The sequence below is a fragment of the Parasteatoda tepidariorum genome, unplaced genomic scaffold (assembly GCF_982258835.1).
Source record: "Parasteatoda tepidariorum strain Cologne lab strain unplaced genomic scaffold, Ptep-v5.0 scaffold_34, whole genome shotgun sequence".
In the NCBI taxonomy this organism is placed as follows: domain Eukaryota; kingdom Metazoa; phylum Arthropoda; class Arachnida; order Araneae; family Theridiidae; genus Parasteatoda; species Parasteatoda tepidariorum.
Window position 1 is genome coordinate 499,039 of NW_028257393.1, and position 72,089 is coordinate 571,127.

A 72,089-nucleotide genomic window follows, 5' to 3' on the forward strand; every position below is an offset into this window, starting at 1 on the left:
GTTTTATTACACTAACACGCCAAAAATTTTGAATTAGAGCTATTAACTAGTTTGAGAAATTTTTTAGAGTAATTATTTATACGAACTGTATGTTGGCGACAGCTTTTCAGATTCATCAACCAACACGAACACAAGTTCCTCTTACTTATTGGATATAAGTATCACGACGAAATGTCAAAAAAAAAAAAAAAAAAAGATATTTGTGCAATTTAATTCATATTTTTACATGAGTTGATATTTTCATTGCAACAAGTTAAATTTCTAAAGACTCACAATATCGTATTCAAAAATTATAATATTTAAGATTTTATTTTTGACAAATTAATTTTCAAACAATCGATTATTACAGTTACAAATAATGAGTGACATTTTCGTATTCAGTATCTATCATTGCAGATTATATTTAAGTATTTGATGCACCTATGTTTATCAAGTTGTACTTTAAAAAATACCAGTATAGATATAATTTAACTCTTTTATTTTTAAATTTGTCACTTTTTCCGTAGTTTGGATAGCGCAAAAAATCCAAAAAAGCAGGATGTACCAAACGAATTACATCACTATGTGCTTTAAAGCGTGAGCAAAATGAGTTTCAGACTTTCTGGAAGGCTGCATTTAAAGAGTAGTTGATTAATTTATAAGTAATTATAAGGTTTTTTTTTCAAATATTACAAAAGCGAAACAGATATGGGTTTGAGATTATTTTGATGACAAGGGTGAGGAGCAATGCCTACGTATAACATTACAACCACATTTTCAAAACTTTTTAATGGATAACAATTAAATTTGAAATAAAGTTTTTCAAGTGCAAAGTTAAGAAATAAAGAATTGGACTATATTTTTTTTTCAGGATATAAAACACAGGAAACTTTATAAAATGGAACACTTTGTTTTGCTAACTTGCATCGCTTATTTTAATTAGAAGCTGGTTTTTCACTCAAGTATTTTAGTTTCAAGTTAGTGAAAAAAAGTTTTAGACTCTCCTTTATAAGCGATGGAAGAGAAATTTTTATTTTGATGAGTACAAAATTTCCAAAACTCGCTTATTTAATATTTGAACGACCTACTAAGTAGAAGTAATATTGAGCAAAAACACTAAAAATAATTTCAAAAATAAAAATTTATTCAAGATATTTACACAAGTTGCTTAACATATAAAAAAAATTGTATTTCTACAAGAGATGGTTTAAATATTTACTTAAAACAATCTGTTACACATAATCTGGAAAATAACAATTTCCATTACAGTTTATATTACTCGCAAATGTCCAGATGCAAATCTTAACTACCATCTCGAAAAGCAGTTAAACACAAAATTATTAATATTCTTAAAATTTTCATTACCTCATTTTCAAAAAAAAATCTGGGCTCTTACAATAGCGAATGAATGCATAGTTTGTTTCAAAATTGACAATTCAATAAAATGACACACATAAAACTACAGAAGCAAAAGTTTGATTAAATGAATATAACTTAAATTTTCACAGCAAATAAATCCACTATATGTATATGTAGCAATTTTACAGGTTACTGAAACTAAATTTTAATTATAAAAAGTTAAAATATTTGATTCTAGACAACTTTATTTTAAATAAAGCTTAATTTTTATACCTGCCAATACTGTTTTTTAAAAGAACTCTAATGTATGAGTATATTGCTAAATACAAAGTATTTAAACGGGCTCAGATTAAATGAAATTTGCCATTTTTTGTTAGTAATTTGTTATTTAATTTATTTTCCCTATACCAGTATTCTCTATAATACTGGTGTATTCTCTCCAGTATTATAGAGAAAATACACCCAAGAATTTTTGGTTCAACATTTATAGGTCTCACATTAATAAGAATAAATTCACAACGAAAAGAGCGAACAAGATGTTGAAAATACAAATTGAACATTGACTGAAAGTTATAATTTCAGTTGGAAACTTATTTACTTTGTATTATACAATTTTATTCCCTATCCACAATTTTGTTCGTCAGCAGAAAATAACATAAAAATTAATAATTATAGAATGTTTAAAATAAATCAAACTTTAATAAATACGATTACGTTGAATCCTGATCAAATTCATGCCTTTTCTTTTAAAAGCAGTATCTTAAAGCAAATCAGTAGAAATTACTAATAACCGCTAATCTGTTACACATTCAATATGTAAAGTGCCTCAGTTAGAGAATTGAAACATGGAAAACCAATGACTGAATCTGATACATTGAACTTCATATTTCTGTTTTCTTAAAAAAAATTCCTTTCTTATTTAATACAAAGTAAATTACATGACATTAAAAGGCTCATTTAAGATTTCTTTTTTAATGTGAGATTTCGAATACATTTTGTTCTTATTTTATGCCACAAACTGAACTAAAACTTTCCCGAAATTCAAGCTTTTAAGGCTCAGTTTTAGTAAAAGTTAATTGAAAGCTCGTGTTTAATGTGACAGTTTATGATTTGACAGTTTTGTTTTGAGAAAAACCATTAAAAACACACCAATACTTACAAGACTAATTTATTGTTTCCTCATTTTAAAATTCACTCTGAACTGCAGCTGTTTATTTTAAAGCTGTTTATTTTAACTTTATTGTGTATAATCGATAGCTTAATAGTTTGTTATGGTCGGTAATATCTGAACTTTAATATATTTCATAAATTCAGTTAATGAAATCGTAACTTAATCATAAACTTAGTTTCTTGCAATTCTATGCAAAATTACCTTTGGTAAGGAACAGTTTATCTTTCTAAATTAAACCTATTCTTACCTTAATTGGAAAGTACAAGAAAGTTCTTCCTCAGTGTTCAATATTTTTCAGATTTAAAATTATGATTTCATCGGAAGAGTTTTGAATTTTTGTTGAAAAGCATTTAAAGAAATTATTGAAAGTTTCACTATAAATTTTTCCTCATTTAAACTACGTGTGCATTTTTAAAGTATAATTTCCTTTTAAAAATTATAAATTTAGTTAAAGTTTAAATATTCAGTTATTAAATATATACTATTAAAATACAGATTAAAGTACAATTGGAGTATAATTAAGTGAGATCTAATTTACCTATTACGAGAACGGTCATCTAAATAGGTTTCTTCCCCAATTGATAAGAAATAGGCCGAACCGCCTATAAACACTTAAATGTATAACATGTTATTTTGAAAAGATAAAATTTAATAAAGTTACTGAAAACTGTTTTGTACAGAATGTAATTATCTCACATGCTCCTATCCATAATTTCCGTACTATAGTACTGTATCTTCAATTTTTAGCACATTTTTATTTGCATAGCAGTATCTTAATATTATATTTAAATAAAATATTGGATAGAGATCTTGATGGCTTTTTAAAAATTTTAATTTTATTTGCATTAAATTAAAATCTAGATCAGAAAATCCCCCAAGATTTTTATCTCAAAGGGATCAAGATTTGATTAACGATTGATCCAAAGGACTGATATCTCACTATCCCACCTTATCCTGACTGAACAATAGCTGAAGATACATATTGACCCCTTTGATTATTTTACGAGTTTCGGTCCTACAACGGTCCTAAATGTGTTTGTTATATGGTTTAATCTGTACCTAATAGAAAACAGACTACTTTAGGTAGTTCTAATTAAAATCCAGTTTTGCTTCAATTTTTTAAAACCTAATTTGGGATTAATATTTAATAAAATTTCTCGCAGGTTAATAAAATTAAACATCCTCATTTAATACATAGGATTCTTCACGAATTAAAATTTATTCCGAATGGACATTTAAAAACTAGCTTTCAGTACACTACAACAGTTTTTGGGAAACTAGGTCGCGAAAATTCAGTCATCGTAATGGTATGGTTGATTTATTAATGGGAAACCTTTCTTTGAAATGAAATTTCAACAGAGTCTAAGTTATTCTTTTTCTGAAAAATAGAATTACTTTAAACTAGGTCTTAAATATTTCGGAAAGGTATGACATCGACAGTAAGTAGATTTACTTTTCGAATTTTCGAAAATATTATTCTCCCAAAGCTATACCTTCAACAATGATTAACTTACCCTCGGTGAAATCTTTTCCTTACGTAGTAATTCATACTAAAATTCATACTAATAATTCATACTTTGAAACTAACCCGCATTTGCGTTATGAGAAAAAGAAGTCTTTTAATTTGATATGATTTAAAACCAACTGACAAACTTACTTTTTATAAGGTTAATCGTAGTTTAATTTCCGAGTTTCTTTAAGCAGGCCGACGATGCCAACTATCGATAAATAATTACATCTCTTCTAAATCTGCACTAATGCAAAGATATTGCAAGTAAAGAGAACAGTCTACACAGTATGAGAACATTGTTCCACATCAGAAGCTTGCATGAATGAACCGAATAGTCCCGAAACGACTGAAAAAGTGAGGAAACAAAAAGAGAAAGCAGAACGGCCGTCTACCACTCCCCCTTCGTGCCCCACCCTCTTCCAGGAGTATCGAAACTTCAGTTTCATGCGTACACGCTTTTTTACTGCTGTTTGAGCAAAACTTCCCATATTTCATAAGCTGTTTCCGGTGACTCTCTTCTCGCAACATAGTTCGAGCGTAGGTGGTTTAAAAGTACTATGATTGCGGCACACACGAGTGCAAAAAGAAGCTTATCGCTCAATCTCTATTGAAATACTTTCCTAGGCTTTCGCGGATTTCATTCTTATAGTAACGCATTTTAGTTTCTCTCAATTGAAAAATCTGCAATATTTAGCACAAGCTTAAGAAATATGGCAGTAACCAGGAATTGCTAAGTCTCGGTCACCATGACGTCAGAATCTTTTTTTAAACTAAGCTATAAACTGAATATTTAATTCTACAACGGACTTGTTAATTTAACGGATAACATTGCTGACGTGAAATATTCTTAGTGGTATCATCATGGGCTCCCTTGCCGTCGGGCTAACCGTGAGAGATTCGGTTTTTAAACCGTATTGGTATTCGTAAACTGAATTGGGTCGGCTGTTCATCTCCGCTATTAAAATGAAACATTCAACTTTGATCTATGATGATTTAAAAATTAAGGAAATTCAAAATCTAACCTTTAATGAATCTAAGAAAATGAACTTCAGATATTCCGTTAAGTATGAGCACAGGCCAGATCTGAACAAAATGTCCCATACTCTGTTTAAAGTTAAAGAAAACATATCCTTATGGAGAGAGCCTGTTTGCATGTAGAGCACGCCGAATAGATGTTAAGCTACCAGCGCGAACGAATATAAACCTCGCCAACTCTTGAAGACTTTATAAGGCTATGATAAAGGATATGCAAAGTAGTTCAAATTTAAAATTTTAGATATTTTTGATATCTGCCATAATTGGACTAAAACATTTGTCATAAAATTATCCTTTTTAATCAATAGTGTTTATTTTTAAACCCCCAAAGTCAATTTAATTTAAAGCTCTTATTTACCATTTTTAGGTTGTCTTTATACTCTATAAGACAAATTTTATTATTCCTTTTATTTGTAAAAATTATGCAGTTTAATAATCACTATATAATCTTAAGAGCTTTTTTAAAACTTCTTACTACCAGCTTACTATGTTATGCAATTGAAATCTTACAACTCCTGAGTCAATAAGAGAAAGTTTTGTTAAAATGTTATTATATATTAGAAATTAGTAAGAACCTGTTAAAGTAACGAAATTCCTTAATGAAGCATCAACTTATTAAAACTTGCCCCCGATATTTAAACAATTATCAAGCGCCGTATGTAACTTTTGATTAAGTGTACTAAGTTATATTTCTAACATATAATCAGATATAAATCTAACTAAAATATATTTAATTACAACTATATCTAATTAATTATATCTAATAATTGTATATCATAAATCTAGATGTATCTAAAACTTTATTTTGCAAAATACACTAATTTGCTCTATTTTAAACCCATGGCGTTTCAAAAACCCGTGTTGGCAATGGTGGTTTTGTTCATAGGAATTTCGCTACAAAAAGATATTGATCTCAGAGCATAAGGTTAAACTATTTATTTTCTAGTAACTCCAAACACAGATTTGGTCGAAATTTCAACAAAATTATATCAGTAAGATTATATTTGTGATTATTGTAAAACCAGTCAATTTAAATGTTCCCTTTTGGTCTGCTCATTAAAAATTTTTAATTTATATATTTTATTTGAACCGTTTATTAGGCACAATCAATTGATGATAAGCTGAACTGTTTTGGGGACAAAGATTACATTTTCTCTCATTTAATTCTAAAACGTTGCTAACAATAAAGAACTCCAAAGTTTAAAATGCCGAAGTTTATAAATTGTATTTAACAACAAACTATTAGAAATGATGAAATGAAGGAATGCACAACGTACAAAAAAACTCTAGTGTTTACTTTTTTTTGTCCCCACGAAAACTTTACGGTCACAAGCAATTTAACCGGAAACCAGAGTTTGCCTCTGAACGCCGAACAATTTTAACTATTAATGACCGAAAAACACCTAGGACGGTACATAGTATTAAAAATTTAATAAATTTAGTAGGAAGTATACTTCCCTAGGCCTCCCTTTGTTCAATTTTTTGAAACTTGTTGCTGCTCCTAAACCAATACTATATTTAATACAATGTTTTATTACTTATGACAAAAAGATACACAATAGTTATAGCTCCATTGAATGTAGAGAAAACTAACGCCGAGATATAAAGATTGTTCCATCGAAACGAAAATTGGGTAAAATTACTGTTGCTTTTACTTTTTAAATTTAAACTGAAAGTTTTTGCCAACTACAAGATCTGGTTCAAAAGGGCGTAAAAAATTGATATTTCAAATTTAAAAATAAACTACACGATAATAAATTTAGTTTAATTTTGCAATTTTAGGATTAAACATTTAAAAGAAAATTGCTCCAAAAATATTAATGCTTGAATTGACTGCTGAGATTTACAAGAATAATTTTAGGATTAATGTAGGATAAAGCTATTAACATTTAAACAATAAGAAAATTTAAAATAATGGTCTAGTTTCAAATCTAAGTTTTAAAATAAGCAGCTTTTAAAAATAAACGGCTTACAAAAAATATAAATCGGCTGACAGAGTCATTTTAAATTTAAAAATAGCAAAATTTAGAAGGTTTATTGAAATATCGCGGCATAGGTTCTTGGTTTTTAATGAGTAAAATTTAGTGAGACTTTGTTCTTTTAGGAAGAAGTTGCTACTACTCTGATAAAATTAAGTTGAGTGCCATTAATAATGAAGTAATATACAATACATTCCGATAAGTTTGAATAATCAGTTCACATGCTTACATATGCTTCTATTTTATTTAGATAACATTCGGAGCAGTTCTGAATTGACAATAGTATTGAAACCAGGAAGTCCTTAAGCAAAGACTTAAATTACAGGGAAACAAAAATTTGATGAACGTAACCTTTTCTGAATGAAAGGATGGTGACGTCACAATAGTCATCTTCAGGGGACTTGACACAGGAGATTGCTGGCTCTGACACAGGAGATTGCTGGCTCTGACACAGGAGATTGCTGGCTCTGACACAGGAGATTACTGGCTCTGACACAGGAGATTACTGGCTCTGACACAGGAGATTACTGGCTCTGACACAGGAGATTACTGGCTCTGACACAGGAGATTACTGGCTCTGACACAGGAGATTACTGGCTCTGACACAGGAGATTACTGGCTCTGACACAGGAGATTACTGGCTCTGACACAGGAGATTACTGGCTCTGACACAGGAGATTACTGGCTCTGACACAGGAGATTACTGGCTCTGACACAGGAGATTACTGGCTCTGACACAGGAGATGAAATACTTGCTAAGGCTCGAAATAAAAAAAAGACATTAAAAAGAAATAGTCTATGTTAAATGCAATGCATTATTTCAGTTAATTGAATAAAATTATCACGCGCACCTTTTTGAAACAACCCTCTTCATGTTGATCACTTTTCGATAACCTCACGACCATGCCTTTTAATAATCATCATCATCAGGGGACGACACAGGAGACTGCTGGCTCTGACACAGGAGACTGCTGGCTCTGACACAGGAGACTGCTGGCTCTGACACAGGAGACTGCTGGCTCTGACACAGGAGACTGCTGGCTCTGACACAGGAGACTGCTGGCTCTGACACAGGAGACTGCTGGCTCTGACACAGGAGACTGCTGGCTCTGACACAGGAGACTGCTGGCTCTGACACAGGAGACTGCTGGCTCTGACACAGGAGACTGCTGGCTCTGACACAGGAGACTGCTGGCTCTGACACAGGAGACTGCTGGCTCTGACACAGGAGACTGCTGGCTCTGACACAGGAGACTGCTGGCTCTGACACAGGAGACTGCTGGCTCTGACACAGGAGACTGCTGGCTCTGACACAGGAGACTGCTGGCTCTGACACAGGAGACTGCTGGCTCTGACACAGGAGACTGCTGGCTCTGACACAGGAGACTGCTGGCTCTGACACAGGAGACTGCTGGCTCTGACACAGGAGACTGCTGGCTCTGACACAGGAGATGAAATACTTGCTAAGGCTCGAAATAAAAAAAAAAGACATTAAGGAGATTACTGGCTCTGACACAGGAGATTGCTGGCTCTGACACAGGAGATGAAATACTTGCTAAGGCTCGAAATAAAAAAAAGACATTAAAAAGAAATAGTCTATGTTAAATGCAATGCATTATTTCAGTTAATTGAATAAAATTATCACGCGCACCTTTTTGAAACAACCCTCTTCATGTTGATCACTTTTCGATAACCTCACGACCATGCCTTTTAATAATCATCATCATCAGGGGACGACACAGGAGACTGCTGGCTCTGACACAGGAGACTGCTGGCTCTGACACAGGAGACTGCTCTCTCTGACACAGGAGACTGCTGGCTCTGACACAGGAGATGAAATACTTGCTAAGGCTCGAAATAAAAAAAAAGACATTAAAAAGAAATAGTCTATGTTAAATGCAATACATTATTTCAGTTAATTGAATAAAATTATCACGCGCACCTTTTTGAAACAACCCTCTTCATGTTGATCACTTTTCGATAACCTCACGACCATGCCTTTTAATAAGAGCAGGGTTAGTTTCATAACTTCTTTGTGTTGGAACTGAACAATACTTGCGAAAAATTAAGGACTAAGCATTGCGCAAATCAGACACACGTGAGAGTAAAACTGTTTTTCACTTTTACTGTAATGTATTACAGTTTTAGGTCTCTTTGCTCTACGGTGTCAGATTAATTGCGAAAATTAATATATTAATGCGAAATTTCAACAAGTTATATTACGTGTAAAAACCTTTACAACTACCAAAAATTTTTAGACTGCTATTTTTAGGTAAAAATGACATTTCTTATATTCGCTAAACACTAAACAATTCCATTACCGAAATAAAAAACTGAGTATTTTTTAGCAGGCTATCAACTATGTTAACCTATTATCTTACAAGAAAGTGCATGTAGTACTTAGTTAGGGATTAACGTAGTAAAAACAGCTAATTTAAAAAATTTACGCGCATGTGTTTGATGAAAAACGTGCATAAGAAACGAAATTTTATTTTCTCTTTATCTTTAGCTCAAAAAATGTGTCATAACCATAGACACTCGTGAAATATTGTTGATAATTAGTTTAAAATAATGAGATATCATGCTTTAAGTGGTGAAAAATTTGAATTATCTGGATTAAGATAAACGAAACTCTTAAAATCATTAGTCTATCCACTATTATCACATTGCATAAAAACTGCTATAACTTTGTAAATTGGAATACTAACTAATATAGTATTTAGAAAACTAGGAGTACAGAGATTCTAAATTTATAAATAACGCAATTTCGAAAATTTTGTCCAATATTACGTTTTTGCACTAGTCACCGAGACAAAAGTAGAAAAAATTTAAAGTAAAACTGAAACATAATTCAATAAAATAACATACTTCGGTTTATTCAAATACATTGTTTAAAAATTTATTAAATTTGTTAAAACACCAAAATTTCTGAAATTTTAAGGGCATCAAAAATTTCTGAAATTTTTGGTACCCTCAATTTTTGGACTTGGGCTAGAAGTATTACTGATGTAATTTTTCAGGTGATGTTTTATTCTTTAAAAATCCGAGTACTAGTTTTGAAACTAAATTCCCACAACGTAAATTTACAAAAACTATTATAAATTCATAACAACTGTGGTAACCTAAAAACAATTGTTTATATTCTATCTTAATAAAATGTCTACTTTCAAAACAATGACTTCGGCAAATTGGTGCAACATAATACGTATTTGGATTTATTAGTTTAAAAAAGATTTTTTTTTTATAAACGAAGTTTGGAAAACTAAATTAATCCCTTTTACTATTTTCACGAGTAACTCTTGGGGAAAAGTTTAGGTCAGACTTCAATATCACGAGTCAAGCTCTTTATTTTATTTCATATGAGACATAAATATCACGAGTCTGACTATCAATAGGCATTTCGAGTCAAACATGGATAACGCGTGTCGCACTCTTTGTCATAATCTCTGGTTAAACAAGAACGTCTGAATGGGCTCTTATTGTTTATATATATATATATTTAAAATTTTTAGATCTGGTAAAGATGACAAAATCAGAAAAAAATTATTTAAACTCTAGTATTACTGCCGTAGATTAGCATAAAATTATTTGTGTTTTGCTATTAATTAAATCATATTAGACGGAATTTGTTGTAATAACAAGTAATTAAAATTTTTAAAACGTTTGATTCAAATTCATTTGAAATTCACAAGAACACCATCGCTTGAAGTAAACATCGTATTTAAAGTTCAGACACTCCGCTGTTTGGGCTCTTTGCGCGAACATTCGAGTGCCTAAGCTAGGCACGGCTTGTTTCGAATTTCAGCGTAGTGCAAGGGGTCAAATACTAAGTCCCTTTCTAAGATAGCTATACCCATTTTCTAAATTACACAATTCGGTCTTTGTCATGAATTAGAAGCTAGACTACGTTTTTCATTGTAGAATATTTTCATAGAAACATTTTAGTAAACCCCATTAACATTAACTAAATATTTAGCCAGAGTTTAATAAACGTTCCAATATAAAATTTTACTTTAGAAATTGAACAGTTTACAGAATTCTTCCCAATAAAAATCACTGAATATTAATTTCTTAGCGAATGAAAGAACTTGGAATTTACTTTATTATAAATCTGGATTCTTACGCATAAGTTTTCAGTCTTTTAATTTGAGCGGAAAGCTGCTGCTATTTGGCAAACATCGCCTCAAAATTTTAGACAGAAGAGTTATCAAAAGTTTGAATATATGCTAGACAGTATCAAACAGTTTAATTCTCAAAAGCTATTTGAACGATTCCAATGAAGCCTTGATTTTGTCATACCCAATTAAAATGTCAAAATGGACATTTATCAATTCAGAATTAAAATACCAGTACTGGACGACTAGTAATAAATTATGAAATTTATGAAACATTTTAGAACTTACTGCGGCTACACGATCAAGTCTAAAAATACATAAAAAAATAAAGTATGAAGTATATGTGTCAAATTTAAAAACTAAACCCCCTAAATTCTAACTATTTTTCAAACCTCCAAGTCAATTTAATTTAAAACTTTTATTTACCATTTTTAAGTTGTCGTTACACTCTCTAAGGCAAACTTTATTATTCTTTCTTATTTGTAAAAATTATGCAGTTTAATAATCACTATATAATCTTAAGAACTTTTTTAAAACTTCTTACTACCAGCTTACTATGTTATGCAATTGAAATCTTACAACTCCTGAGTCAATAAGAGAAATTTTTGTTAAAATGTTATTATAGATTAGAAATTAGTAAGAAACTGTTCAAGTAGCGAAATTCCTTAATGAAACATCAACTTATTAAAACTTTCCCCCCGATATTTAAACAATTATGAAGCTCCGTATGTAACTATCAAGTCTACTAAGTCATATTTCTAACATATAATCATATATAAATCTAAATAAAATATATTTAATTACAACTATATCTAATAAAATAATATCTAATAATTGTATATCATAAATCTAGAGATATCTAAAATTTTATTTTGCATATTACACTAACTTCCTCTATTTTCAAAAATCCGTAATTGCAATGGCGGTTTTTGTTCACAGGAATTTCGCTACAAAAAGATATTATTGAGCTCAGAGTATAACTATTTATTTTCTAGCAAGTCAAAACACAAATTTAGAATGTGTTACAAATTTTACCTAACTTGATCCGTAAGATTATATCTGTGATTATTGTAAAACCACTCAATTTAAATGTTCCCTTTTGATCTTCTCATATTCCAAATTTTTAATTTATATATTTCATTTGAACCGTTTACAAGGCATAATCAATTGATGTTAAGAAGCTGTTTTTGGGATCAAGATTAAATTCTTATTAAATTCTAAAATAAACAACTCCAAAGCTTACTATGCCCGAGTTTATAAATTATGTGTTTATAACTACAAACAAACGAAATTAGAAATGAAAGAACTCATATCGTACAAAAGAACTCTAGTGTTAACTTCTTTTATGACCCCCCCCAAAACCTTTACGGTTACTTAATTGCTATAGTTTACTATTACGTCGCACTATAGAGCTGCACAATGGGCTATTGGCGACGGTCTGGGAAACATTCCTGAGGATGATTCGAAGAAATCACAATTTTGATACCCCGATTCGGTAGCATAGCGACCAACAAGCGAAGTCTGGCACTTTACGGTAGAACAGTTTAAGGAGGACCTATATCGCGCACCCTCGGTCCCTACGAAGATTAATTCAAGTGGTCACCTGACCGTAGCCAGTGATGCTTCATTTCGGTGAACTGATGGGAACCGTGTCTTAACGATCAGTTCACTGCAGGAAACCTTTACGGGTACAAAAAATTTTAAAACAGAATTTTTGGTTTTCGTAGTCCGAACATTTCTGAACTTTAAATGACCGAATAACGCATAAGCCGGTAAAGAGTATTAAAAATTAATAGCTTTAGTAGGCAGTACTTCACTAGGCCTGACTGTGTGCAATACATTTAGGCTTTTTACTAAACTAAAACCAATGCTATATTTAATACAATATTTTATTACTTATTATGACAAAAATATACACAATAGCTATAGCTCTATTGAATGTAGAGAAAACTGACGCTGATGAATCATAATTGTTACATCGAAACGAAAATTAACTAATGTTTCTGTTAAGTTTACTTATTAAATTTAAACTGAAAGTTGTTGCTAACTGCAAGATCTGGTTTGAAATGGTGTATAAAATAGTTAATTTCAAATTTAAAAATAGTTAAACATGATTAAAAACCTAGTTCAGTTTTGCAATTTTAGGGTAATACATTTAAAAGAACATTGCAAGAAAATTAATACTTGAATTGACTGCCAAAATTTACATGAATTGCAGAATTAATGAAAGATAAAGCTATTAAAATTTAAACAATGAGAGAGTTGAAACGAGGCCAATATTTTAAATTAAGTTTTAAAGTAAACAGCATTAAAAGAAACAAAGCGTTTAGAAGAGCTTTAAATTTAGAAAAATTTAGTTCATAGAAATTAAGTTCATAGTATTATAGACGCATACGTTCTTTGTGAGTTTACAATTTAGAGCAACTTTGCTCTTTTAGGAAAAAATTAATATACTAAGTTATTAAATTAAGTTGAGCGCAGTTGAAAATTAAGTAATATAGAAAATATTCCGATAAGTTTGAATAACATGTTCACATATATGTTTCTAATTTTTATTGATAACATACTGACTAGTTCTAAATTGACAATATTTCTGAAACAAGGAAGTCTTTATGTAAGGGTAAAATTACTGGAAAACAAAAATCTCAAGAACGTAACCTTTTTTGAATGAAAGGATGATGAAGTCACAATGGTCATCTTCTGGAGGTGTTTGGCTCTGACTGGAGATTATTGAAACACCTGCTGATACTTGAAATAAAAAAGAAATAGTCTATGTTAAATGCAATACATTATATCAGTTTATTGAATAGAATTATCACGCGCACCTTTTTGAAACATCCCTCGTAATGTTGATCACTCTTCGATAACCTCATGATCATGCTTTTTAATAAGAGCAGTTTCATAACTTCTTTGTGTTGGAACTGAACAATATTTGCGAAACATTCAGAGACTAAGCATTGCGCAAATCAGACACACGCGAGAGTAAAACTTTTTTCACTTTTACTGTAATGAATTTCATTTTTAGGTCACTTTGCTCTAAGGTAGAGGTTCTCAAACTTTTTTTTCCTTGTGTACCGCTTTCAAAGTCTTACTATTTTCGGTAGACCCCCGTTGCTACATTACTGTGTTCCCAAAACTCCTAAAAAATATCACCCTAAATTGAGGGTGTTAAGAAAAAAAAGTAGCAAATTTTCTTGGCTCTAATTTATTAAAATACTTGTGGTTATACAAAATTATAAAAATTTATTACAAACAATCAACAATTGACAAAAAACAATGAACTCTGAAATGTAAATCAACAATTAAAAATAGTCATACCTTTAATGAGACTATGTACTTGATGAATTGACAGCAAATAATCAATATTTGACTTCAGTTTTGTAAGAAGTAATCTCAAAAGTCTTTTTTTGTTAACAAGTTTTTTAACGGCACTAAAACTTCTTTCGACAAGATATGACGAGGGAAACGCTATCAAAAATTTTCTCGCAATTTCCCACAGCCCAGGATATTTTTCGGGGACTTCTGCCTGCAGCCAAAATGCTTGATAGCCGTTTTTAAATTTCACCTTCAGTTCTTCGTTGGTGCTGAGCTCAAGTAGCTCCTCTTGTAATACCACATTCGCCTCTTCCGTTTCATCAAATGGGGTTATGATCCAGGGTGGTATTTCCTTCGTCAGAATATCTTCAAATCTATTTTTGAAGTCCTCATGCAGAGTATTTAAATGTGTCTGTACAACCTCATAAAGACATTCTGTGACGGAAACTGAGAGAATTCGCGCTGACTAATATTTTGCTTCATTAATTTCAATTTACCAAGAAAAGCCGAAATTACACCCTTTGTTATTAAATTATGGCTGTCCCCTTGTAACTGCAAGTTAACGTCATCGAATTTTATGAAGAAATCTGTTAAGTACGCAATGTCCGTTTTATATTTGATCAGATTTTCTATTAAATCAGGTGCTTTAGTTTCCAGACACTATCACTGATTCGAAAAGTGAGTAAAATCTCGATAAGCATGCACCTTTTGACAAGTAGCATACTTCAGCATGTAAGAGCTGTCGTTGGAAATCATCATTTTTATCGCCCAATAGTGCAAAAAAAGGGTATTTAAAGCATTGCTTCTTATTTTATTAACCACGTTAATCACATATTGAAGTGATTGGTGCAATCTATCACTCAAATTTTTCGCTACAGTTTACTACCTGCCTACGTTGACTGCCAAGCCAAAATTTTTGCTCTTTATTATGAAAACCAGAAAATGTTTCGTGGACCCCCACTTAAACCTTGTGAACCCCTGTTTTCTTTTCCCGTCTACGTGAACCCCCATGTGGTCTCCTATGTGCGGGGCCTGATTATCGCCTAGGCCCAATAGGCCTAGGGCCCACACTTTCTGGGGGGCCTCAGAAAAATCAGTAAAAAGTCACATTACTTTTAAAAAATTTTTCAAATTTTCTTTATATTGTGATAAACCAAACTCGTGTAAGCATTGCACTAATCAAATTCGAAAGTACAGCTGAATTTTAATTGGTGTAATTCTTACTCCAACAGCTTTCAACGCAAATGCAACGAGAATGCATATTCGCAAAATCTCTCATAGTGTCAACAAGAACTAAAAGTTTATTCTTTAAAATAATTAATCTGTACAATCTTTAAAATAATTCAGCTAATCAGTGACTTTTATCAGAAATCACTGATTTCAATTGTTTGTGATCACAAAACTATTTTTATTTTCATACAACATAGTTTTGTTGTGTTATATTTTGCTTTAATATTTAGATGCGTAAACTTTATCTTAGAAAAATAATCTTTAATTGTCTGCTTTTAAAATTTTTTTACAACGTTTCTCTTGAATCATGCAGTTTAATAGATTCTTTTTATTGTTAGGCCTATGGAAAGAATTTAGAATAGAGGAAATATAAAAGAAATTGTTAGGACTATGTCCTTCGGAAATTTAATTTCAAAATGTTTTGTTAGGAGCCCGGAAAACTTTGTGGGCCTTTGGTCTGAATTTGTCTTGATCGGTCCCTGCCTATGTGGTCTCCTATGGACTCCTGGGGGTCCACCTTGACCACTTTGGGAACCTATGCTCTAAAGTGTCAGACTAATTGTGAAAATTAAAATATTAATACAAAATTTCAACAAGTTATATTACGTGTAAAAACCGTTACAACTACCAAAAATTTTTAGACTGCTATTTTTAGGTAAAAATGACATTTCTTATATTCGCTAAACACTAAACAATTCCATTACCGAAATAAAAAACTGAGTATTTTTTAGCAGGCTATCAACTATGTTAACCTATTATCTTACAAGAAAGTGCATGTAGTACTTAGTTAGGGATTAACGTAGTAAAAACAGCTAATTTTAAAAATTTACGCGCATGTGTTTGATGAAAAACGTGCATAAGAAACGAAATTTTATTTTCTCTTAATCTTTAGCTCAAAAAATGTGTCAACCATATACACTCGTGAAATATTGTTGATAATTAGTTTAAAATAATGAGATATCATGCTTTAAGTGGTGAAAAATTTGAATTATCTGGATTAAGATAAACGAAACTCTTAAAATCATTAGTCTATCCACTATTATCACATTGCATAAAAACTGCTATAACTTTGTAAATTGGAATACTAACTAATATAGTATTTAGAAAACTAGGAGCACAGAGATTCTAAATTTATAAATAACGCAATTTCGAAAATTTTGTCCAATATTACGTTTTTGCACTAGTCACTGAGACAAAAGTAGAAAAAATTTAAATTAAAGTAAAACTGAAACATAATTCAATAAAAATAACATTTCGGTATATTGAAATACATTGCGTAAAAATTTATGAAATTCGTTAAAACACCAAAATTTCTGAAATTTTTGGTTCCCTCAATTTGGGTCGCGATTCAGTTTAATAAACTGATTTGCAGGAAAGAAATTTCCCATTAAAATCTTGGAGGGACAGGAGTGGTATAATGTTTTCAAATAAGGACGCTTCTAATTAGGAAGATTGTGTAGGACTGTTCAGGTCTCTTCTCGTTACAACTCCTCAAGTTTTAGTAATTTTTAAGTCTGAAAATAATAATTCCTTTTAGTTTTGAAACGAATGAGTGGTCATTAAACTAACTAAAGAATGTTTCGGGGTTAACAAGGTTTTTTCCCCATTCAAGGTATTTTCCATAAATATCAGTAGAAATGGTGCGCTTTTTCGTGAACAAAATTTAAATTCAGATCTTCTATTCCGGGGAGCTTAAATGTAAGAAAAATGGACAGCTCAAAAAGTTTTTCAGTGTTCAACAAATTTAAAAAATAAGAGGAATACATATTCACTTTTTCAAACACTGAGCATAATCATTACCGGATAAAGTTTTGGACTTTGGCTAGAAGTATTACTGATGTAATTTTTCATGTGATGTTTTATCCTTTAAAGAATCCGAAGACTAGTTTTGAAACTAAATTCCCCCAACGTAAATTTACAAAAACTATTATAAATTCATAACAACTGTGGTAACCTAAAAACAATTGTTTATATTCAATCTTAATAAAATGTCTACTTTCAAAACAATGATTTCGGCAAATTGGTGCAACATAATACGTATTTGGATTTATTAGTTCATAAAAGAATAATTTTTTATCACTTAAGTTTGGATAATTAAATTAACCCCTTTTACTAGTTTCACGAGTGACTCTTGAGGAAAAAATTTTAGACCAAACTTCAATATCACGAGAGAAGCTCTTTATTTTATTTCATATGAAACATAAATATAACTAGTCTGACTAGTAATAGACATTTCGAGTCAAACATGAATAACGCGTGTCGCACTCTTTGCCATAATCTCTGGTTAAACAAGAACGTCTGAATGGGCTCTTATTGTTTATATATATATATATATATTTAAAATTTTTAGATCTGGTAAAGATGACAAAATCTGAAAAACTGATTTAAACTCGAGTATTACTGCCGTAGATTAGCATAATATTATTTATGTTTTGCTATTAATTAAATCATTAGACGGAATTTGTTGTAATAACAAGTAGTTAAAATTTTTAAAAAGTTTGATTCAAATTCATTTGAAATTAAGAACACCATCGCTTGAAGTAAACATCGTATTTAAAGTTCAGACACTCCGCTGTTTGGGCTCTTTGCGCGAACATTCGAGTGCCTAAGTTCAGCACGGCTTGTTTCGTATTTCAGCGTAGTGCAAGGGGTCAAATCAGTTAATAGTCCCTTTCTAAGATAGCTATACCCATTTTCTTAATTACACATTTCGGTCTTTGTCCTGAATTAGAAGCTAAACTAAGTTTTTCATTGTAGAATATTTTCATAGAAACATTTTAGTAAACCCCATTAACATCTATATCTAATAAAATTATACATAATAGTTTTATATCATAAATCTAGATATATCTAAAACTTTATTTTGCAAAATATATTAATTCCCTATTTTAGCCATGGCTTTTCAGAAATCCGCGTACGGAATGGCGGTTTTTGTTCACAGGAATTTCGCTACAAAAAGAAATTATTGAGCTCAGAGTATAAGATTAAACTATTTATTCTCTAGCAAGTCAAAACACAAATTTAGAATGTGTTACAAGTTTCACCAAACTTGATCACTAAGATTATATCCGTGATTATTGTAAAACCACTTAATTTAAATGTTCCCTTTTGATCTTTTTATATTCCAAATTTTTAATTTATATATTTTATTTGAACCATTTACTAGCCATAATCAATTGATGTTACGAAGCTGTTCTTGGGATCAAGATTAAATTTTCTTATTAAATTCTAAAACTTCGCCAAAAATAAAGAACTCCAAAGCTTAAATACCCGAGTTTATAAATTATTATAACTACAAAACAAAACTAGAAATGAAAGAACTCATAACGTATAAAGAACTCTAGTGTAAGCTTCTTTTCTGACCCCCACAAAAACTTTTACGGTTACTTAATTGCTTCAGTTCATTTACGTCGCACTAGAGCTGCACAATGGGCTATTGGTGACGGTCTGGGAAACATCCCCGAGGATGATTGGAAGAAATCACAATTTTGATCCTCCGCTTCGGTAACAACGAATTGCAAGCGAAATCGTGCACTTTACGGTAGAACAGTTTAAGGAGGACCTATATCGCGCACTCTCGGCCCCTACGCAGACTGATTTAAGTGGTCACCTGACCGCAGCCAATGATGCTTGATTTCGGTAATCTGCTAGGAACCGTGTCTTAACGATCAGTTCTCTGCGGGACACCTCTTCAGTTACAATAACTTGAAATCCTGAATTTTTCGTTTTTGTAGTTCGAACAATTCTGAACTATAAATGACCGAACAATGCCTAATCCGGTAAATAGTATTAAAAGTAACTAAATTTAGTAGGCAGTTTACTTCTCTAGGCCTGACTGTGTGCAATACATTTAAGCTTTTTAATAAACTAAAACCAATACTATATTTAATACAATATTTAATTACTTATTATGACAAAAATATACACAATAGTTATAGCTCTGTTGAATGTAGAGAAAACTGACGCCGATGAATCTAAATTGTTCCATCGAAACGAAAATTAGCTCACGTTTCTGTTAAGTTTACTTATTAAATTTAAACTGAAAGTTGTTGCTAACTACAAGATCTGGTTTGAAATGGTGTATAAAATAGTTAATTTCAAATTTAAAAATAGTTAAACACGATTAAAAACCTAGTTTAGTTTTGCAATTTTAGGGTAATACATTTAAAAGAACTTTGCAAGAAACTTAATTGAATTGACTGCCAAAATTTACACGAGTAATTTCAGGATTAATGAAAGATAAAGATATTATAATTTAAATAATGAGAAAGAATTGAAACCAGGTCTTTATTTTAAATTAAGTTTTAAAATAAAGAGTATTAAAAAAAAATAAGCGTTTAGAGGAGCTTTAAATGCAGAAAAATTTAGAAAATTCATAGAATTATAGACGCATAGGTTCATTGTTCTTCATGAGTTTACATTTTGCAGCAACTTTGTTCTTTTAGGAAAAAGTTACTATACTCAGTTATTAAATTAAGTTGAGAGCAGTTAAAAATGAAGTGATATGAAATATTCCGATAAGTTTGAATAACATGTTCACATATATGTTTCTAATTTTTATTGATAACATACTGACTAGTTCTAAATTGACAATATTTCTGAAACAAGGAAGTCTTTATGTAAGGGTAAAATTACTGGAAAACAAAAATCTCAAAACATAACCTTTTTTTAATGAAAGGATAATGAAGTTGCAATGGTCATCATCAGGGGACGACACAGGAGACTGCTGGCTCTGACACAGGAGACTGCTGGCTCTGACACAGGAGACTGCTGGCTCTGACACAGGAGACTTGCCGATACGTGAAATAAAAAAAAAGACATTGAAAACAAATAAACTGTTAAACGCTATACATTTTTTCCCAGTTTATTGAATAGAAATAGCCCATGCACTTCTTTGGGACATCCCCCTTATTGTTTATCTCATTTCGATAATTTTCATGTCAATGAGTTTTCATAAGAGCCCGGTTAGTTTCAACTTTTTAGTGTGGGAACCCAATAATATTTTCGAAACAGTTAAGAGACTAAGCATTGCGTAAACCCTACACACGGCAGAGTAAAACTGTTTCTTCACTTTTGCTGTAAAGTATTACAATTTTAGAACACGTTGACTTTGTTTTAAGGTGACAAACTAATTGTGAAAATTAAATACTAATATAAAATTTAAACAAGTTATATGACGTGTAAAAACTTATACAAGTACTAAAAATTTTTAAATTGCCATTTTTAGGTAAGAACTGCTTTCACATATCTGCTAAACATTAAATATATACATACTTTGAAGATAAAGTAGTAAAACAGTAAATTGTAAAAACAGCTAATTTTAGAACTTTACACCCATGTCTTTGTGGAAAAACGTGCAAAAGAAATGAAATTTTATTTTTCTCTTAATCTTTGGTGGAAAACATAAGTGTCAAAATCATAGACGCTCATGAAAAATTGTAGATAATCATTTTAGAAGAGATATCATGTTTAAGGTTGTGAAAAATTTGAAAAAATGTGAAACGAAATAAAACTCTTAAAATCATTAGTCAATCCACTGTTATCACGTCGTTGCATGAAAACTGATATAGCTTTGTAAATTGGAGTATCAACGAAAGTTTAGTATTTAGAAAGCACTGGAGTGCAGGGATTCTAAACTTACTCATTTCGAAAATTTTGCCCAAAATCATGTTTTCTGTAGTAGTCAGACACTAAGACCTAACAATCGGTAAACATAATACAATAAAAATATAATACTTCGGTAAATTCAGATACGTTGTGCAAAAATATTTTATAAATTTGCTAAACACCAAAATTTCTAAAATTTTTTGTATCCTCAATTTGGGTTGCGATCTACAGTTTAATATACTGATTTGGAGAAAGAAAATTTCGCGTTAAAAAATCTTGCAAGGACAGGTAGAATATTTTCGAACGCTTGTTAGGATCTCTAATCGCTACAACTGCTATTTTAGAATTTTCAAGTCTGAAAATAATTTTTCCATTTTTAAAACGAATGCGTGGACATTAAAGAAATTAAAACATAAGTAATATTTGGTTGGGGGGGCGTAACTGTGGTTTTGTTCCAATTCAGGGTATTTTGCATAAATATCAGTAAGAATGGTGTGTTTTTTCGTCAACAAATATAAATTCAGAACTTTTATTCAGGGGAGCTTAAATGGAAGAAAATTGGACAGTTCAAAAAGTTTATTTTCTATGCTTAACAAATAAGAGGAATACATATTCACTTTTTTAAACATTAAGCATATTCATTACCGGGAAAATTTCGGACTTTGGGGTGGCTAGGTGTATTACAGACCTAATTTTTCAGCTGATATTTCATCATTTAAAATTCCGATTACGAAGACGAGTTTTAAAACTAAAATTCCTACAACGCAAATTTACAACCACTATTATAAATTCATAGCACCCATAGCAACCTTCTAAAAACAATTGTTTACTTTCAATCTTAAGAAAAGGCCCACTTTAAAAACAATGATTTCGGTAAATTGGGGTAACGTAATACGAATTTAGATCTATTAGTTTATAAAAGAATAATTTTCATAATTGAAGTTCGGAAAACTAAATTAACCCCTTTTACTATTTTCACGAGTGACTAAGAAAATTTTTGGTCAAATTTCAATACCACTAGTCAGGTTCTTTAATTTCATATCTAACGTGAATATCACGAGCCGTTCTCTTCGTCTTAATTTCGGGCTAAACAAGAAAGTCTGAATGGGCTCTTATTTCTTTTGTAATGGACTCTCATCTTATTGTTTATCTATACTTTATATTTCAGATACGTTGATTATGACAAAAATCTGAAAGCTTATTTAAACTCTGATATTACCACCGTATATTCCCTTCAAATTATTTGTATTTTGCTATTAATCATATTACACAGAACTTGTTGTAATAAATAATAATTAAAACTTTTAATTTCTTCTTAAAATTCAGTTGAAGTTTACAAACGCACCATACTTTGAACTCAACACCAGTGCGGCTATCTTTCATTTAGACGCAAGATATCGTATTTTAAACGTTGAATGCCACTCTAATTTTACATGGCTTGACCGTCTGGCCAAACGGTAAATAACTACTAACTAAATTTGCAAATATTACAGATTTTGCTAGTTTTTTTTTTAAAGGTTTAGCATGACATATCTGAAAAAAGTGGTGAATTATATAAGCCTACGAATTGTTTAGAAATAGTGGTGGATTAAAATCTATATTGAATTTATTAAACCAAAAATCACAAATAATAAGCTACCACTTGAAAGCCTTTATTCTCTGTCCGGAGCAAGTTTGCATCTGTTGTACATAAAACTATTCTTGTATGTTCTATATTGTATTAATTTCTTCTAACCATTTTAGTAACGATAGTTTAAAAATTAAAAGCATTAAAAAATTTACTTGAATTATGTGTTTCTAATAATCTTGTCTTCGCCGGTCACCGGTGACCCCCTCGGCGCTACGTACAAACTCAGTGCCGGTCACCGGTGGCTCATCCATGGCATTCAACGTGTTAAAGTTACACAAACATTCGGGTGCCTAAGTTAAGCACGACTTGTTCCGAATTTCAGCGCAGTGCAAGGGATCAAATACACTTTCTTAGATAGCTTTACCCATTTTCTTTACACACTTCGATCTTTGTAACGAATTAGAAGCTAAACTACTTTTTTCATTGTAGAATATTTTCATAGAAACATTTTAGTAAGCCCCATAAACATTTACTAAATATTTAGTAAGCGTTTAATAAACGTTCCAAAGTAAAATTATATTTTAGGAATAGAAAACAGTATACAGAATTCTGACTACTATTAATAAAATCATTGAATATTTAATTTCTTAGAGAAATGAAATAGGTTGGAATTCACTTTTATTTGAAACTGGATTTTTATGTATCAAGTTTCCCCCCTTATGGTTTGAGCGGAAAGCTGCTGCTTTATGTGGCAAACATCACCTCAAAAATTTTAGACAGAAGAGTTACCAAAAGTTTGAAACCCATAAAGTAAACTGAATTTATTTATTTGCTAGACAGTATCAAACAGTTTAGTTCTCAAAAGCCATTTCCACGATTCCACTAAAGCTTTGATTTTTATTAACACAATTAAAATGTCAAAATATACATATATCAATTCAGAATTAAAATACCAGTATTGAGTGATTATTAATAAATCATGAAATTTATAAAACATTTTAGCAGAATTTACTGCGGCTACACGATCTAGTCTCCAAATACATAAAAAACACAGTATAAAGTGCATGTGTCAGATTTAAAAACTAAAATCTGAAAAGAGCCCTATTTGGTTTCAGGCTCCTCGAACCACTAAAATAACGTTTAAATCCGTGATAATTTACTCAATAGATAAAACAATCTTAAGTTTGGATTATTATTTTGCGCACCCTATTAAACGAGTTTCGAAACCCACAAAATTTGATACCTTGCACTTAATTTAAAATCATGACTTTGAACTTAAAATTGACGCCAACAAAGAAATTCTCTACCACATCACTATACTTAAATTATATATCTCATCACGAATTTCAAAATTGTTTCTTTTAATCTAAGAAATTTGATATATAAAAACGGCACACACGGAATTTTTCTAATAAATCCTATTCACTACAGCTCATCAACCCCGATGATTAACTTCGTCTTTAATTCAGGATAAAATTACTATTCCGGCAATCTGAGTGCACGATAAATAAACAGTGAAATTTTATACCGTAGTTTACAGTTCTATTTATTTATTTTACAGTCCCAGAAAAGCCTGTTAATCTTACGGCAACCTTGTTTCGGAATTTTCTGTTTAGTGTCACGAAAATGTTTGCACTAAAAATCTTTAATAAAGCAAAAACATTGCAGTTTGAAAGCTTTCATTCCAAAAAACATTAAAAATGCTTTAAAATCTTTTTTTTTTAAAAGTATTGTCTCTTAGAATAAAATAGTCCATAACGAAGTTTTAGCTGACGTCACACTATCGATAGGATGTCCATTAAAATTTCATGACAAGGTAGATTTTAAGCTGAGCATAACAAGACTTTGTGACCTTATAATGAGGTCATTATAAGGTTTCGTAAAATCTTAAATCTATAGATTTGAGATTATTTTCACCCTGCGTAGAATAGAGCAGATTGTCATAAATTTCGTTTTAAGGTTAGAAAGCTTACATGTAAACCGCATAAACCTTTTTAGGTTTACATTAAAAGGTTTTTGCTGAGTGAAAAAAAAGACTGATATCCCAAACAGAATCAGGAACTAAATCAGTGGATACATTAAAAACCTGACCAAAGGTTTTTAATGTGGATACATTAAAAACCTTTGATCTTTTAATTTTAATAAATTGAAATTCTCTTGCTAATAACGGGTGTTTGGGAGGCGAAGCCTGCAAATGAAAATCAAATTTAGAAATTAAAATTAGTTTTACCAGTTTTTCAAATTCTATTTTAGGGTTTTGTAATAGAAAATAGTTGTCAAGGCAATAGTAATAGAAAATAGTTGTCAAGGCAATTTTCTCGAAATCTACAAAAGATACTCTTTTTACATTCGAATCGTAGTATTCTCGTGTAAAATAAAAAATTGCTTTTAAATCATCAGAACTCTGTATTTCTATCGAAATTTCATTTATAGTAGATAGAACTGCTAAGTATTGAGGATTGATGGGCGCAATAAAAGTCACGACCCGAAACCAACTACATACAAAAGCAGAGACATTGAAGACTTGAAGCGTTGATTAGCGGAGAAATAGAGCAGATAAATAGCACGGCCAGTAACACCCCTACTAATTACTATAGTGTTTTATCTTATGAATTTTATTTGACAATTTTACTAGTTTCTATTAATAACCTTTACTGAAATAGAATTTATTAAAAATTTTATAGTTTGTTTTTATAAAATTTACGGGACCATTTACCCTGACTTATTTTACAAAATTCATTGCTTCAAATAGACTTCCTGTGGGAGATTTGTAAAATTGAACTCCTCATTTAATGGCACGGCAAAAAGCTTGCGCGTAACCCAAAAAAGGCCGACAACCGCTTAATAAAAAGTGTTGTAGAACAAAGAACAGTTCCAGAGCATTGTGAAACAACAAGTTTTTAATGAATTACTTTGTGTAAAGTATCTGCCACCACTTTTGGTACTCGATAGAGCAAACATTTATATTTACAGTAAAATAAGTACACACAGGATTCAATAAAGTTACTTTAAGAGACAATCTGATTAAAGTGAAAAACATTCAATTTAGATTCCATATAAATAGTGACTCTTTAAATAACATTTGTTTGAAAAACCATACAAAGGCGTTGTGTAAAGAGAATATTAAGATTATTTCGAAATAAGTTTAACAGAGCCGAAAAATAAAGTTTTCCCCTTTTTCGATTAACACCGTTTAAATTTTGTCTGAAGGCTCGATTTGGTTAAGGCTCAGTTTGGTGTTCTTCGCACTATTTTTAGTTTTTCAACATCAAGTTCGAAGAGTTAGTACACCAGTTTTCAGCGTGGTTAAAAGAATCCAGTGGAAATTTAAAGTTAAAAATCTACCAAATAATAGAAACCCTTTACCATTACTTTTGAATTTCAATGAAATGCTGGTGAGAATATAGTTTGCAGAAAATTACTATCATAAAACAAAAGGTGGAGACATTAAAAACATCGTTTCTAACTTAAAATCCTAGACTGCAAACTAGAAAATAATGAATTTGGAAGTAACTTAAAATTAAGCGAGTCTGTCTAAAACAAGAATGAAACATAAGACACTCGCAAAAATCGAAAACTAGAAAAATGTAACTTTTGTCGAAAAGTTTTTAATTTGTTTTTGATGTACTTAAAAATATTCAGTTTAGTAAATTGCTATTTAACTGCCCTTTCTTACTCCAAATTGCACTAAATCTCAGTTTTAATTCTGTTAGTTTAGACCAAGACCGCTCGGTTGCTTCTCCGATAGAATCATTTGTGAATAATTTTATTGAACCAAGAGTATGACAATACTGATAGGAGTTTGTTGAACGAACATAATATACAGAATAATTTTGACTCTTTAAATCATGCGATTTTCAATGACAGAATCGGTTTGAATAATAAACTTATGAAAAAGCTTAATTTTTCACTTCTGACTAACTATTTGATTGCTGTTGCTTAAATTTTATCAGTTTTGGGTGTTACTTTGTCTTACAATTCGAAATTTTAGACTACAAAATAAAAAATTTGCTGGGAATTATCTTCGGTTAAATAATTTTCATCAATGAGTGAGTCACCGTTTTTGAATGGATCGTTCGATGCATAAAAAATAAAATTCAGACCAGAAGCAAAATTTGAAAGTTCTTAAGTCTCAAAACGAAAAAACAAATTCTGATTTTACAACTAAAATACTTTTTAGCGGCGAATATTAGTTTCTATCTAATTCATAGCAGTGTTGAAGACAACCAACATGCAACCTATAGTTTTCACCCAAAGTGTATCGACGTTCGAAAAAAAAAAAAAGGAAAGAGTATTTAATGTATGGTGTGAATGAGCGAGAGACTAGTGTAAGCTTCTACCATTATAAAAATTTCAGATTTATAAACATTTAGATTATTAGAGCCTATAAATTCCTGAAAACTAGATTCGGTATTGTGAAAAAGTTTGTTTATGTTTTTAACATTTAATTTAGAAAAATAGTGCAGTTTTTACACTGTACGCTGATTTATTTCTTTGTGTTCCCAACCAAAACAAATTGTGTTTTTGAGAGGAAATTCTTCTTAAAGTTTAACGTTTACAAATGCTTAGTCTCAAAGAGTAAAGAAATATTTAAAGATTAAAACAAATCTTCATTAATAGAAACACAAGAAAATAAAAATGCTCACTTTTGTTTTCATAGAGATTCCACAAGCATTGGTAGTTTTATAATCAGGAAAAAGAAACTCCATTCGTAATTAGACAAATCCAGTCAGAAATCCTGAATGAAGCAACAAAGAGTAACGTTACTTTTAAAAGAAACTAGTCAAATATATAATATACATTGATTATAAAATATATTGGATAATCGTAATGGAGAAATGCATATGAACTTTGCATAAAGTTTACGAGAAATTTAAGTAGATTGCAAATTTAATAGGGATCTGTATCTTTTGGGCAACAAATTTTATTCATAGTGGTCAGGAATCTAAAAAAGATACTGCTTTGTTAACCCACTGGAACAAGATTTATAAACAACCCGATATTATTAAAAATATAAAAATAAATAGAATGAATTGGATGGCCCACGTGATTCGAATGAGTGATGAAAATACAATAAAAAATATGCTGCTTTTTAAACCCATTGGAACGAGAAAGCGGGGAAGGCCGCTGTTAAGATGGGCTGACTCTGTGGAGTCAGACTTTTTTTGCAATTTATGAAAAGAATAGGAGATAAATCGGAAGTCATTATGGAGAAATCTTCAGATGAAGGCATTGGCCCACATTGGGCTGTCTGGCCAACCATGATAATGGTTAGGAAACTGGAGAAACTTTGTCCAAGTCAAAGGTGTATTTATTATTTGAGCACCCTAGCAAGTTTGAAAGTGTCCAACAAGATACATTTTTTGGGGTTATATAATTGCTATGTATTTTGCTTATATTATTGAGAAAAACATGAAACGATGATAGCCAGAAAGCACAGCTGCGATTAAAAATTTGAATGTCAATCTGAAAGCGGCCGGAATTTGCAACAGACTATCGTTTAGGCATTATATCGGAAATCCTTATAACCAGGAATTTATCGAATAAACTCACAAACGGGTCAGAAACTGTTGGAGTTTCAATTTTAAGATTCTAAATATGAAAGTTAATAGAAACTAATTAAAAAGTGATCAAAAGGTCTACTTTGTATTATCCACTTTAATTAGAAGTACTCAATATATCGTCAGAGAAGTTTCAAAACATGTTGTATGTAAAATAAGGATTCGAAACTCTGCAACAAAAAAAAACTGCATAAAAAATAAATTATACGAGTTTTCAATAAGTAAGATTTTCAATAATAAGAACAATTGATTTTAGTTCTCTGTAAAAACTCTGGAATAAAAATTCAGAGTTGTATCTAGTAACAAGAATTTGTACGAATTCAACACTACACAGGAAAAGGTTAACCAATCGAATATTACGTAGATTTTTTATATAGCGTGCGTAGATGCTTTAAGCATCTAAACGCTATTTAAAAATCCTAGTTCATCAAAATCTTATTTTCCGAGAATTAAAAATTTAGTGAAGCTTGTTTCATTTGAAATTAAATTATTTATTTTAGAGTTACTAAGACTTTTTCAACGACTATAGAGTTGATATGAATATGAACTTTTTTATCTTAAAATAATTTCATACAAAAAATATTGCTGGTTATACCAAAATGAAAGTAAACTTACCTGTTAATATTGAAGCAACAACAGACGGTACATCCCACAATTTCAATTTTGCACGAACCACAGATACGTGAGTAAAGAACGAGCGAGTGTTGCTCTCTTTATATGAAAGGGTGAATGCTTGGGATCGCATCCGACTCTTCATTTTTGTCACAAAAACCATTTTTCTCTTCAGCTGCTTGCTTGACAGGAAAGGATTGATCACTGGTGGCTTCTCACAGTGAACTGATCGTTAAGACACGGTTCCCAGAATATCACCGAATTCAAGCATCACTGGCTGTGGTCAGTGTGTGGATGGGTGAATACTTGGATCAGTCTGCGCAAGTTCCGAGGGCGTGTGGTATGGATCTTCATTAGTATGCTCTGCCGTAGCGTGCTCAACTCCACACGTAGGCTGCCAAGCTACCGAAGCGGAGTCGCCATCCCCGCTGCAGAAGATCAAAATAGTGATAGCATGTCTTCGGATCATGCTCGGGGATGTTTCGCAGACCGTTGCTAATAGCCCATTGTGCAGCTCCAGTGCAACGTAAATGAACTAGAACTACAACTATCTCTTATAGGGACCGTGGTAGCTCAGTGTTTAGAGAATCGGACTCTGGTCCGGAAGTGCCGGTGTTCGATCCTGGATGCCGCTAAGACCCATCGAATAAATGCGTTATACTTACTCGTAAAATCTGTGGAATCTAAAATCCTGTGGTGGGTCACCGAGCAGTACCGTGGGTACAGGGATTTGGAGAAATGTCCGTCCTCTTCAAATCTATGTCTGCCTTAAGAAAAATTGTGATGGCATGTCTTCGGATCATCCTCAGGGATGCTTCCCAGACCCCCACCTATAGCCATTGGCTAGCTCTAGTGCGACGAAAATAAATACCTACTAAACTAAACTCAGTGGCCCGACAGCCCATAGAGGGCCAAGGCCTACTGTGCACATCTCAGTTTTCTTGACCTTGGGCTTTGGGGTACAGGAGTAGATGTTCTGTTTAGGTGGTCAGTTAAACGCGGAACCTCCAGTGTTTAGCTCCTAAACATGCTTGGTACTCATTTATCGAACCACTGAAGGGATGAAAGGCTGAGTCAACCTCACCTCGAACGCAGGACCTGTGGCACGAGAGCGCGAAGCCCTACCACCAAGCCACCGGTGACCTACTTACTTACTTATCTCTAAAGGTATTTTTATCTAATGAGTACCTTAGAATGTTTGATGCTCTCCAAAGGTGTTGGTACTGGTACACCATATTTGACCATTGAAAACCAGGCATTAAATCACTTTTTTTTATCCTTTATCACTGAATTTTTCTCTGTTCTGCTACTTTCGCTATGTATCTATAATTTAAACTCATCTCTCTCAAGATTCAGAGGATAAAATTGAGAATCAAGTAGATCCTCTTCACCAACTGAACTCCGTGACAGAGGGGGGTCTGTTACGTAGAGATAGCGGGTTCAAGTCTCACCGTAAACCTGGTGTCTCTGCAATGTCCTAATGTGTACTATTCGTACTATTCGTAAATGAACAACAACAGTATTAATACAGTGATCCGTTCAAAATTGATGCATCACTGTATAATATAAAAATTTTTATAAAATTTTGAATTAAGTAATTTTAGATGCCAAAACGCGAAATTTCAAACAATATTTTTTGACAAATTAAAATTTAAATATTCGAATATATTTTTTGAAAAATTAAAATTTAAAATTAAGGCTTTCTTAAAATATTCTACCACAATTCGGCTGTTTGAACATTATTCTATCTATCGAATATTTTCTATCGATCTATCGAATATTTTTCCAACCAACTTCCTTTTGCTTTCAATATTCGAACCCACTCCCTTTTTTATCAGTACTGGAATCGGATATCATTTGAAGAGCTTTCAGGCCCACTCTCTTTTGAACAATTCTCCAACCCGCAATCTTTTTTATCGGTACTTGAACCCTCTATCAATTAATCAGTATTCGAACTCATTTTTTTTTATCGGTACTAGAATCCACTGATTTTTACCAGTTCTCGAACTCGCTATCATTGGTTCAATACTGGTTTCTGCTATGATTTGATCATTACTTGTATCCACTATCTTTAATCGGTACAACGGAGGAAGTGGCACACCCTCTGAAGGTCGGTGAACACAACTCCAACAGGGTGCCGTGTGATGCATATAAAGAAATAAAAATACATAGAAATAAAAAAAATTGGAAACATGAATTTTTAAAACACCAAAATTTTTTAAATGTTAGATTGTAATTTTTTTCAAAGCATTTAAAATACTTAAAATTTAATTTTTTTTATTTCCTTATTACAATTTATTCATTTGTATATATATATTTTTTAAGAAACGAAGACGAAAAAAATTGCCCCACAGTGGACTGATCTTTGAGACACGGCTCCCAGTAGATCACCGAAGTCAAGCATCACTGGCTGCAGTCAGTTTGCGGGTGGGTGACCACATGGATCAGTCTGCGTAGGGACAAAGGGTGTGCGGTATGGGTCCTCGTTGAACTGTTCTATCGTAAAGTTCTCGACTTCGCGTGCAGGTCGTCGGGATACCGAAGCGAAGGTGCCATCCCCTCTGCAGATGATCAAAACGGTTTTCCATACAGTCGCCAATAGCCCATTGTGCAGCTCCAGTGCGACGTAAATGAATTACAAAAATATTTAATATGCTGTTTCCTCAAAAGAAAGTAAGGTTACATGAGGTCGCAAGTTAACTGGACACACCGGGATATGTTCTGAGTCTATCTCTGCATGTTTTATTTGTCTTACAGAGGTAATGATTGTAAGACACGGTTCCCAGTAGATCACCGAAGTCTTAATCATAAATAGTAAGAAAAAACAACAAAATACTCCCCACATTTATCTCTTTAATACTGAGATCAAACCAGTGAAACACGTTAAATACCTCGGCATCACGATCTCATATAATTTGAGCTGGAGTACTCACTTAAATGACATAATTAAAAGAGCCAGAGGAGTGTTTTTTGCGCTCAAAGTCCTCCTGCATAAGAATTCAAAGCTTGATCTAGCAAATAAAAGAACTATCTATATACAAGCGATTCGACCAATTCTTACGTATGCTTGCCCAGCCCTCACTACTATAAGCAACAACCTAAGAAAGAAGCTATCTACAACTGAAGGTAAATTTTTACGCACAATGACTGGTGCCCCAAGGGCGATTAGCAATAGATTACTCAGAAAAGACTTAAACATTGAGGATATCAATTGCTTTATAGCCAAATTGACCACAAAATTTTATAGCGACGCAAAAACTTGCACCACATCAGATTTCAATAAGTTGTTCGATATTGATATAATCCGTGATAATTCGAATTTCAGCCCAATTACCGCCTTTTTATGCTCAGACTGCATACTATCAAAATACTATTCACTTTATCATACAACTCTACTCAAGGGGATCTCCCCATTCCAAAGATGATTTTCACTTCAAAACTAAAGATTTACTTCATTAAGGACTTGATTTGTCGTTACAACATACTACAACTTCAAAGATATTTAGGACCTCCTAGAATACGACAAAACAGAATCGATGAATCGGTTAGTGGCGCCAAACGCCGAGATAACCCCAATATCCAGCATCCAGTAGATCACCGAAGTCTTGCATTCCTGGCAGAGGTTAGTGAGAGGGGGGGTGACAACAGCCCGTGGAGGGACCGAGGGTGTGCGGCATCGGTCCTCGTTGAACTGTTCTACTGTAGAGTGCTCGATTGCAACAAGTTAAAAGATATTTTGCCAAACTTGTGGATAATTTAAGTATTTTGTTAACAACCCCATTACATGTTTTGCACCGTTCTTTTAGCAAAGTAAACGCTACGAAAACCTATTTAAGATCTACAAAGGCACAAGAGAGTTCTTAAGTAATAATTTCTATCAGTTAAACAATTGACTATTTGCTCGTGCTAAAGTACGAAAAAATACATTTTAATGTTCATACTTGTATGTATTTATGTCATAAAAGATTTCATTCATTAAAAATATTACTTTTAATAGATATTTATATTTGAGTATTTGAGGTGATAATCTTCATTCATTAAACTGACAGATTTCTTTTTTTTAAACCTTGAAATCATTCATTGTTATTCATTTTCATTATGTCTTTCTTAAATCACCATTCAGGGTTGATTTCAATTTTCTAATTCTCTGGTAGAAATATTGTAATTTAAAATATAAAAAGGCAATTTTATACAGCGTCATGACTACACCTTATTTACTAAAAACAAAAGCAGGTAATAATATTTTATAAATACTTTTATCAGTTTTTTTAAACTTATTCAATCCTAACTATGCAAATCGTTAACAATTCGAAAAACTAAATTAGATTTATTGTTCATTCTATTTGATATTTATTTATTTATAAATCAGTTTTTTGTACATAAATTATTTGTATCTGTCAAATTGTTACGTAAGCTGATTTCTTAAAAGACTGAGTACTCTGTAATTACTTATAAGTAAACCTAGTTTTAAGCACTATATAAAAATTTCTCAAGCATTTCATAGCAAAATTTGTTAATATTCTCAGAGGCATTTATAGCATCAGATATATTTAACATAGATTCCCAAATATTGTGTATTAATATTTCTAAGCATTTATTTCATACTGCAATGATTATTTTTCAGGTTTTTTTATATATTGTACATTCATTGTTTCACTCAATATTTTACAGGTATTTATATTGAATGTTTATCAAAGTGCGACTCAAAATTAATGACTGATGATTGTGTTATCAGGGCCTGATCTGGACATCAGGGAATCTCCACTTGTTTTTATTTACAACTACTTGTTTTTACTGTTATTTTTGCTTGTATTGTTGTACCAAATTTACTTTTTATTTATTTACAAAATGCCTTTAAGTTATGAATGACATAAGTGAATAGTAAATATTAGTAAATTTGCGGTTATATTTTTTTTAATTTTCGCTAACTCATAATTCTAATACGAGGGTTGCTATTTATATTTCTGGCCTAATAATGAAAAAAACAAATATGTAGGATCGAAATTGGTTTTATTGTTTTTCAAAATATTCTCCATGATGATCAATACACTTCTGCATGCGTTTGAACCAATTTTCAAAGCACTTTTTCCAGTCCGATTGAGGTAACTCCAAAACATGCCTTTTGAATGCATCAACCGCTTCTTCGGGGGTCGAAAATCGATGTCCACGTAATTTATTTTTGATGTGTGGGAATAAGAAGAAGTCATTGGTTGCCAAATCAGGGCTGTACGGCGGATGACCCATCAGTTCGATCTTTCACTCCGTCAGAAATAAGTATATTTTTTTCCAGCAATTGAAACTAATAAATATAGTTAGTCCAATATAGTCCACACAAAAACACAGTAATTGTTGTTTCCTCTTAATATATTGTATATAATATGAACAGGGAAAACACAGGGGATTTTTTTCCCAGATTTGAGTAGCAACCCTGAGAAATAATTAATATTTTTGCCGAAAATTTTTTGCAGTGATATAAAAATGAAATTTATTAACTGGAATAATAAGAGGGAATGATTATTTATTGTTATGGATCATAAAATAGTTTATTTGTGTTCTTTAAACCAAATGTAAAGTAATTTAAAATTGAAAATAATTTACATGTTTATTATTAATATGAACAGGATCTAAGTATTTTTCATTAATTTCAGTGTCAAAATACCAACTTTGGTGAGCTTGTCGGTTTTTTTTATTTATTACTGTTGATCATTTTGATTTTAACAAGTGAAAAGTTTTCTTCGTGTTGTTCTATGAAAAAGTAGTGTGTAGGAGGGCAATTTCAGTACAATTTTGCCTGATGTGTAATCCCTTAAAGGATTAACGATTACTAGTAATGATACAATATATGTCCTATAGCACTTACAAGCAGGATTGGAAAAAAAATAATTTTGTCTTAGGGTTAAATTGGATTTTTTCATCATCTCTTTTATTCATTAAAGTCTTAGAGTAAGTCCTGCTGCATGAATGAACACCATTAACTTTATTAATATTAAAATAGATATTAATACATTTTATTATTAATATCATTTACATTGATAAATTAGCAATAATTTTTTAATAAGAGTTATAGGGATCAATTACCTTTTGTAGGATTTACATATTCTGTTTTAGGATAGATTTAAAAAAACTACTAAATTTTTAAGTGAAGAAATAAGTTATTTATTTTAATTCAATTGAAAGTCAATTTTCAAAGTAAATTCTTAACGTGGGGAATGTATTTATGCAATTGTGCATTACATTACTTTTCTAACAGTGTTGTGTCCTTTTTCATGTATAGTCAAAGCGGGCTTCTAGAATAGGCTCTACTATTTCAACAACAAGGATTACTTCAGAACAAGAATTTTGCACAAGTATTTTACCAGTTAAAAGGGGCTATTTTTTAAAAGTATCATTTTAAACTATGTAATTAGACTCACTGTTTAGGAAAATAGTATTTAAAATACACTTCTTCAAAAAAATATTTTCCTATTTCATTGAATTGTGATTCTAATCATATTTTATATTGTATCTTGTTATAACTGGTTTTAATTATATTGTGAATTAGTATCTCAAATTTTTGTGAGAATACCTTACCACATTATTTCCACTTTCTAATAATACATATTTAATTAAAATTTAATGAACAGAATATAGAAGTAATGGAAATATAAATATTTCAATGTATGTAGTTTATATTTTATTCTATTATAAACTTAATATCTTGAGCTGATTTGTTAATAATAAAATGCAATTATGAAAAAACGTGAGTTTTTTTCAAGTGGTTTTTCTCAGGTTGGGTAAAATTAGAACAATCCTGCTTACAAGGGAAGTGGATAGCTTAAAAATACCTATATGAGCAAAGTTAAACCTAAATTTAAGAGCATTTTTATAAACCTTGGATAGGGTTTATATTAGCTGTCTAACTAGGGTAAAATATGCTCCATTAAAGTTTCTGTTCATTTATTTTTAAACTAATAGAAATGATGTCCTGAGATTAAATCCCAGCTGGAAAGGTTGAACTATATCTCTAATTTCCTTTTCTAAAAAAGATTCATAACTATTTAATATTTTATTCATTTAATAAATTTTTTATTTATTTAAAACTTAAATTTTTAAGAACAACTAAATTAATAGAAATTTAAAATATATTTTTTGATTAAAATATCTAGGTCATTGAGAAAAAAATTTTAAAATTTAAAATAACATTTTGTATCTTTTTAAAATTACAATCTAAAAAAAATTTCATTTTTCATTTAAAATGTATGGATTATTTTAAAAAATTTGCAGTTCAAAATTTAAATTAAAATTGTATATTTCTTTTTTAAGTAATCCATACATTTTAATTAAAAAATAAATATATTTTAATTTTTTTTGTTTTTAAAAATTTAATTTTTTAAAAAATAAATTTAAACTAAAAAATAATAATTTATAAATTGAATAAAGCATATTAGATAGTTATCAATCTTCTTTAGAATAGAAAATTGGAAATAAAATTCAATCGTGCCAACTGAGATCAGGACCCCCAACTCAAGACCTCTCTGGTAGAAGGCATAGAGCCTAATCACTACACCACCAATGAGATAAGTCTGGAAACTTTGTTAGTTTAAAAATAAAAGAACTGAAATTTTAATGGGGCAAACTAGGTGTCTAATTTTGTTTTTATAGGAATTTTTGAGATGTGTACTTCCCTTGTTAGTCTAATTTTTATGTCTTTTATTTTCACCATTACAAAAGCTTGTTTATAAAACCAATCAGATTTCTCTTTATATAATAATGTCTCTGTATGCTATAAGCTGTCTTATTTTAACTAAGCAAAGTTGACATTTTTAGAGAATATACTTTAGATGTGTACAGATTATAATCTTTAGTGACGGAGCATGATGCAAAAAAAGCTGAAGTTATTAAGCAAGTAGATCATCCTTTCCTAATCAGTTTAACGTATCCAGGAATGCAAGTTAGTATACGCAATTCTGATATAGCATATTATTGATACAAAACTTATGTCATATTTATGTTTAAAAAGTGTGTTGATTAAAAGGTTCTCTGTTATAATGTGTATCTAATTGTGTTTCAAGGTAATTTGCAAAACTCTATTTCACATTATACGGTTTTAATAAGTGAACGTACTTAAGTTTCATTAAAAGCTTAAAAGGAAAATTTTTAAATTTAAATTAAAAAGCTTATTTAAGTGATAAAGGTTTTTTCTATCATTAAATCCATTAATCAGGCTGTAAATTGACTGCACAATTTATTTAAGAAAGTAGTAATATAACAATTTTGTTTTTTTATTGCTACATTAATGATCTGTTAATCATATCATTTGTCATCTAAATCAAATTACATATGTTTTCTGAAAATCGTGCATTCCTTAAAGTTTTTAGGATTATAATTAGTTTTTTGGTTTATTCCTTTTAGCATAATTTCAATCTATAATGGCAAGATATTTCCTCAAATATATGATATTTCATTTATTTTATCATTTTTTTTTTATTCTCAGTTTTGAAAATTTTTTAACTAACCATTTTTCCACAAGTATTAAAAACTAATCTAATAAAATTTTAAATCTATGGGCTGATAGTGTTTGAGGTTAGGTACTGGTAATTTGGAATTTTCCTTGCAGCATATTAGGAAAACAGTTAATAATAAATTTTTAATTTTTGTGAAGTTATAAGTTTTGACAATTAAATTGATTTTTGTATGGCCAATTTTTCTTCCTAGGTCTTTCATATTTATACTAATAGTTTTATTTTAATGTAATATAATGTTATTTATTTAACCAGAATTTTATCATTCCATATAACTTGAATGTTTTTCAATTCCTATATTTTCTGACCGACTGAGCTACTTGATATAATTTCATTTTTCTGTTAAGAATTTTAAAAGATAAAAATATAAGATTAATTATGTTATTCATTATTAAAAAGTATTAAATTTGTTGGACATAAAATTAGTTCCTCAATTCTTTTTCTTTTTTTCTTTCTTACTCATTAGTATTTTACTTTTTTTTCTTTGGCTGTAAAAAGCTTTCAGCAAGGCATTTTATTCCGTTCTCACTTGTTAAATCTTCTAATTTCATGAACTGTTATTTATTACCCTGTCATGAATATGGCATGGTAATAAATAACAGTTAATATAAGCTGTGAAAATTATAGCTTACAGCTTATGGGAATAAAATTATAAGATTTTTTTTTAATAATGATAATTTTTATTCTATTAAATTTTTTTATTACTTTTTGATGTATTTTTTTACTTAAAAGTATACTACATTAGAAAATAATCAAAAAATTATTTGTAATGAACTATTTAGCTATAAAACTATAAATGCAATAATCTAAATGCAATAGTTTCATTTTTCAACAGGCCTTAGATGAAGAATACCTTAAAGTAGATGCTCAGTTTGGTGGCGTTGACCAAAGAAAGATTTTCACTTTCGCTGAAATGGTTTGTTTTTATGAACTGTTTCGTATAAAATATACTTAAATTTTCATTTTTTGCATTAATTTAATTTTTTAATTCTAATATTTTTAAGTATTTTTATGATATGTTTCAGTATTTACCTCAATTGGGTTATGCTAAAAGAATTCATCTAATGAATCCAATGGGTATGAATAATTTTTGAAATACATGTTATACTTTATTTTAATGAAATGCTTGCAATAATATCATGGTTAAATCAATAGTTTCTTTTCATCTCTTTTACTTACATATCTTTTCTTTTTAAAATAACTTCTTTTTCTTTACATATCTTAAATGATTTTATCTACCAACTATTTGACTACTCATAATAAAAACATTTAAAAATAAACAGTAATTTTTACATATTTTATCTTTATGATTATTATGATGGAATCCAATTGACAATTTATGAAAGTTTATTAATGCCATTCACTAATTTATAAAAGTAATATGATTTTAATTAGGTGTTTAATGTCTGTTTAGTTCACAACGCATATTTATGAATTCAGATCGGGCAATAGTTTAATCTAATGAAAAAGAGACTGAAGGTAACTCAATATTGGGTATGTGTTAGAGGCAAAAATTGTACAGATGTGATGAAGTCTGCAAAGTGAACCTTTTGAATTTGGATTAGATGGGAATTGCAAATGTAAAATTGTGGATTCTCTTAAAAAAAAATTCAAAAAATTTCTCTCATAACAGTTTTTTTCCCCTCCTTTTTTTAATAATAGCATAATATCTGTAGCAAGTATTAAATATGTAAAATTTTAAACATGTTTGAAGAATTTACACAAGTCATCATCATCATCATCAATAGCTCGACAGCCCAGGGTGGGCCTTGGCCTTCTCAAGAAGTTTTTTTCCATGCTAACCTTTTTTTTTGCTAGTGTTTTCCAATTTTTTGTTTTTAGGGCCAAAAGATCTTTCTCTAGGCTATCTATCCATCTCAAATTCGGCCTGCTTTTTTTTTTCGTGTGCCAACTGGTCTGGCATTGAAAACTCTGGTGGTACGGACGTCGTCCATTCTTACACAAATATCAGATTCATTTAATCTTACCTCAGTTAGGCTTTAAGTCTTATAAAACTCAAGATGCCAACCAAGAGAGCAGTTACTAAATTAATAAAAACTTACTGTTAAATTTCTATCTTGTTATTTGGATCCTGTATTGAAATGAATTTTGTTTATCTAATTTTTTTTATGTTTATATAAAAAATATTGTGATATTTGAAATGTTTTAATTATAAATGGTCATCCAAAGTTCCCTTTAAACTAGAAATAACTAAATTCTTTGTCTTAGAAATGTTGAGGGCCCTAAATGAGTATACTTGTTTTATTTTGTCAATATTGTTTGTTCAGGGGGCATCAATATTGCACTGTTTTCCATTTTGGAATGAAAAAAATTGAAAATGTATGCATTCATTATCCATATAAAGAATGTAAATTTTTCATGATTCTAATCTAAGAATAAATCAAAATTAATTTTAATAAATCAAAATCAATAAAGTAAAATGAGAGAAATGATTAAAAAATATTTTAAGATTGAAATTTATGCAATTAAGTTTTGTTCATATGCAAATTTTCTTGGTTGTCTTAACAGAAGTTTATTTAACGAATTTTTCATAAAATATTTCTGCTATCCTTTAACCTTCTTTTCATGAATAAATAAGTTGTTTCAAGTATGCTTTCTTTTTGCGAAATTCATTTAATTGTAGATTTGCTCTCTTATAAATGTATTACATTGTTTTAATATTAGTGCCTGGACTTACTGGTGGTAAAATGAGTTCCTCTTTATAAGATTCAGGAATAGACTTATTAGATAATCTCTCTACTGTTAAGAAGAAGCTCAAAAAGGCATTTTGTGAACCTGGTAATTTAGAAGATAATGGAGTTCTGACTTTTGTAAAACATGTGCTACTCTTCAAAGATGAAGGTTAAGAACTTTTCTATTGTTTTCAAATCGTTTTTAAAATTGAACATTTATTTTGAAATGTAAGATATTTGTATGTCTAATTTTTTTTAATCTTACTTTATATTTGCCACATAATTTTTTTAAACAACTGAAATAAGAAAAAATGTATTTTGTATTGAATATTAAAAAAAAAATCATTTTAAGATTCAGAAATTTTCAAAAGTGGTGTCAGAAAAATGAATTGTTTGTTTATTAAAATGAGCCATTCGTGTTTTCGCATTTTGTAACGTGGTTTTTTTATGTAAAAAGTTCTTTGAAAAATTAAAATTATACTTAAAGTAGTTTTTGTAAGCATTACCAAGCTAAGATTTTTAATATCAAACTTAGAACTGTAATGAATGGTAAATTGCCGGTTAAGTTCAATTCCATATAATTTCTTGCTCTATGTTCACCTATACTTAGTTTTATGAAAAGTTATTTTATATTTCTTTTATTATTTAATTTGCATTTCTTTAGATTTTGTCATTTGTCATTCAGAGAAATGAAGAAAATGGTGGAAACACAAATTATAAAAATAATGTGTATATAGAAGACGACTTTGAAAATATGTGTGTATTTGTGTTAAAATATGTTAATAAAGATTTTCAAAATGTTAATCACCTGCATATGCTCATCATATTTTCTTTATGTTGGTTATATTGAAACGTTATTGTTACACATAGTTGTTTAAAAATAAAATGGGAAACACAATCTATAAAATAATGCTTTATATTTTGAGAGATACAAATATATTTTTATGTAGTAAGTGACAAGAGAAGGTAGGGGTGAGTGTGACATTTGGATATGGTGAGCGTGACATTTTGTGATAAAAGGGTGGATGAAAAATACTTGGGAAAAAATGTGTGAGACATCATTTATGAATGATCTCCTAACCTAAATATTAATTTGTGGCCCACAAGATGCATATTTTTTTACATCATATTTAACAAAAATTCTAAAATTGAGCACACATTTTAGAATTATAGAGGAAAAAAAATTGAGTTATAGGAAAGGATTATTCTAGGATTATAGGAAGAAAAAAATTCCTTGAAAAGGCCATTTTTTCCCCACACTATCTAATTTATTTACTGCATTAACAAAGTCTAAAACATCATCTAAGAATGAAATTATTTAAACTTTGTAGCTTTTAATTCACAAATTAAATTTTTCAAATATTGAAGGTTATTCAGAACAGAAAACCTTGATTTTTAAATGGCAGCTTTCTTAACTTGTTAAGCGTATTTGAAATTCTTATGGGAAGCGTTTTTAAAAAGAAAAAAACAGAATTATTCATATTTTGTTACAGTTATATCTTGAAATTATAAATAAACTGCTGTTTGTAGAAAATGCAACACCATGAAGGAATCATCAGAATCAAATGAAATTCGCAGCAAATGTCAATTATAGGATATTATGCAAATTAATAAAGTTTCAGAGCCATCGCGCGTGCGTGGCGCGCGCAGCGCCCTCTGAATTGATGCTGAAAGCGTATAAATAAAGTGCTGTAGCGGGACGTTGAAAATAGTCTATGATTATTTGTTAGTGGCAAACGTTTAGTGAGACCTGAGTATGCCTCCACGACGGAAGAATAAGAAATTCAAGCAACTTACGGAGTTTGAACGAGGGAGGATAATCGGCCTTCGAGAAGGAGGATTTTCCTATCGCGCAATAGCAGCTCGTATGCAGCGGAACAGTTCCACAGTGATGCGAGTTTGGAAGCAGTGGACCGACGAGCACCGAACAACTCGAAAAACAGGCACTGGACGACAGAAGGTGACGTCAGAGCGCGATGATCGACACCTGCTCCGCATGGTGGTGAATGATCGCACAGCTTCCTCCAGGCAGCTGGCAGCACATTGGTCTACTGCTACAGGTGTACAATTGTCGGCTTCGTCAATTCGTCGTCGTCTGCTGCGCCGTGGATTGCGTGCAAGGGTGCCATTATACAGGATTCCCCTCACGGCGGATCATCGACGGCTGCGTCGGCAGTGGGCTCTTGAGCACAGAGACTGGCGAGCTGATTGGCACCAAGTTGTCTTTTCAGATGAATCACGCTTCAATTTGTGGACCCATGATGGCCGTGTTCGTGTTAGACGTTATGCCGGTCAACGCTGCCTTCCTGAGTGTATTATTGAACGACATAGTGGTCGAACACCCGGAGTTATGGTCTGGGGTGCGATTTCGTATCATGGACGATCCAATTTGATACGAATTGAGGGTAATCTCAATAGCAACAGATACGTCCGTGAAGTGCTACAGCCCGAAGTCGTTCCTTTCCTTCAAGGCATCCCTGGAGCTATCTTTCAGCAGGATAATGCACGCCCACATGTTGCGCGGACTGTTAGAGACTTCTGTTCAGCACAACGCATGCAACTTCTTCCTTGGCCTGCTTATTCGCCGGATATGTCGCCTATTGAGCACGTGTGGGATATGGTTGGTCGGCGTCTCACTCGTGATCCGCGTCCTGCAGTTTCCAAAGACGAACTTTGGTTGCGCATACAAGCGATATGGAATTCTCTTCCTCAAGCAGATATTCAACATCTGTTTGACTCCATGCCACGTCGTATAGCAGCACTTATTGCAGCGCGTGGTGGCTGCACCAAATACTGATTTCGGACGCTTAATTTGTTTCTTTTGTTTTGAAAATTTCATCATTTATTTGTATCAGTACAAGTCGTTTCTGCATTAAATTTCATTTGATTCTGATGATTCTTTCATGGTGTTGCATTTTCTACAAACAGCAGTTTATATTTGAAAAACTCCTCTTTACAAAGTCGCTATTTTGTTAAACTCATTGACCGATTTAAAATTCCAACACATGCTATTTAAAATTTATGAGCTTAGAATTACAAAATACACTCAAAAGATTAAATTTATAATGTGGCAATTTTAAAAATATATCAATTTTAACTCAGTTTTAAATTTCACTCAATATCACTAAATTTTAAACTGAAGGTTAAAGTAAGGAGAAGAATCAAAGGATGAACCAAACTTAGTTTGGCAATTTGCCAGGTGTTGCATAAGGGGGAAAAAACTGAAATTATTTTGTCTTTTAGGGAATTAATTCTATTGCCATTTCAATTTAACTGTCAAAATACTCACGGGTGAAAAAAAAGAATGATGAAGTTCTATTAAAATCATTTTGCCAAATATATATTTAAAAAAAACTTTGAAATGCAATAAACAAAAAAAGTACGCTACATTAGAAACATGCATAAGTTAAACATTCAGTTAATTTTTTAAATTTCATGAATTTATCTGTAAATCAAACCACGTTTAATCTTTTCGAAAGCTTATTTCATCTAAAGCGTGACGTCAATGAACTACTATGAAAATATGCATATAGTAAGGTTCTTTATAGTTTTGTAGTTTTTTCTCCTCCCGATTTTAAAATGGTAATTGTGTTCTCCCTAATAACCTGTAATGTTACGTAATTTATCCTCAGTGGTAGATGGATCATGGGTTGGAGTCAGGCTAACCATGGGACGTTTTCGTGGTTTTCCTCCCCATGTAACGCAGATGCGGGGTAGTTCCATCAAAAAGTTCTCCACGAAAGCAAATTTCTCCCATTACTGTATTCAGGAGTTTTCTTTTCTTCTGGATTGAGTTCTAAATTACAAGGCTAAGGAATTGAACATTGGTAGCCGTAAAATCAAATTTGGGTCCGCTGTTCAACGACGGCTATAAAGTATAAAATAACCTGCAATGAGCTTTGGGGGCTCAAGGGATAGAGTATTCGCCTTCCAATGAGGGTGAACTGGGTGCGAATCCCAGACATGGCTGGTGGATACGAATACCGCACCCGGTTCGCACCGACCACAATGCTGATGTAAAATATCCTTAGTGGTAGACGTATCATATGTTTGAGCTCCCTTGCTGTCAGGCAAACCGTGGTCAGACACCACTTGTGCAATACATCTGAGCAGTCTTAAGAATCTCTATAAGTTGGTGTTGCTAAGTCTCGAATGTTGGAGCTCCAGTCAATATGTCATCCATGTATAGGTCATTACACAAAACTTATGCGGCCAATGCAAAATTTTTACCCTCGTGGATGGAAATTCGTTTAAGACTTCTCATTGCTTAATATGGGGCACTAACAGTTCCGTATGAGACAGTGTTTAGCTGCTACACCTTAACGGGTTTGTCAATCTCCTCTTCCCACAAATTTCTTTTTTATTTTCTGTGATTCTCTTCAATGTCAATAAGGCGGTGCATACGACGAATGTCTGCCGTGAACGCACATCTGTGCTTTCTAAATCTCACTGGCAACGAAAAAAGATCTCGTCCTAAATAACTCCACTAATGTATCGAATGGAGCTAAGAGAATTTCGATCAGGTAGTTAAGGTCGATGCATTATATACCATTCGTAGTTTTGTTGTGCTCTTTTGAGCCTTATAAATGTCATAATGGGGTCAGTGTCCCCAGTCATATGTCAGTCATACTTCAGTCATATGTCCTCATTCTTCATATTCATTCCAAAAGTCTAAATACAATTTCAGGTAGTTTTGTGGTCACGAGACAAACGAATCCACAGCGATTCAAGTCTCTTAAGAGCTATGTACCTCGAATCTCACAAAAACTGACCAATGCTTCCGAAATGGTATGGAAGCTATATATTTTTTCGTCTTATCTCTCTTACGCGTTAACACGTAATGTTCTTCGCATGTAGAATTTTCCTTACATTTAGGTAATTCATTTCCCATCTCATCAATCCTCCAAAATTTTTTCAAATTCGAATTTAATTCATCTGACCCTCATATTAGAAAGCAATAACTAGAATTAAGTTAATAGAATCTGGAGACACTATATGTAAACTAACACTGAGTTAATAATAGTTTTTTTTTCACTTTCAGCTTTTATTTTCGCTGGTTTTATCACGTCATTAAAATACTCTGATGAAAAGAATAATGTCGACTGTTCCTGGGATATTAAAATTAGGATCCTCAAGATTAAATGACTCTGGAAATCGCAAACGCATATCCATAATTTTATTTGGAACTAAATCCACTATTTTTTGTACTACTAACATGGAAATACGCCTGGTAAACTTTTAATTTTATTCACAAGAGTCCTGGCGCGTAGCCAGATTTTTCAAGAAAAAATAAGCACTTTTTAAACTATATATTCGGGGTAGCAACGTGTGAGTCGTGGTGTGGTTGTTAGCTCCATGGGTAAAGAATTTTGTAGACCCGATGGTCAGGGGTTCGGTGCTGGTCACGGGTTAATTTTTAATTTTTTTTCTATTTATTTTATTTTATTTTTTTGAAACTTATTTTTCGACATTTCGGCATGAATAAAGTGTTCTATATATAAAAATAACTATTCTGTTAGGGAAAGAGGGAATATTAGCTTCAAAACGGATAAATTTTGACTCCGGAGCTACGCACACGACTCACTCCGTAACTCCCTTTCATATTAACTTATAATTTTCAAACTCTGCCAGAAATTAGAGTTTTATATACTAAACAATCGTCCCAAAGGATATATTTATACATTAATTAGGGGGCACATAATGGGCCAAAACAGATTTTGTTAATTAACCGGAAGGAAGCTCTTTAAGCTATATATTCGTGGAAGCAACGAGTGAGCCGTGGCGTAGTTGTTAGCGTCGAAGGTAGAGAAGTTTGTTGACCCGGAGGTCAGGGGATCGGTACTCGTCACAGATTAATTTTTATTTTTTTTTTCAATTTACTTTATTTTATTTTTTTGAAACCTTTTGTTCGTCATTTCAGCATGAATAAAGTGTTCTATATATAAAAATAACTATTCTTTTTGGGAAAGAGGCAATGTTAGCTTCAAAACGGATAAATTTCGACTCCGGAGCTGCGCACACGACTCACTCCAAAATTCCTTTGATATTAACTTATAATTTTCAAACTCTGCCAAAAATTAGAGTTTTATATACCAAACAATCGTACTAAAGGATATATTTATACATTAATTAGGGGGCACATAATGGGCCGAAATAGATTTTGTTAATTAACCGGAAGGAAGTTCTTTAAGCTATATATTCGTGGAAGCAACGTGTGAGCCGTGGCATAGTTGTTAGCGTCGCCGGTAGAGAAGTTTGTTGACCCGGTGGTCAGGGGTTCGGTGCTCGTCACGAATAAAATTTTATTTTTTTTTCAATTTATTTTATTTTATTTTTTTGAAACCTTTTTTTCGTCATTTCAGCATGAATAAAGTGTTCTATATATAAAAATAACTATTCTTTTTGGGAAAGAGGGAATATTAGCTTCAAAACGGATAAATTTCGACTCCGGAGCTACGCACACGACTCACTCCGTAACTCCCTTTAATATTAACATATAATTTTCAAACTCTGCCAGAAATTAGAGTTTTATATACCAAACAATCGTCCCAAAGGATATATTTATACATTAATTAGGGGGCACATAATGGGCCACAACAGATTTTGTTAATTAACCGGAAGGAAGCTCTTTAAGCTATATATTCGTAGAAACAACGAGTGAGCCGTGGCGTGGTTGTTAGCGTCGCCGGTAGAGAAGTTTGTTGACCCGGAGATCAGGGGATCGGCGCTCGTCACGGATTAATTTTTATTTTTTTTTTCAATTTATTTTATTTTATTTTTTTGAAACCTTTTTTTCGTCATTTCAGCATGAATAAAGTGTTCTATATATAAAAATAACTATTCTTTTTGGGAAAGAGGCAATATTAGCTTCAAAACGGATAAATTTCGACTCCAGAGCTACGCACACGACTCACTCCGTAACTCCCTTTGATATTAACTTATAATTTTCAAACTCTGCCAAAAATTAGAGTTTTATATACCAAACAATCGCACTAAAGGATATATTTATACATTAATTAGGGGGCACATAATGGGCCAAAATAGATTTTGTTAATTAACCGGAAGGAAGTTCTTTAAGCTATATATTCGTGGAAGCAACGTGTGAGCCGTGGCGTAGTTGGTAGCGTAGCCGGTAGAGAAGTTTGTTGACCCGTTGTTCAGGGGTTCGGTGCTCGTCACGGATTAAATTTTTTTTTTTTTCAATTTATTTTATTTTATTTTTTTGAAACCTTTTTTTCGGCATTTCAGCATGTATAAAGTGTTCTATACATAAAAATAACTATTCATTTTGGGAAAGAGGGAATATTAGCTTCAAAACGGATAAATTTCGACTCCGGAGCTACGCACACGACTCACTCCGTAACTCCCTTTGATATTAACTTATAATTTTCAAACTCTGCCAAAAATTAGAGTTTTATATACCAAACAATCGTACTAAAGGATATATTTATACATTAATTAGAGGGCACATAATGGGTCAAAATAGATTTTGTTAATTAACCGGAAGGAAGTTCTTTAAGCTATATATTCGTGGAAGCAACGTGTGAGCCGTGGCGTAGTTGTTAGCGTCGCCGGTAGAGAAGATTGTTGACCCGGTGGTCAGGGGTTCGGTGCTCGTCACGGATTAATTTTTATTTTTTTTTCAATTTATTTTATTTTATTTTTTTGAAACCTTTTTTTCGTCATTTCAGCATGTATAAAGTGTTCTATACATAAAAATAACTATTCTTTTTGGGAAAGAGGGAATATTAGCTTCAAAACGGATAAATTTCGACTCCGGAGCTACGCACACGACTCACTCCGTAACTCCCTTTAATATTAACATATAATTTTCAAACTCTGCCAGAAATTAGAGTTTTATATACCAAACAATCGTCCCAAAGGATATATTTATACATTAATTAGGGGGCACATAATGGGCCACAACAGATTTTGTTAATTAACCGGAAGGAAGCTCTTTAAGCTATATATTCGTAGAAGCAACGAATGAGCCGTGGCGTGGTTGTTAGCGTCGCCGGTAGAGAAGTTTGTTGACCCGGAGATCAGGGGATCGGCGCTCGTCACGGATTAATTTTTATTTATTTTTTTCAATTTATTTTATTTTATTTTTTTGAAACCTTTTTTTCGTCATTTCAGCATGAATAAAGTGTTCTATATATAAAAATAACTATTCTTTTTGGGAAAGAGGCAATATTAGCTTCAAAACGGATAAATTTCGACTCCGGAGCTACGCACACGACTCACTCCGTAACTCCCTTTGATATTAACTTATAATTTTCAAACTCTGCCAAAAATTAGAGTTTTATATACCAAACAAACGTACTAAAGGATATATTTATACATTAATTAGAGGACACATAATGGGCCAAAATAGATTTTGTTAATTAACCGGAAGGAAGTTCTTTAAGCTATATATTCGTGGAAGCAACGTGTGAGCCGTGGCGTAGTTGGTAGCGTAGCCGGTAGAGAAGTTTGTTGACCCGTTGTTCAGGGGTTCGGTGCTCGTCACGGATTAAATTTTTTTTTTTTTCAATTTATTTTATTTTATTTTTTTGAAACCTTTTTTTCGTCATTTCAGCATGTATAAAGTGTTCTATACATAAAAATAACTATTCTTTTTGGGAAAGAGGGAATATTAGCTTCAAAACGGATAAATTTCGACTCCGGAGCTACGCACACGACTCACTCCGTAACTCCCTTTGATATTAACTTATAATTTTCAAACTCTGCCAAAAATTAGAGTTTTATATACCAAACAATCGTACTAAAGGATATATTTATACATTAATTAGAGGGCACATAATGGGCCAAAATAGATTTTGTTAATTAACCGGAAGGAAGTTCTTTAAGCTATATATTCGTGGAAGCAACGTGTGAGCCGTGGCGTAGTTGTTAGCGTCGCCGGTAGAGAAGATTGTTGACCCGGTGGTCAGGGGTTCGGCGCTCGTCACGGATTAATTTTTATTTATTTTTTTCAATTTATTTTATTTTATTTTTTTGAAACCTTTTTTTCGTCATTTCAGCATGAATAAAGTGTTCTATATATAAAAATAACTATTCTTTTTGGGAAAGAGGCAATATTAGCTTCAAAACGGATAAATTTCGACTCCGGAGCTACGCACACGACTCACTCCGTAACTCCCTTTGATATTAACTTATAATTTTCAAACTCTGCCAAAAATTAGAGTTTTATATACCAAACAATCGTACTAAAGGATATATTTATACATTAATTAGAGGGCACATAATGGGCCAAAATAGATTTTGTTAATTAACCGGAAGGCAGTTCTTTAAGCTATATATTCGTGGAAGCAACGTGTGAGCCGTGGCGTAGTTGTTAGCGTCGCCGGTAGAAAAGTTTGTTGACCCGGTGGTCAGGGGTTCGGTGCTCGTCACGGATTAATTTTTATTTTTTTTTCAATTTATTTTTTTTTATTTTTTTTGAAACCTTTTTTTCGTCATTTCAGCATGTATAAAGTGTTCTATACATAAAAATAACTATTCTTTTTGGGAAAGAGGGAATATTAGCTTCAAAGCGGATAAATTTCGACTCCGGAGCTACGCACACGACTCACTCCGTAACTCCCTTTAATATTAACTTATAATTTTCAAACTCTGCCAGAAATTAGAGTTTTATATACCAAACAATCGTCCCGAAGGATATATTTATACATTAATTAGGGGGCACATAATGGGCCAAAACAGATTTTGTTAATTAACCGGAAGGAAGCTCTTTAAGCTATATATTCGTGGAAGCAACGAGTGAGCCGAGGCGTAGTTGTTAGCGTCGCCGGTAGAGAAGTTTGTTGATCCGGAGGTCAGGGGATCGGTGCTCGTCACGGATTAATTTTATTTTTTTTTTTCAATTTATTTTATTTTATTTTTTTGAAACCTTTTTTTCGTCATTTCAGCATGAATAAAGTGTTCTATATATAAAAATAACTATTCTTTTTGGGAAAGAGGCAATATTAGCTTCAAAACGGATAAATTTCGACGCCGGAGCTACGCACACGACTCACTCCGTAACTCCCTTTGATATTAACTTATAATTTTCAAACTCTGCCAAAAATTAGAGTTTTATATACCAAACAATCGTACTAAAGGATATATTTATACATTAATTAGGGGGCACATAATGGGCCAAAACAGATTTTGTTAATTAACCGGAAGGAAGCTCTTTAAGCTATATATTCGTGGAGGCAACGAGTGAGCCGTGGTGTAGTTGTTAGCGTCGCCGGTAGAGAAGTTTGTTGACCCGGAGGTCAGGGGATCGGTGCTCGTCACGGATTAATTTTTATTTTTTTTTCAATTTATTTTATTTTATTTTTTTGAAACCTTTTTTTCGTCATTTCAGCATGAATAAAGTGTTCTATATATAAAAATAACTATTCTTTTTGGGAAAGAGGCAATATTAGCTTCAAAACGGATAAATTTCGACTCCGGAGCTACGCACACGACTCACTCCGAAACTCCCTTTGATATTAACTTATAATTTTCAAACTCTGCTAAAAATTAGAGTTTTATATACCAAACAATCGTACTAAAAGATATATTTATACATTAATTAGGGGGCACATAATGGACCAAAATAGATTTTGTTAATTAACCGGAAGGAAGTTCTTTAAGCTATATATTCGTGGAAGCAACGAGTGAGCCGTGGCGTAGTTGTTAGCGTCGAAGGTAGAGAAGTTTGTGGACCCGGTGGTCAGGGGTTCGGTGCTCGTCACGAATTAAATTTTATTTTTTTTTCAATTTATTTTATTTTATTTTTTTGAAACCTTTTTTTCGTCATTTCAGCATGAATAAAGTGTTCTATATATAAAAATAACTATTCTTTTTGGGAAAGAGGCAATATTAGCTTCAAAACGGATAAATTTCGACTCCGGAGCTACGCACACGACTCACTCCGTAACTCCCTTTAATATTAACATATAATTTTCAAACTCTGCCAGAAATTAGAGTTTTATATACCAAACAATCGTCCCAAAGGATATATTTATACATTAATTAGGGGGCACATAATGGGCCACAACAGATTTTGTTAATTAACCGGAAGGAAGCTCTTTAAGCTATATATTCGTAGAAGCAACGAATGAGCCGTGGCGTGGTTGTTAGCGTCGCCGGTAGAGAAGTTTGTTGACCCGGAGATCAGGGATCGGCGCTCGTCACGGATTAATTTTTATTTATTTTTTTCAATTTATTTTATTTTATTTTTTTGAAACCTTTTTTTCGTCATTTCAGCATGTATAAAGTGTTCTATACATAAAAATAACTATTCTTTTTGGGAAAGAGGGAATATTAGCTTCAAAACGGATAAATTTCGACTCCGGAGCTACTCACACGACTCACTCCGTAACTGCCTTTAATATTAACTTATAATTTTCAAACTCTGCCAGAAATTAGAGTTTTATATACCAAACAATCGAACCAAAGGATATATTTATACATTAATTAGGGGGCACATAATGGGCCAAAACAGATTTTGTTAATTAACCGGAAGGAAGCTCTTTAAGCTTTATATTCGTGGAAGCAACGTGTGAGCCGTGGCGTAGTTGTTAGCGTCGCCGGTAGAGAAGTTTGTTGACCCGGAGGTCAGGGGATCGGTGCTCGTCACGGAATAATTTTTATTTTATTTCAATTTATTTTATTTTATTTTTTTGAAACCTTTTTTTCGTCATTTCAGCATGAATAAAGTGTTCTATATATAAAAATAACTATTCTTTTTGGGAAAGAGGGAAATTAGCTTCAAAACGGATAAATTTCGACTCCGGAGCTACGCACATGACTCACTCCGTAACTCCCTTTGATATTAACTTATAATTTTCAAACTCTGCCAAAAATTAGAGTTTTATATACCAAACAATTGTACTAAAGGATATATTTATACATTAATTAGGGGGCACATAATGGGCCAAAATAGATTTTGTTAATTAACCGGAAGGAAGTTCTTTAAGCTATATATTCGTGGAAGCAACGTGTGAGCCGTGGTGTAGACGTTAGCGTCGCCGGTAGAGAAGTTTGTTGACCCGGTGGTCAGGGGTTCGGTGCTCGTCACGGATTAATTTTTATTTTTTTTTCAATTTATTTTATTTTATTTTTTTGAAACCTTTTTTTCGTCATTTCAGCATGTATAAAGTGCTCTATACATAAAAATAACTATTCTTTTTGGGAAAGAGGGAATATTAGCTTCAAAACGGATAAATTTCGACTCCAGAGCTATGCACACGACTCACTCCGTAACTCCCTTTAATATTAACTTATAATTTTCAAACTCTGCCAAAAATTAGAGTTTTATATACCAAACAATCGTCCCAAAGGATATATTTATGCATTAATTAGGGGGCACATAATGGGCCAAAACAGATTTTGTTAATTAACCGGAAGGAAGCTCTTTAAGCTATATATTCGTGGAAGCAACGAGTGAGCCGTGGCGTAGTTGTTAGCGTCGAAGGTAGAGAAGTTTGTGGACCCGGTGGTCAGGGGTTCGGTGCTCGTCACGAATTAAATTTTATTTTTTTTTCAATTTATTTTATTTTATTTTTTTGAAACCTTTTTTTCGTCATTTCAGCATGAATAAAGTGTTCTATATATAAAAATAACTATTCTTTTTGGGAAAGAGGGAATATTAGCTTCAAAACGGATAAATTTCGACTCCGGAGCTACGCACACGACTCACTCCGTAACTCCCTTTAATATTAACATATAATTTTCAAACTCTGCCAGAAATTAGAGTTTTATATACCAAACAATCGTCCCAAAGGATATATTTATACATTAATTAGGGGGCACATAATGGGCCACAACAGATTTTGTTAATTAACCGGAAGGAAGCTCTTTAAGCTATATATTCGTAGAAGCAACGAATGAGGCGTGGCGTGGTTGTTAGCGTCGCCGGTAGAGAAGTTTGTTGACCCGGAGATCAGGGGATCGGCGCTCGTCACGGATTAATTTTTATTTATTTTTTTCAATTTATTTTATTTTATTTTTTTGAAACCTTTTTTTCGTCATTTCAGCATGAATAAAGTGTTCTATATATAAAAATAACTATTCTTTTTGGGAAAGAGGCAATATTAGCTTCAAAACGGATAAATTTCGACTCCGGAGCTACGCACACGACTCACTCCGTAACTCCCTTTGATATTAACTTATAATTTTCAAACTCTGCCAAAAATTAGAGTTTTATATACCAAACAATCGTACTAAAGGATATATTTATACATTAATTAGAGGGCACATAATGGGCCAAAATAGATTTTGTTAATTAACCGGAAGGAAGTTCTTTAAGCTATATATTCGTGGAAGCAACGTGTGAGCCGTGGCGTAGTTGTTAGCGTCGCCGGTAGAAAAGTTTGTTGACCCGGTGGTCAGGGGTTCGGTGCTCGTCACGGATTAATTTTTATTTTTTTTTTCAATTTATTTTTTTTTATTTTTTTTGAAACCTTTTTTTCGTCATTTCAGCATGTATAAAGTGTTCTATACATAAAAATAACTATTCTTTTTGGGAAAGAGGGAATATTAGCTTCAAAGCGGATTAATTTCGACTCCGGAGCTACGCACACGACTCACTCCGTAACTCCCTTTAATATTAACTTGTAATTTTCAAACTCTGCCAGAAATTAGGGTTTTATATACCAAACAATCGTCCCGAAGGATATATTTATACATTAATTAGGGGGCACATAATGGGCCAAAACAGATTTTGTTAATTAACCGGAAGGAAGCTCTTTAAGCTATATATTCGTGGAAGCAACGAGTGAGCCGAGGCGTAGTTGTTAGCGTCGCCGGTAGAGAAGTTTGTTGATCCGGAGGTCAGGGGATCGGTGCTCGTCACGGATTAATTTTATTTTTTTTTTTCAATTTATTTTATTTTATTTTTTTGAAACCTTTTTTTCGTCATTTCAGCATGAATAAAGTGTTCTATATATAAAAATAACTATTCTTTTTGGGAAAGAGGCAATATTAGCTTCAAAACGGATAAATTTCGACGCTGGAGCTACGCACACGACTCACTCCGTAACTCCCTTTGATATTAACTTATAATTTTCAAACTCTGCCAAAAATTAGAGTTTTATATACCAAACAATCGTACTAAAGGATATATTTATACATTAATTAGGGGGCACATAATGGGCCAAAACAGATTTTGTTAATTAACCGGAAGGAAGCTCTTTAAGCTATATATTCGTGGAGGCAACGAGTGAGCCGTGGTGTAGTTGTTAGCGTCGCCGGTAGAGAAGTTTGTTGACCCGGAGGTCAGGGGATCGGTGCTCGTCACGGATTAATTTTTATTTTTTTTTCAATTTATTTTATTTTATTTTTTTGAAACCTTTTTTTCGTCATTTCAGCATGAATAAAGTGTTCTATATATAAAAATAACTATTCTTTTTGGGAAAGAGGCAATATTAGCTTCAAAACGGATAAATTTCGACTCCGGAGCTACGCACACGACTCACTCCGAAACTCCCTTTGATATTAACTTATAATTTTCAAACTCTGCTAAAAATTAGAGTTTTATATACCAAACAATCGTACTAAAAGATATATTTATACATTAATTAGGGGGCACATAATGGACCAAAATAGATTTTGTTAATTAACCGGAAGGAAGCTCTTTAAGCTTTATATTCGTGGAAGCAACGTGTGAGCCGTGGCGTAGTTGTTAGCGTCGCCGGTAGAGAAGTTTGTTGACCCGGAGGTCAGGGGATCGGTGCTCGTCACGGAATAATTTTTATTTTATTTCAATTTATTTTATTTTATTTTTTTGAAACCTTTTTTTCGTCATTTCAGCATGAATAAAGTGTTCTATATATAAAAATAACTATTCTTTTTGGGAAAGAGGGAATATTAGCTTCAAAACGGATAAATTTCGACTCCGGAGCTACGCACACGACTCACTCCGTAACTCCCTTTAATATTAACATATAATTTTCAAACTCTGCCAGAAATTAGAGTTTTATATACCAAACAATCGTCCCAAAGGATATATTTATACATTAATTAGGGGGCACATAATGGGCCACAACAGATTTTGTTAATTAACCGGAAGGAAGCTCTTTAAGCTATTTATTCGTAGAAGCAACGAATGAGGCGTGGCGTGGTTGTTAGCGTCGCCGGTAGAGAAGTTTGTTGACCCGGAGATCAGGGGATCGGCGCTCGTCACGGATTAATTTTTATTTATTTTATTCAATTTATTTTATTTTATTTTTTTGAAACCTTTTTTTCGTCATTTCAGCATGAATAAAGTGTTCTATATATAAAAATAACTATTCTTTTTGGGAAAGAGGCAATATTAGCTTCAAAACGGATAAATTTCGACTCCGGAGCTACGCACACGACTCACTCCGTAACTCCCTTTGATATTAACTTATAATTTTCAAACTCTGCCAAAAATTAGAGTTTTATATACCAAACAATCGTACTAAAGGATATATTTATACATTAATTAGAGGGCACATAATGGGCCAAAATAGATTTTGTTAATTAACCGGAAGGAAGTTCTTTAAGCTATATATTCGTGGAAGCAACGTGTGAGCCGTGGCGTAGTTGTTAGCGTCGCCGGTAGAAAAGTTTGTTGACCCGGTGGTCAGGGGTTCGGTGCTCGTCACGGATTAATTTTTATTTTTTTTTTCAATTTTTTTTTTTTTATTTTTTTGAAACCTTTTTTTCGTCATTTCAGCATGTATAAAGTGTTCTATACATAAAAATAACTATTCTTTTTGGGAAAGAGGGAATATTAGCTTCAAAGCGGATAAATTTCGACTCCGGAGCTACGCACACGACTCACTCCGTAACTCCCTTTAATATTAACTTGTAATTTTCAAACTCTGCCAGAAATTAGAGTTTTATATACCAAACAATCGTCCCGAAGGATATATTTATACATTAATTAGGGGGCACATAATGGGCCAAAACAGATTTTGTTAATTAACCGGAAGGAAGCTCTTTAAGCTATATATTCGTGGAAGCAACGAGTGAGCCGAGGCGTAGTTGTTAGCGTCGCCGGTAGAGAAGTTTGTTGATCCGGAGGTCAGGGGATCGGTGCTCGTCACGGATTAATTTTATTTTTTTTTTTCAATTTATTTTATTTTATTTTTTTGAAACCTTTTTTTCGTCATTTCAGCATGAATAAAGTGTTCTATATATAAAAATAACTATTCTTTTTGGGAAAGAGGCAATATTAGCTTCAAAACAAATAAATTTCGACGCCGGAGCTACGCACACGACTCACTCCGTAACTCCCTTTGATATTAACTTATAATTTTCAAACTCTGCCAAAAATTAGAGTTTTATATACCAAACAATCGTACTAAAGGATATATTTATACATTAATTAGAGGGCACATATTGGGCCAAAATAGATTTTGTTAATTAACCGGAAGGAAGTTCTTTAAGCTATATATTCGTGGAAGCAACGTGTGAGCCGTGGCGTAGTTGTTAGCGTCGCCGGTAGAAAAGTTTGTTGACCCGGTGGTCAGGGGTTCGGTGCTCGTCACGGATTAATTTTTATTTTTTTTTTCAATTTATTATTTTTTATTTTTTTTGAAACCTTTTTTTCGTCATTTCAGCATGTATAAAGTGTTCTATACATAAAAATAACTATTCTTTTTGGGAAAGAGGGAATATTAGCTTCAAAGCGGATTAATTTTGACTCCGGAGCTACGCACACGACTCACTCCGTAACTCCCTTTGATATTAACTTATAATTTTCAAACTCTGCCAAAAATTAGAGTTTTATATACCAAACAATCGTACTAAAGGATATATTTATACATTAATTAGGGGGCACATAATGGGCCAAAACAGATTTTGTTAATTAACCGGAAGGAAGCTCTTTAAGCTATATATTCGTGGAAGCAACGAGTGAGCCGTGGTGTAGTTGTTAGCGTCGCCGGTAGAGAAGTTTGTTGACCCGGAGGTCAGGGGATCGGTGCTCGTCACGGATTAATTTTTATTTTTTTTTCAATTTATTTTATTTTATTTTTTGAAACCTTTTTTTTCGTCATTTCAGCATGAATAAAGTGTTCTATATATAAAAATAACTATTCTTTTTGGGAAAGAGGCAATATTAGCTTCAAAACGGATAAATTTCGACTCCGGAGCTACGCACACGACTCACTCCGTAACTCCCCTTGATATTAACTTATAATTTTCAAACTCTGCCAAAAATTAGAGTTTTATATTCCAAACAATCGTACTAAAGGATATATTTATACATTAATTAGGGGGCACATAATGGGCCAAAACAGATTTTGTTAATTAACCGGAAGGAAGCTCTTTAAGCTATATATTCGTGGAAGCAACGAGTGAGCCGTGGTGTAGTTGTTAGCGTCGCCGGTAGAGAAGTTTGTTGACCCGGAGGTCAGGGGATCGGTGCTCGTCACGGATTAATTTTTATTTTTTTTTTCAATTTATTTTATTTTATTTTTTTGAAACCTTTTTTTTCGTCATTTCAGCATGAATAAAGTGTTCTATATATAAAAATAACTATTCTTTTTGGGAAAGAGGCAATATTAGCTTCAAAACGGATAAATTTCGACTCCGGAGCTACGCACACGACTCACTCCGTAACTCCCCTTGATATTAACTTATAATTTTCAAACTCTGCCAAAAATTAGAGTTTTATATTCCAAACAATCGTACTAAAGGATATATTTATACATTAATTAGGGGGCACATAATGGGCCAAAACAGATTTTGTTAATTAACCGGAAGGAAGCTCTTTAAGCTATATATTCGTTTAAGCAACGAGTGAGCCGAGGCGTAGTTGTTAGCGTCGCCGGTAGAGAAGTTTGTTGATCCGGAGGTCAGGGGATCGGTGTTCGTCACGGATTAATTTTATTTTTTTTTTCAATTTATTTTATTTTATTTTTTTGAAACCTTTTTTTCGTCATTTCAGCATGAATAAAGTGTTCTATATATAAAAATAACTATTCTTTTTGGGAAAGAGACAATATTAGCTTCAAAACGGATAAATTTCGACGCCGGAGCTACGCACACGACTCACTCCGTAACTCCCTTTGATATTAACTTATAATTTTCAAACTCTGCCAAAAATTAGAGTTTTATATACCAAACAATCGTACTAAAGGATATATTTATACATTAATTAGGGGGCACATAATGGGCCAAAACAGATTTTGTTAATTAACCGGAAGGAAGCTCTTTAAGCTATATATTCGTGGAAGCAACGAGTGAGCCGTGGTGTAGTTGTTAGCGTCGCCGGTAGAGAAGTTTGTTGACCCGGAGGTCAGGGGATCGGTGCTCGTCACGGATTAATTTTTATTTTTTTTTCAATTTATTTTATTTTATTTTTTTGAAACCTTTTTTTCGTCATTTCAGCATGAATAAAGTGTTCTATATATAAAAATAACTATTCTTTTTGGGAAAGAGGCAATATTAGCTTCAAAACGGATAAATTTCGACTCCGGAGCTACGCACACGACTCACTCCGAAACTCCCTTTGATATTAACTTATAATTTTCAAACTCTGCTAAAAATTAGAGTTTTATATACCAAACAATCGAACCAAAGGATATATTTATACATTAATTAGGGGGCACATAATGGGCCAAAACAGATTTTGTTAATTAACCGGAAGGAAGCTCTTTAAGCTTTATATTCGTGGAAGCAACGTGTGAGCCGTGGCGTAGTTGTTAGCGTCGCCGGTAGAGAAGTTTGTTGACCCGGAGGTCAGGGGATCGGTGCTCGTCACGGAATAATTTTTATTTTTTTTCAATTTATTTTATTTTATTTTTTTGAAACCTTTTTTTCGTCATTTCAGCATGAATAAAGTGTTCTATATATAAAAATAACTATTCTTTTTGGGAAAGAGGGAAATTAGCTTCAAAACGGATAAATTTCGACTCCGGAGCTACGCACATGACTCACTCCGTAACTCCCTTTGATATTAACTTATAATTTTCAAACTCTGCCAAAAATTAGAGTTTTATATACCAAACAATTGTACTAAAGGATATATTTATACATTAATTAGGGGGCACATAATGGGCCAAAATAGATTTTGTTAATTAACCGGAAGGAAGTTCTTTAAGCTATATATTCGTGGAAGCAACGTGTGAGCCGTGGTGTAGACGTTAGCGTCGCCGGTAGAGAAGTTTGTGGACCCGGTGGTCAGGGGTTCGGTGCTCGTCACGAATTAAATTTTATTTTTTTTTCAATTTATTTTATTTTATTTTTTTGAAACCTTTTTTTCGTCATTCCAGCATGAATAAAGTGTTCTATATATAAAAATAACTATTCTTTTTGGGAAAGAGGGAATATTAGCTTCAAAACGGATAAATTTCGACTCCGGAGCTACGCACACGACTCACTCCGTAACTCCCTTTGATATTAACTTATAATTTTCAAACTCTGCCAAAAATTAGAGTTTTATATACCAAACAATCGTACTAAAGGATATATTTATACATTAATTAGAGGGCACATATTGGGCCAAAATAGATTTTGTTAATTAACCGGAAGGAAGTTCTTTAAGCTATATATTCGTGGAAGCAACGTGTGAGCCGTGGCGTAGTTGTTAGCGTCGCCGGTAGAAAAGTTTGTTGACCCGGTGGTCAGGGGTTCGGTGCTCGTCACGGATTAATTTTTATTTTTTTTTTCAATTTATTATTTTTTATTTTTTTTGAAACCTTTTTTTCGTCATTTCAGCATGTATAAAGTGTTCTATACATAAAAATAACTATTCTTTTTGGGAAAGAGGGAATATTAGCTTCAAAGCGGATAAATTTTGACTCCGGAGCTACGCACACGACTCACTCCGTAACTCCCTTTAATATTAACTTATAATTTTCAAACTCTGCCAGAAATTAGAGTTTTATATACCAAACAATCGTCCCGAAGGATATATTTATACATTAATTAGGGGGCACATAATGGGCCAAAACAGATTTTGTTAATTAACCGGAAGGAAGCTCTTTAAGCTATATATTCGTGGAAGCAACGAGTGAGCCGAGGCGTAGTTGTTAGCGTCGCCGGTAGAGAAGTTTGTTGATCCGGAGGTCAGGGGATCGGTGCTCGTGACGGATTAATTTTTTTTTTTTTTTTTCAATTTATTTTATTTTATTTTTTTGAAACCTTTTTTTCGTCATTTCAGCATGAATAAAGTGTTCTATATATAAAAATAACTATTCTTTTTGGGAAAGAGGCAATATTAGCTTCAAAACGGATAAATTTCGACGCCGGAGCTACGCACACGACTCACTCCGTAACTCCCTTTGATATTAACTTATAATTTTCTAACTCTGCCAAAAATTAGAGTTTTATATACCAAACAATCGTACTAAAGGATATATTTATACATTAATTAGGGGGCACATAATGGGCCAAAACAGATTTTGTTAATTAACCGGAAGGAAGCTCTTTAAGTTATATATTCGTGGAAGCAACGAGTGAGCCGTGGTGTAGTTGTTAGCGTCGCCGGTAGAGAAGTTTGTTGACCCGGAGGTCAGGGGATCGGTGCTCGTCACGGATTAATTTTTATTTTTTTTTCAATTTAATTTATTTTATTTTTTTGAAACCTTTTTTTCGTCATTTCAGCATGAATAAAGTGTTCTATATATAAAAATAACTATTCTTTTTGGGAAAGAGGCAATATTAGCTTCAAAACGGATAAATTTCGACTCCGGAGCTACGCACACGACTCACTCCGAAACTCCCTTTGATATTAACTTATAATTTTCAAACTCTGCTAAAAATTAGAGTTTTATATACCAAACAATCCTACTAAAAGATATATTTATGCATTAATTAGGGGGCACATAATGGGCCAAAACAGATTTTGTTAATTAACCGGAAGGAAGATCTTTAAGCTATATATTCGTGGAAGCAACGAGTGAGCCATGGCGTAGTTGTTAGCGTCGAAGGTAGAGAAGTTTGTGGACCCGGTGGTCAGGGGTTCGGTGCTCGTCACGAATTAAATTTTATTTTTTTTTCAATTTATTTTATTTTATTTTTTTGAAACCTTTTTTTCGTCATTTCAGCATGAATAAAGTGTTCTATATATAAAAATAACTATTCTTTTTGGGAAAGAGGGAAATTAGCTTCAAAACGGATAAATTTCGACTCCGGAGCTACGCACATGACTCACTCCGTAACTCCCTTTGATATTAACTTATAATTTTCAAACTCTGCCAAAAATTAGAGTTTTATATACCAAACAATTGTACTAAAGGATATATTTATACATTAATTAGGGGGCACATAATGGGCCAAAATAGATTTTGTTAATTAACCGGAAGGAAGTTCTTTAAGCTATATATTCGTGGAAGCAACGTGTGAGCCGTGGTGTAGACGTTAGCGTCGCCGGTAGAGAAGTTTGTTGACCCGGTGGTCAGGGGTTCGGTGCTCGTCACGGATTAATTTTTATTTTTTTTTTCAATTTATTTTATTTTATTTTTTTGAAACCTTTTTTTCTTCATTTCAGCATGTATAAAGTGCTCTATACATAAAAATAACTATTCTTTTTGGGAAAGAGGGAATATTAGCTTCAAAACGGATAAATTTCGACTCCAGAGCTACGCACACGACTCACTCCGTAACTCCCTTTAATATTAACTTATAATTTTCAAACTCTGCCAGAAATTAGAGTTTTATATACCAAACAATCGTCCCAAAGGATATATTTATGCATTAATTAGGGGGCACATAATGGGCCAAAACAGATTTTGTTAATTAACCGGAAGGAAGCTCTTTAAGCTATATATTCGTGGAAGCAACGAGTGAGCCGTGGCGTAGTTGTTAGCGTCGAAGGTAGAGAAGTTTGTGGACCCGGTGGTCAGGGGTTCGGTGCTCGTCACGAATTAAATTTTATTTTTTTTTCAATTTATTTTATTTTATTTTTTTGAAACCTTTTTTTCGTCATTTCAGCATGAATAAAGTGTTCTATATATAAAAATAACCATTCTTTTTGGGAAAGAGGGAATATTAGCTTCAAAACGGATAAATTTCGACTCCGGAGCTACGCACACGACTCACTCCGTAACTCCCTTTAATATTAACATATAATTTTCAAACTCTGCCAGAAATTAGAGTTTTATATACCAAACAATCGTCCCAAAGGATATATTTATACATTAATTAGGGGGCACATAATGGGCCACAACAGATTTTGTTAATTAACCGGAAGGAAGCTCTTTAAGCTATATATTCGTAGAAGCAACGAATGAGCCGTGGCGTGGTTGTTAGCGTCGCCGGTAGAGAAGTTTGTTGACCCGGAGATCAGGGGATCGGCGCTCGTCACGGATTAATTTTTATTTATTTTTTTCAATTTATTTTATTTTATTTTTTTTGAAACCTTTTTTTCGTCATTTCAGCATGTATAAAGTGTTCTATACATAAAAATAACTATTCTTTTTGGGAAAGAGGCAATATTAGCTTCAAAACGGATAAATTTTGACTCCGGAGCTACGCACACGACTCACTCCGAAACTCCCTTTGATATTAACTTATAATTTTCAAACTCTGCTAAAAATTAGAGTTTTATATACCAAACAATCCTACTAAAAGATATATTTATGCATTAATTAGGGGGCACATAATGGGCCAAAACAGATTTTGTTAATTAACCGGAAGGAAGATCTTTAAGCTATATATTCGTGGAAGCAACGAGTGAGCCGTGGCGTAGTTGTTAGCGTCGAAGGTAGAGAAGTTTGTGGACCCGGTGGTCAGGGGTTCGGTGCTCGTCACGAATTAAATTTTATTTTTTTTTCAATTTATTTTATTTTATTTTTTTGAAACCTTTTTTTCGTCATTTCAGCATGAATAAAGTGTTCTATATATAAAAATAACTATTCTTTTTGGGAAAGAGGGAAATTAGCTTCAAAACGGATAAATTTCGACTCCGGAGCTACGCACATGACTCACTCCGTAACTCCCTTTGATATTAACTTATAATTTTCAAACTCTGCCAAAAATTAGAGTTTTATATACCAAACAATTGTACTAAAGGATATATTTATACATTAATTAGGGGGCACATAATGGGCAAAAATAGATTTTGTTAATTAACCGGAAGGAAGTTCTTTAAGCTATATATTCGTGGAAGCAACGTGTGAGCCGTGGTGAAGACGTTAGCGTCACCGGTAGAGAAGTTTGTTGACCCGGTGGTCAGGGGTTCGGTGCTCGTCACGGATTAATTTTTTTTTTTTTTTTTCAATTTATTTTATTTTATTTTTTTGAAACCTTTTTTTCTTCATTTCAGCATGTATAAAGTGCTCTATACATAAAAATAACTATTCTTTTTGGGAAAGAGGGAATATTAGCTTCAAAACGGATAAATTTCGACTCCAGAGCTACGCACACGACTCACTCCGTAACTCCCTTTAATATTAACTTATAATTTTCAAACTCTGCCAGAAATTAGAGTTTTATATACCAAACAATCGTCCCAAAGGATATATTTATGCATTAATTAGGGGGCACATAATGGGCCAAAACAGATTTTGTTAATTAACCGGAAGGAAGCTCTTTAAGCTATATATTCGTGGAAGCAACGAGTGAGCCGTGGCGTAGTTGTTAGCGTCGAAGGTAGAGAAGTTTGTGGACCCGGTGGTCAGGGGTTCGGTGCTCGTCACGAATTAAATTTTATTTTTTTTTCAATTTATTTTATTTTATTTTTTTGAAACCTTTTTTTCGTCATTTCAGCATGAATAAAGTGTTCTATATATAAAAATAACTATTCTTTTTGGGAAAGAGGGAATATTAGCTTCAAAACGGATAAATTTCGACTCCGGAGCTACGCACACGACTCACTCCGTAACTCCCTTTAATATTAACATATAATTTTCAAACTCTGCCAGAAATTAGAGTTTTATATACCAAACAATCGTCCCAAAGGATATATTTATACATTAATTAGGGGGCACATAATGGGCCACAACAGATTTTGTTAATTAACCGGAAGGAAGCTCTTTAAGCTATATATTCGTAGAAGCAACGAATGAGCCGTGGCGTGGTTGTTAGCGTCGCCGGTAGAGAAGTTTGTTGACCCGGAGATCAGGGGATCGGCGCTCGTCACGGATTAATTTTTATTTATTTTTTTCAATTTATTTTATTTTATTTTTTTTGAAACCTTTTTTTCGTCATTTCAGCATGAATAAAGTGTTCTATATATAAAAATAACTATTCTTTTTGGGAAAGATGCAATATTAGCTTCAAAACGGATAAATTTCGACTCCGGAGCTACGCACACGACTCACTCCGTAACTCCCTTTGATATTAACTTATAATTTTCAAACTCTGCCAAAAATCAGAGTTTTATATACCAAACAATCGTACTAAAGGATATATTTATACATTAATTAGAGGGCACATAATGGGCCGAAATAGATTTTGTTAATTAACCGGAAGGAAGTTCTTTAAGCTATATATTCGTGGAAGCAACGTGTGAGCCGTGGCGTAGTTGTTAGCGTCGCCGGTAGAAAAGTTTGTTGACCCGGTGGTCAGGGGTTCGGTGCTCGTCACGGATTAATTTTTATTTTTTTTTCAATTTATTTTTTTTTATTTTTTTTGAAACCTTTTTTTCGTCATTTCAGCATGTATAAAGTGTTCTATACATAAAAATAACTATTCTTTTTGGGAAAGAGGGAATATTAGCTTCAAAGCGGATAAATTTCAACTCCGGAGCTGCGCACACGACTCACTCCGTAACTCCCTTTAATATTAACTTATAATTTTCAAACTCTGCCAGAAATTAGAGTTTTATATACCAAACAATCGTCCCGAAGGATATATTTATACATTAATTAGGGGGCACATAATGGGCCAAAACAGATTTTGTTAATTAACCGGAAGGAAGCTCTTTAAGCTATATATTCGTGGAAGCAACGAGTGAGCCGAGGCGTAGTTGTTAGCGTCGCCGGTAGAGAAGTTTGTTGATCCGGAGGTCAGGGGATCGGTGCTCGTCACGGAGTAATTTTATTTTTTTTTTCAATTTATTTTATTTTATTTTTTTGAAACCTTTTTTTCGTCATTTCAGCATGAATAAAGTGTTCTATATATAAAAATAACTATTCTTTTTGGGAAAGAGGCAATATTAGCTTCAAAACGGATAAATTTCGACGCCGGAGCTACGCACACGACTCACACCGAAACTCCCTTTGATATTAACTTATAATTTTCAAACTCTGCTAAAAATTAGAGTTTTATATACCAAACAATCGTACTAAAAGATATATTTATGCATTAATTAGGGGGCACATAATGGGCCAAAACAGATTTTGTTAATTAACCGGAAGGAAGTTCTTTAAGCTATATATTCGTGGAAGCAACGCGTGAGCCGTGGTGTAGACGTTAGCGTCGCCGGTAGAGAAGTTTGTTGACCCGGTGGTCAGGGGTTCGGTGCTCGTCACAGATTAATTTTTATTTTTTTTTTCAATTTATTTTATTTTATTTTTTTGAAACCTTTTTTTCGTCATTTCAGCATGTATAAAGTGCTCTATACATAAAAATAACTATTCTTTTTGGGAAAGAGGGAATATTAGCTTCAAAACGGATAAATTTCGACTCTAGAGCTACGCACACGACTCACTCCGTAACTCCCTTTAATATTAACTTATAATTTTCAAACTCTGCCAGAAATTAGAGTTTTATATACCAAACAATCGTCCCAAAGGATATATTTATGCATTAATTAGGGGGCACATAATGGGCCAAAACAGATTTTGTTAATTAACCGGAAGGAAGCTCTTTAAGCTATATATTCGTGGAAGCAACGAGAGAGCCGTGGCGTAGTTGTTAGCGTCGAAGGTAGAGAAGTTTGTGGACCCGGTGGTCAGGGGTTCGGTAATCGTCACGAATTAAATTTAATTTTTTTTTCAATTTATTTTATTTTATTTTTTTGAAACCTTTTTTTCGTCATTTCAGCATGAATAAAGTGTTCTATATATAAAAATAACTATTCTTTTTGGGAAAGAGGGAATATTAGCTTCAAAACGGATAAATTTCGACTCCGGAGCTACGCACACGACTCACTCCGTAACTGCCTTTAATATTAACATATAATTTTCAAACTCTGCCAGAAATTAGAGTTTTATATACCAAACAATCGTCCCAAAGGATATATTTATACATTAATTAGGGGGCACATAATGGGCCACAACAGAGTTTGTTAATTAACCGGAAGGAAGCTCTTTAAGCTATATATTCGTAGAACCAACGAATGAGCCGTGGCGTGGTTGTTAGCGTCGCCGGTAGAGAAGTTTGTTGACCCGGAGATCAGGGGATCGGCGCTCGTCACGGATTAATTTTTATTTATTTTTTTCAATTTATTTTATTTTATTTTTTTGAAACCTTTTTTTCGTCATTTCAGCATGAATAAAGTGTTCTATATATAAAAATAACTATTCTTTTTGGGAAAGAGGCAATATTAGCTTCAAAACGGATAAATTTCGACTCCGGAGCTACGCACACGACTCACTCCGTAACTCCCTTTGATATTAACTTATAATTTTCAAACTCTGCCAAAAATTAGAGTTTTATATACCAAACAATCGTACTAAAGGATATATTTATACATTAATTAGAGGGCACATAATGGGCCAAAATAGATTTTGTTAATTAACCGGAAGGAAGTTCTTTAAGCTATATATTCGTGGAAGCAACGTGTGAGCCGTGGCGTAGTTGTTAGCGTCGCCGGTAGAAAAGTTTGTTGACCCGGTGGTCAGGGGTTCGGTGCTCGTCACGGATTAATTTTTATTTTTTTTTCAATTTATTTTTTTTTATTTTTTTTGAAACCTTTTTTTCGTCATTTCAGCATGTATAAAGTGTTCTATACATAAAAATAACTATTCTTTTTGGGAAAGAGGGAATATTAGCTTCAAAGCGGATAAATTTCGACTCCGGAGCTACGCACACGACTCACTCCGTAACTCCCTTTAATATTAACTTATAATTTTCAAACTCTGCCAGAAATTAGAGTTTTATATACCAAACAATCGTCCCGAAGGATATATTTATACATTAATTAGGGGGCACATAATGGGCCAAAACAGATTTTGTTAATTAACCGGAAGGAAGCTCTTTAAGCTATATATTCGTGGAAGCAACGAGTGAGCCGAGGCGTAGTTGTTAGCGTCGCCGGTAGAGAAGTTTGTTGATCCGGAGGTCAGGGGATCGGTGCTCGTCACGGATTAATTTTTTTTTTTTTTCAATTTATTTTATTTTATTTTTTTGAAACCTTTTTTTCGTCATTTCAGCATGAATAAAGTGTTCTATATATAAAAATAACTATTCTTTTTGGGAAAGAGGCAATATTAGCTTCAAAACGGATAAATTTCGACGCCGGAGCTACGCACACGACTCACTCCGTAACTCCCTTTGATATTAACTTATAATTTTCAAACTCTGCCAAAAATTAGAGTTTTATATACCAAACAATCGTACTAAAGGATATATTTATACATTAATTAGGGGGCACATAATGGGCCAAAACAGATTTTGTTAATTAACCGGAAGGAAGCTCTTTAAGCTATATATTCGTGGAAGCAACGAGTGAGCCGTGGTGTAGTTGTTAGCGTCGCCGGTAGAGAAGTTTGTTGACCCGGAGGTCAGGGGATCGGTGCTCGTCACGGATTAATTTTTATTTTTTTTTCAATTTATTTTATTTTATTTTTTTGAAACCTTTTTTTCGTCATTTCAGCATGAATAAAGTGTTCTATATATAAAAATAACTATTCTTTTTGGGAAAGAGGCAATATTAGCTTCAAAACGGATAAATTTCGACTCCGGAGCTACGCACACGACTCACTCCGTAACTCCCTTTAATATTAACTTATAATTTTCAAACTCTGCCAGAAATTAGAGTTTTATATACCAAACAATCGTCCCGAAGGATATATTTATACATTAATTAGGGGGCACATAATGGGCCAAAACAGATTTTGTTAATTTACCGGAAGGAAGCTCTTTAAGCTATATATTCGTGGAAGCAACGATTGAGCCGAGGCGTAGTTGTTAGCGTCGCCGGTAGAGAAGTTTGTTGATCCGGAGGTCAGGGGATCGGTGCTCGTCACGGATTAATTTTATTTTTTTTTTCAATTTATTTTATTTTATTTTTTTGAAACCTTTTTTTCGTCATTTCAGCATGAATAAAGTGTTCTATATATAAAAATAACTATTCTTTTTGGGAAAGAGGCAATATTAGCTTCAAAACGGATAAATTTCGACGCCGGAGCTACGCACACGACTCACTCCGTAACTCCCTTTGATATTAACTTATAATTTTCAAACTCTGCCAAAAATTAGAGTTTTATATACCAAACAATCGTACTAAAGGATATATTTATACATTAATTAGGGGGCACATAATGGGCCAAAACAGATTTTGTTAATTAACCGGAAGGAAGCTCTTTAAGCTATATATTCGTGGAAGCAACGAGTGAGCCGTGGTGTAGTTGTTAGCGTCGCCGGTAGAGAAGTTTGTTGACCCGGAGGTCAGGGGATCGGTGCTCGTCACGGATTAATTTTTATTTTTTTTTCAATTTATTTTATTTTATTTTTTTGAAACCTTTTTTTCGTCATTTCAGCATGAATAAAGTGTTCTATATATAAAAATAACTATTCTTTTTGGGAAAGAGGCAATATTAGCTTCAAAACGGATAAATTTCGACTCCGGAGCTACTCACACGACTCACTCCGTAACTCCCTTTAATATTAACTTATAATTTTCAAACTCTGCCAGAAATTAGAGTTTTATATACCAAACAATCGAACCAAAGGATATATTTATACATTAATTAGGGGGCACATAATGGGCCAAAACAGATTTTGTTAATTAACCGGAAGGAAGCTCTTTAAGCTTTATATTCGTGGAAGCAACGTGTGAGCCGTGGCGTAGTTGTTAGCGTCGCCGGTAGAGAAGTTTGTTGACCCGGAGGTCAGGGGATCGGTGCTCGTCACGGAATAATTTTTATTTTTTTTCAATTTATTTTATTTTATTTTTTTGAAACCTTTTTTTCGTCATTTCAGCATGAATAAAGTGTTCTATATATAAAAATAACTATTCTTTTTGGGAAAGAGGGAAATTAGCTTCAAAACGGATAAATTTCGACTCCGGAGCTACGCACATGACTCACTCCGTAACTCCCTTTGACATTAACTTATAATTTTCAAACTCTGCCAAAAATTAGAGTTTTATATACCAAACAATTGTACTAAAGGATATATTTATACATTAATTAGGGGGCACATAATGGGCCAAAATAGATTTTGTTAATTAACCGGAAGGAAGTTCTTTAAGCTATATATTCGTGGAAGCAACGTGTGAGCCGTGGTGTAGACGTTAGCGTCGCCGGTAGAGAAGTTTGTTGACCCGGTGGTCAGGGGTTCGGTGCTCGTCACGGATTAATTTTTATTTTTTTTTCAATTTATTTTATTTTATTTTTTTAAAACCTTTTTTTCGTCATTTCAGAATGTATAAAGTGCTCTATACATAAAAATAAATATTCTTTTTGGGAAAGAGGGAATATTAGCTTCAAAACGGATAAATTTCGACTCCGGAGCTACGCACACGACTCACTCCGTAACTCCCTTTAATATTAACATATAATTTTCAAACTCTGCCAGAAATTAGAGTTTTATATACCAAACAATCGTCCCAAAGGATATATTTATACATTAATTAGGGGGCACATAATGGGCCAAAACAGATTTTGTTAATTAACCGGAAGGAAGCTCTTTAAGCTATATATTCGTGGAAGCAACGAGAGAGCCGTGGCGTAGTTGTTAGCGTCGAAGGTAGAGAAGTTTGTGGACCCGGTGGTCAGGGGTTCGGTGCTCGTCACGAATTAAATTTAATTTTTTTTTCAATTTATTTTATTTTATTTTTTTGAAACCTTTTTTTCGTCATTTCAGCATGAATAAAGTGTTCTATACATAAAAATAACTATTCTTTTTGGGAAAGAGGGAATATTAGCTTCAAAGCGGATAAATTTCAACTCCGGAGCTACGCACACGACTCACTCCGTAACTCCCTTTAATATTAACTTATAATTTTCAAACTCTGCCAGAAATTAGAGTTTTATATACCAAACAATCGTCCCGAAGGATATATTTATACATTAATTAGGGGGCACATAATGGGCCAAAACAGATTTTGTTAATTAACCGGAAGGAAGCTCTTTAAGCTATATATTCGTGGAAGCAACGAGTGAGCCGAGGCGTAGTTGTTAGCGTCGCCGGTAGAGAAGTTTGTTGATCCGGAGGTCAGGGGATCGGTGCTCGTCACGGATTAATTTTATTTTTTTTTTCAATTTATTTTATTTTATTTTTTTGAAACCTTTTTTTCGTCATTTCAGCATGAATAAAGTGTTCTATATATAAAAATAACTATTCTTTTTGGGAAAGAGGCAATATTAGCTTCAAAACGGATAAATTTCGACGCCGGAGCTACGCACACGACTCACACCGAAACTCCCTTTGATATTAACTTATAATTTTCAAACTCTGCTAAAAATTAGAGTTTTATATACCAAACAATCGTACTAAAAGATATATTTATGCATTAATTAGGGGGCACATAATGGGCCAAAACAGATTTTGTTAATTAACCGGAAGGAAGTTCTTTAAGCTATATATTCGTGGAAGCAACGCGTGAGCCGTGGTGTAGACGTTAGCGTCGCCGGTAGAGAAGTTTGTTGACCCGGTGGTCAGGGGTTCGGTGCTCGTCACGGATTAATTTTTATTTTTTTTTTCAATTTATTTTATTTTATTTTTTTGAAACCTTTTTTTCGTCATTTCAGCATGTATAAAGTGCTCTATACATAAAAATAACTATTCTTTTTGGGAAAGAGGGAATATTAGCTTCAAAACGGATAAATTTCGACTCTAGAGCTACGCACACGACTCACTCCGTAACTCCCTTTAATATTAACTTATAATTTTCAAACTCTGCCAGAAATTAGAGTTTTATATACCAAACAATCGTACTAAAGGATATATTTATACATTAATTAGGGGGCACATAATGGGCCAAAACAGATTTTGTTAATTAACCGGAAGGAAGCTCTTTAAGCTATATATTCGTGGAAGCAACGAGTGAGCCGTGGTGTAGTTGTTAGCGTCGCCGGTAGAGAAGTTTGTTGACCCGGAGGTCAGGGGATCGGTGCTCGTCACGGATTAATTTTTATTTTTTTTTCAATTTATTTTATTTTATTTTTTTGAAACCTTTTTTTCGTCATTTCAGCATGAATAAAGTGTTCTATATATAAAAATAACTATTCTTTTTGGGAAAGAGGCAATATTAGCTTCAAAACGGATAAATTTCGACTCCGGAGCTACGCACACGACTCACTCCGTAACTCCCTTTAATATTAACTTATAATTTTCAAACTCTGCCAGAAATTAGAGTTTTATATACCAAACAATCGTCCCGAAGGATATATTTATACATTAATTAGGGGGCACATAATGGGCCAAAACAGATTTTGTTAATTAACCGGAAGGAAGCTCTTTAAGCTATATATTCGTGGAAGCAACGAGTAAGCCGTGGTGTAGTTGTTAGCGTCGCCGGTAGAGAAGTTTGTTAACCCGGAGGTCAGGGGATCGGTGCTCGTCACGGATTAATTTTTATTTTTTTTTCAATTTATTTTATTTTATTTTTTTGAAACCTTTTTTTCGTCATTTCAGCATGAATAAAGTGTTCTATATATAAAAATAACTATTCTTTTTGGGAAAGAGGCAATATTAGCTTCAAAACGGATAAATTTCGACTCCGGAGCTACTCACACGACTCACTCCGTAACTCCCTTTAATATTAACTTATAATTTTCAAACTCTGCCAGAAATTAGAGTTTTATATACCAAACAATCGAACCAAAGGATATATTTATACATTAAT

At 32.6% G+C, this 72,089-nt stretch overlaps 2 protein-coding genes across 7 annotated transcripts; one reads left to right on the forward strand and one right to left on the reverse strand.

Moving 5' to 3' along the window:
* Positions 1–1,102: 1,102 nt before the first annotated feature.
* LOC147800825 (uncharacterized) lies at positions 1,103–29,175 on the reverse strand. 2 transcript variants are annotated; one of them, XM_087156416.1, is made up of 3 exons: positions 29,047–29,175; positions 27,517–27,608; positions 1,103–8,463 (listed from the first exon to the last, which is right to left on the reverse strand). In XM_087156416.1, the coding sequence occupies exons 2-3, from the start codon at positions 27,577–27,579 to the stop codon at positions 7,960–7,962; spliced, it is 567 nt and encodes a 188-aa protein (XP_087012542.1). In that variant the 5' UTR covers positions 27,580–27,608; positions 29,047–29,175; the 3' UTR covers positions 1,103–7,959. The 2 variants fall into 2 exon arrangements, 1 of the variants encoding a protein (XP_087012542.1); XR_015431148.1 differs by lacking the exon at positions 1,103–8,463 and adding an exon at positions 20,346–20,482 and having other exon boundaries at positions 29,047–29,119.
* Positions 29,176–32,291: 3,116 nt separating this feature from the next.
* LOC147800826 (tyrosine--tRNA ligase, cytoplasmic-like) lies at positions 32,292–41,048 on the forward strand. 5 transcript variants are annotated; one of them, XM_087156359.1, is made up of 5 exons: positions 32,292–32,954; positions 36,850–36,973; positions 38,380–38,460; positions 38,570–38,621; positions 40,230–41,048. In XM_087156359.1, the coding sequence occupies exons 2-5, from the start codon at positions 36,968–36,970 to the stop codon at positions 40,268–40,270; spliced, it is 180 nt and encodes a 59-aa protein (XP_087012485.1). In that variant the 5' UTR covers positions 32,292–32,954; positions 36,850–36,967; the 3' UTR covers positions 40,271–41,048. The 5 variants fall into 5 exon arrangements, with proteins under 5 accessions (XP_087012485.1, XP_087012483.1, XP_087012484.1 ...); XM_087156357.1 differs by having other exon boundaries at positions 32,293–32,986; XM_087156358.1 differs by having other exon boundaries at positions 32,293–32,907.
* The last annotated feature ends 31,041 nt before the right edge of the window (positions 41,049–72,089 follow it).

What these genes read in the sequence shown, in the direction of transcription:
- LOC147800825 (XM_087156416.1), bottom strand. Translation starts at nt 27,579, where the DNA reads ATGGAGTTTCTTTTTCCTGATTATAAAACTACCAATGCTTGTGGAATC. An exon ending in GAATCTCTATGAAAACAAAA is followed by an intron (nt 8,464 to 27,516) that starts GTGAGCATTTTT and finishes CAGAGCCAGCAG; the next exon opens with TCTCCTGTGTCAGAGCCAGC.
- LOC147800826 (XM_087156359.1), top strand. An exon ending in TTTTCACTTTCGCTGAAATG is followed by an intron (nt 38,461 to 38,569) that starts GTTTGTTTTTAT and finishes GATATGTTTCAG; the next exon opens with TATTTACCTCAATTGGGTTA. An exon ending in TCATCTAATGAATCCAATGG is followed by an intron (nt 38,622 to 40,229) that starts GTATGAATAATT and finishes TTTTAATATTAG; the next exon opens with TGCCTGGACTTACTGGTGGT.